Source organism: Humulus lupulus, chromosome 2, assembly GCF_963169125.1.
Source record: "Humulus lupulus chromosome 2, drHumLupu1.1, whole genome shotgun sequence".
In the NCBI taxonomy this organism is placed as follows: domain Eukaryota; kingdom Viridiplantae; phylum Streptophyta; class Magnoliopsida; order Rosales; family Cannabaceae; genus Humulus; species Humulus lupulus.
The window spans coordinates 28,637,808-28,709,896 of record NC_084794.1 but is presented as its reverse complement, the minus strand read 5'-3'; the positions used below and the strand labels follow the sequence as shown (position 1 = coordinate 28,709,896).

The 72,089-nt window shown below is 38.3% G+C and overlaps 1 protein-coding gene across 1 annotated transcript; it reads right to left on the bottom strand.

Moving 5' to 3' along the window:
• Positions 1–43,838: 43,838 nt before the first annotated feature.
• LOC133817579 (large ribosomal subunit protein uL6c) lies at positions 43,839–46,589 on the bottom strand. Its single transcript, XM_062250128.1, has 3 exons — positions 46,450–46,589; positions 45,226–45,534; positions 43,839–44,312 (listed from the first exon to the last, which is right to left on the bottom strand). Exons 1-3 carry the CDS (start codon positions 46,482–46,484, stop codon positions 43,976–43,978), a joined length of 681 nt encoding a protein of 226 aa, XP_062106112.1. The 5' UTR covers positions 46,485–46,589; the 3' UTR covers positions 43,839–43,975.
• Positions 46,590–72,089: the final 25,500 nt, after the last annotated feature.

Sequence of the window (72,089 nt, the reverse complement as noted above, 5' to 3'; positions counted from 1 at the left end):
TAAAAGTTTAAAAATAATTAAAATCTTATATTTTTTCTTCACTTTCTTATTAAAAATAATTTTATTTCTTAAAATAATTTTTAAAAATATATATAAAAGTGTAATATTTTAAAAACATTAGTTATATTTACCGAACAAAAAAAATTAATATAAAAGAGTAATATTTTGAAGACATTGAATATATTTACCACAAAAAATAAAATTGAGTATAAAAATATAATATTTTGAAAACATTGTATATTTTAGTCATCATTTACTCTTATAAATAATATTGCAATTACAATGGCAATCCAATTATTAAAGTTAGTTACTTGCGTATTAAACTCGGATTGACATTTGAGCATCTTCTCCTAAGATAGTTACCACCAGCTCGAGCACTCGTCTACTTCAAGTTGATTCTCCCTGTGTGTGATTATGCCCTCTCAAATGTTGTGTGCATTCTAAATAGTCGTGTGTTAAGAATGTGCACAACAAAATTTAAAAAAAAAAAGAAAAGAAAAAAAAACTAATAATTCATTAAATGAAATTAAACAAGTTTATGACATTCTTACAAAATCAATAGCTTTATGGCTCAACAAAATAATGAAAGAAAACAAAGAAATTTCTTTGACTCTTGAGATGGTGTTGCAATCTTGAAGTAATTCACTTTAATAATCTAACTTTTATAAATACCAAGAGCACGAATTTCATTCTGATCTTAATGAGTGATCGCTTCATTCTGAAGTGAGACTTATGGAAATCTTCTCCCAAAAATTGTATATCGCATTCACAAGTTTTATGATATGTTTAAAAATAAACAACACAAACCAAACAAATAAAAAGATAGTTGAACAATGACTACTCTTTACATATAAAATAACTCTTCAAAATATGAAACGTTAGAATGGTGAAGAGATGAGATTAGTTGCTGCTTAAGTCTGTTATTTATAGAGTTTGGGAAACCCTAAGTCAAGTCAATCTTGTTCTTGATCTCAGTCAGATCAAATAACTCAACCAAAGAGTTTATAAAAATAACTCTCAATTACCTTTACTACAGAGAAATCTAGTTGCATCAGACAATGGACGAACCTAGACTTAATTCAAAACCAAGTTCATTTTAGAATTGATATTTCTTGGGTACAAAGATATTTCAAGTTACTCAATTTAAATCAATTAAAATAAAAAAAATATACACAGTGATCCATTCTATATTAAACATACTTATTATAGACAAAGTTACCATAAATAAATAGGGAAACTTGACTATAGATAATTTATTTAATATAAAATCCATACTTACCCAAAAGTGACAAAATCCACCAATTAGCATATATAAAATTTTGAAATTAACACATAATTGGAAAAATATATTTATTTAAAAAGTTAGGCAATTTTTAGATTTTACATCTATTAACATATCCTAGATATAAGCAATATACAATACACGTCTGCTTAGTTTTATTCATATAATTTATTAATTATATTTATTAAATTTGTGTTATTGTCATATAAATTTCAAATAAATAAATAATATTATATATAAAAAAATGACATAAACATATTATATGAAAAATTAAACCAAAATATTGTTTATAATTTTTTTAAAATATATATAATATGATAACCTTTTTAATTATAAATGATAAGTTTTTTAATAAAAATTAAGATTATATATTATATATTATTATTATAATAATATTTTATAATATTTAAATTTATATTGATATAAGTATTAAATATCTAGTTTTATATTAAATATTATAATAATAATATTTTATAATATTTGAATTCATATTAATATAATTAGTAAAAAATTAAAATGATGTATTATTATCATAATAATATTATATAACATTATTATATATGCAGTTTTATATTAAATACTATTAGTGATATTTTATGATATTTAAATTTTTATTAATATAATTAATAAATATCTATTTTTAAGTTAATTTTAAAATGTATGTTGCCTACACACTTTTTATATAGAAAATATTTATAACTTTATAGTGAAATTTTAAAGGTGATATTGTATAATAAATTTAGACATTAAAATATATTTTTTCATTATAAATAATCAATATTCTCTGTCACATTCCACCATTTTTCTCACAAATTTTCTGTATTAAACAATTAGAAGTAAACTTGCCACGTGACACTATCGATTAGTAATGCACCATAAAGAACATGAAACTGCGCACAGGGGATAATTTCTGGACGAATTTTGGAAGTTTCGAGTGTGGCACAGTCAAGTGGCGCATAATCCTGCTTTCTTCGTGCTTTGAATGGTCCTTCAAAATCTGCTGCAGCCAAGAGTAGTCACAAGAACAAAAGTTCGATACCACGTGGCCATATCAACGAGCTTCATATCACGATTACCACAATCAACGGCCAGATTTAAAATTGATCACTAAGGGTGCAAAACTTTACTATGCATATATACGTATAAATTTGTATTTTGTTTTTAAATAAATTATTATTCGGTTCAATCAATGGTGCTGAAAGATTTTCTTTTAGCCATTTGATTCGAATAAATATGGCCAAGCTGGTCTACTTTAAGAAGGCCTCTTATTATTTATACCTTTATAGGTATTATTGTGGTGGGGGCCATTACTATTACGATTCCCTCCTTTTGTCCAACTTTTTGCATCATTTTATTTAATAAAACATTTGTCCAACTTTTTGCATCATTTTATTTAGTAAAACATTTGTCCAACTTTTTGCATCATTTTATTTAATAAAACGAACTTTTACTTTATTTATTATTTTTCGTATAAATTATTACTTTGTTAATTTAATATGGATTATAATTAATTATATTGTTTATTGAGGGGTTTAATAATTAAATCAAACTTCTCTTCCTTCCACTAAGAATTATTAGTAATTTTTTATCGTAAGACCAAGAAAAGTATGTAAAGCAGTTAAACGACATCTGTCCCTAAAAGGCACGCGCCAATTTTTTGGAGTTTGCTATTTCATATGGAACTTACTTGGAGGCAACTTAGTGAATATTGTTATAATTTGTGTACGTGAATGAACTCAACTCAAATTGAACACCATTCTATTGTTAGTCAACAATATTACAAAGTCAAAATTAATAGCAATTATAAATTTGACGAAAATGTTTTTGTTTTTGTTTTTAATTTGGATTCTTTATATTAAGTGTCCAGCACAAATTTTTTAAAAGATAAAACAAATGTAACATATTTTTCTTACATAAAGTAACTTTTATTAAACCATTTTAATATATATATATATAAAGTAACAGACGTAGTTATATAAAACGTGCATGAATACATAAGTTTATGATAATAGTTATCAATACCGTTTCAAAAAAACTTGTTAAAGGCTGTTATCTGAAAACAAAATGTAAGAGCATCTACAATTTTATGATGTATCCCTAAATTATTATTTTTTTGCTTTTAATTATTATTTTATTATTCGTTTTGGTGTCTTATTTATTGTTTGTATCAAAAAATAAAAAATAAAAATTTATTTTTTATATTTTCAATAAATAAATAATCAGGAATTGAAGATTTATTTTTAAATTATTAAAATATTATTTATTTGGTATATAAAATCAACTAATTGATTTAATATATTAAAGTCAATATTTAATTTATTGACAAAATATTCTAATTAATGGTCAACATTGTTTGTTACCTGATTTTGTTGTTACCTGATTGAGGAAATATCTCAATCTGTGGCAGAGACTCTGATGGTAGGTCTCACTCTATAAATATAGAGTACCGGTCCCCAAGCTCGCTGCTCATTCTGACTTTCAGTAACTCCATCTAAAAGAGTTAGTGAGAGCTTGGAAGCCCGTGTACTCGTTCTAACTTCTGTTCCTTTTCTTTTGTAGATCTAAAGCTAGATCGAGGTTATCAATAGCAATGGCCGGAGGTATACAATATTCGATTCTTTTTGTATACGTTCATTCTATATATTAATTCCGCCTACATGTATATAGGATTGTTCATATGCCCACTTTCATATTAATCTAACATTTGGTATCAGTCGCCAGTCTACATCTCTGCCTTGCTAATTTTATCTGCATATATATTTATTTAATTTATATATGCCTTCATATTCATATTCATATATATATATATACATATATCTTCGGTTTTGGTTGGCCTGCATTTAACAAAATTTCGTTTGGTAATTTTATTGTGTTTGTATTGTTTTGTGTTTACATATATGTTAAATCTAACATATTTTGGCAATATAAACAAATTATTCACATATATATTCATTTGTGTACATACCCAAATTTTTTTTTAATGCCTTAATATTTTGTTTTTTGGGTCAACACCGGTTTTTCAATCTCCACATCATGAGAAATCCTTAAGTTCATATTTTTAAATTACTTTATGCATTAAAAACGAGTTTTCCAACTCATTGTGTTGCTGAATTTTGAAGAATCCGGTTATGGCCAACAGCACAACAAACGACTCGTCGTTTGACAGGTTATTTGACGATTCTACGGGGAAAATGACAGATTTAAAAAAAAAAAAAAATTGAGGAAAAATTACGAAAATTAATTTTTTGATTTATTTTGGAATTTTGTTGTTTTCTTCATTTTAATGCTTATTTGGACAATAAATTTTATTTTTTAATTCTTTTGCCAATTTAATTAAAGCATATAATTTTGGTAAATTATATATTTGGAAATTAATTAAAATGTGCAATTACTTGATTTTGGTGCATTTATTGCATGGTATATTTCTTTTATTCATGCAATATTAAATAATTGTGCTATTTTAAAAATGTAATTAATTTTTACAATTAAGTTTGTGCAATTATTTTATTAATTCACGAAATCAGTAAATGATGTTATTGTCTTATTAAGCATGCTTTTTTCTGCCATTAAGTATATATATGGAATTATTGTATTTTCGTACATATAATTAATTATACTAATTTGTATGATTATTTTGTTCTTATTCATGCAAAATTTATTTTTAGTATAATTATCTTTTATTTTATATGTATGCCTTTATAATTTTAAATACATTATATATATTTCATTATTGTGTTAGATATATTTAGATTATATTAAAACATTAAGATAAGTTGAATAATATATAGCACATTAATCTTTATAATTTATTCATAAAACATTTAGGGTGAATAAAATTATGAATAATTCATAAACAATTTTGTGGACATAAGAACGCATGAAACTGAGACAAATGCTCAATCTATAACGGTTTTTAATGATCTTCGGACGACCACACTGGAGCACTATTCTCTGTGATTGCCTATTATGTTATAACGAAATTGTTCTTAGGTCTTCCTAGAGCCTAAAACATAATGTTTAGTGAACCATATAATTTTACATAATTAGGGAGTAGCCACAACATCTTTAATTATATAAAATTATATATTAATTTGAAAGGATCACATAATGGACAAAATTGTGATTGATTATATAAATATAACACTTTTACCCCACAGGGATTTTATTATATTTATATAATTAATTAGAATAATATATTAAATTAATTTTCTTAATTTACCCACAGGAGTTATGAAAATTAATTTAATAGTTTTATCATAAAGTTTAATAAAGATAGAAGTATCAAACCTTAATTTAGCCTAAATAATTCGTTTGAATAATCTATCATCCTTTACATCTAATTTTATTAAATTAAAAATTTAGCCCACAGGCAATTTTTGTTTAATAAAATTTCATTCTTCAACATGTTATACATTGGTAAAACATGACTTCATTAAGCCTCAATCTTCTAAATCTAAGTTTGTAATCCTATTCATGCAGCTTCTTCATCATCCTCTAGTTTCGCTGAAATCCTTCCGAAATACCTGAGCTTAGGGGTGATAATTTCAAAATCTGGAAGGAACGAGTTCTTCTTCATTTAGGCTGCGCCGACATGGACTACGCAATAAGGAAGGACGAACCTGCTGCAATCACTGCGACTAGCACTGCTGCTCAGATCGCACTATATGAGAAATGGGAGCGGTCCAATCGCCTCAGCATCATGTTCATCATGTCCAAGATCCCTCTGGGAATGCGTGGATCAGTGGAGCAACCTGAGAAAGTCAAAGACTTGATCAAACTGATCGATGAGCAGTTCGACACTTCGGACAAACCACTTTACAACAACCTCATCCACCAGTTCTCATCCACAAAACTCACTGGTGTCAAAGGAGTTAGAGAACATATTTCAAAGATGAGGGACATTTTTGCTCAACTGAAGAAACTCGATATAGTCATTCCTGAAACCTTCCTGGTCCACTACATCCTTAACCATCTTCCACCTCAATATGGGCCTTTCAAAATTTCCTACAACACACATAAGGACAAATGGAGTATCAATGAACTGATAACCATGTGTGCTCAAGAAGAAGCAATGCTCCTGCAGGAACAAGGTGAAAGTGCTCACATGGCCACCCAAGGCAAGAAACGTAAATCATCCAAGACGGACAAGGGGAAAAATAAAGTGCCTCCCCAAGGCGATATAAAGAAGGATTCCATCAAGTGCTTCTTCTGCAAAAAGAAGGGACATGCGAAAAAGGAATGCGCCAAGTTCAAGAAATGGATGGATGACAAAGGTAATCCAATTTCATTCGTATGTTATGAATCTAATATGGCTAATGTTAATATTAACACATGGTGGATTGATTCTGGATCAACAATACACATTTCAAATTCCTTGCAGGGTTTACAAAACCTAAGGAAGCCAGTGGGAAGTGAGCAAAGCATCTTATCCGGAAACAAGATGGGCTCACATGTGGAGGCTATTGGAACGTGCCATTTAGTTTTAAGTAGCGGTTTTGTTTTAAAGTTAGAAAAGACATTTTATGTACCAAGTTTCTCTAGAAACTTGATTTCCGTTTCAAGACTTGTACCTTTTGGTTTTTCCTTTACATTTTCAGACAAATCTTTTAATTTATATAATAAATCTGAATGTGTTGGAAATGGTATTTTGTCTGATGGTCTTTATTGCCTTAATTTACAAAACAATACCGCTTACAATACTGTGCACGTTCACGCTGGCAATAAAAGATGTGTTATGAATGAGAATTCCTCTACATTATGGTACCAGAGATTGGGACATATCTCTATTGATAGAATTAGAAGGTTAGTAAATGATGAGGTACTCAATACCTTAGATTTTACTGATTTTGATACTTGTGTGGATTGCATAAAGGGAAAGCATACCTCCAAGTCTAAGAAAAGTGGTGTCCATAGGAGTTCTGACCTATTAGAAATCATACATACTGATATATGTAGTCCAGACATGGACTCATACGGTCAGAAATACTTCATCTCTTTCATAGATGATTACTCAAGCTACATGTATATCTACTTACTTCATAACAAAAGCGAAGCGTAAGATGTCTTTAAGATATTTAAAGCTGAAGTAGAGAAACAATGCAACAAGCAAATTAAGACAGTGAGATCAGATAGAGGTAGAGAATATTATGGTAGATACACTGAAGATGGACAAGCACCTGGTCCTTTTGCAAAGTTTCTTCAAGAAAATGGGATTGTTGCCCAATATACCATGCCCGGTACACCCGAGCAAAATGGTGTTGTAGAAAGGAGAAACCGAACATTGATGGACATGGTGCGAAGTATGCTTAGCAGCAACCCTAAACTTCCTAAATCCTTGTGGACTGAAGCTATAAAGACATCCGTGTACATATTAAATCGAGTTCCGACCAAGGCAGTCTCCAAAACTCCTTTTGAATTATGGAAAGGTTGGAAACCGAGTTTGCAACATGTACGCATTTGGGGATGCCCATCTGAAGTTAGGGTATACAATCCACAAGAAAAGAAACTGGACCCAAGGACCATAAGTGGATACTTTATTGGTTACGCTGAAAGGTCTAAAGGTTACAAGTTTTATTGTCCATCTCATAGCACTAGGATTATGGAATCAAGGAATGCAAAATTTCTTGAAAATGCCTTGATTAGTGGGAGTGATCAATCCAAGGACTTAGGTTCTGAGAAAGATCCTTCAGAACCCTCCACCTCAAGAGCAAGATTGATTGTGGTCGATAACACCCCTGCAGTCCAAATGGATGTTGAACCACCACAACCAATTGTTGAAGATCCACAAGTCAATGATGAAGTTCAAATGGATCAAGTTGTTCAGGAATTGCCTATAATTGTTGAACAACAAGTTGAACCACCCGCTCCCCAAGAGCCTGCTAGTGTAGCCTTAAGAAGATCCACTAGGACGACAAAATCGACGATACCTAGTGACTACAATGTGTATTTGCAAGAATCTGACTACAATATTGGAGCCGAAAATGATCCAGAAACGTTTTCACAAGCTATGAATAGCAAATAATCGGAACTGTGGTACAATGCCATGAATGAAGAAATGAATTCTATGAAAAGCAACGGAGTCTGGGATCTTGTTGAGTTGCCTAATGGGGCGAGGGCTATTGGGTGTAAATGGGTCTTCAAAACAAAGAAATACTCATTAGGCAACATTGAGAGACACAAAGCGAGACTCGTTGCTAAGGGATTCACTCAAAAAGAAGGAATTGACTACACGGAGACCTTTTCTCCGGTATCTAAGAAAGATTCCCTCAGAGTTATCCTGGCATTAGTTGCTCATTTCGATTTAGAGCTACATCAGATGGATGTGAAAACTGCCTTCCTAAATGGTGACCTAGAGGAGGAGGTATACATGAAACAACCAGAAGGATTCTCCTCTAGTGATGGTGAGCATTTGGTGTGCAAGCTTAAGAAGTCCATCTATGGTTTAAAACAAGCGTCCCGCCAATGGTATTTAAAATTCCATGATGTCATCTCTTCTTTTGGATTTGAAGAGAATGTCATGGATCAATGTATATACCAGAAGGTCAGTGGGAGTAAGATTTGTTTTCTTGTTTTATATGTGGACGATATTCTTCTTGCAACCAATGATAAGGGCATGCTACATGAGGTGAAGCAATTTCTCTCAAAGAACTTTGAGATGAAGGATATGGGTGATGTGTCTTATGTCATTGGCATTAAGATCCATCGAGATAGATTCAAAGGTATCTTAAGTCTATATCAAGAAACCTGCATTAACAAAGTTTTAGAGAGATTTCGGATGAAAGATTGTTCACCAAGTGTTGCTCCTATCGTTAAGGGTGATAAATTAAATTTGAGCCAGTGTCCAAAGAATGATTTTGAAAAGGAAGAAATGAAGAACATCCCATATACTTCTGCTGTTGGAAGCTTGATGTATGCTCAGGTGTGCACACGACCCGACATTGCCTTTGCTGTCGGAATGCTAGGAAGATTTCAGAGTAACCCGGGATTAGACCACTGGAAAGCTGCAAAGAAAGTTATGAGGTATCTTCAGGGTACTAAGGATTACAAACTCATGTTCAGACGAACCGACAACCTAGAAGTAGTTGGCTACTCAGATTCAGACTTTGCTGGTTGTACTGATTCACGTAAATCAACTTCTGGTTACGTGTTTATGTTTGTCGATGGAGCTATATCATGGAGGAGTAACAAACAGACCTTGACTGCTACTTCTACTATGGAAGCCGAGTTCGTTTCGTGTTTTGAGGCTACATCTCATGGTGTATGGCTAAAGAGTTTCATTTCAGGCCTTAGAGTTGTAGATTCTATATCTAGGCCATTGAGAATGTTCTGTGACAATTCAGCTGCTGTATTCATGGCTAAGAACAACAAGAGTGGTAGTCGAAGCAGCACATCGACATCAAGTACTTAGCTGTGAGAGAACGTGTTAAAGAAAATAAAGTGGTCATTCAACACATTAGCACTGAATTGATGATTGCTAATCCTATGACGAAAGGCTTGCCACCTCATAAATTCAAGGATCATGTAGTGAACATAGGACTTGGTTCCCTTATGTAAATTTATTGGACAAACTGAAGTTATTATCAATGAAACTCTTATTTTGATGTTTTCTCATATTTATGCGCATCTTAATTTTATTTGAGAAAATTTTATCTTCATAGGACCTGAATAAACATAAGGTCTATTCGTTTAAGTACATAGCCACATAAATTACATTGTTATGCAATAAATACATTGTAATACATAGAAGATAATACTCGTCATAAAAAGAGGACCTATCGCCATGATTCATGTGTTTATTATCTAACAGGCATGATCGTCGGGCTTAAGTAATACATTAATTTAAATGCTGACCAAGTGGGAGAATGTTAGAATATTATTTATTTGGTATATAAAATCAACTAATTGATTTAATATATTAAAGTCAATATTTAATTTATTGACAAAATATTTTAATTAATGGTCAACATTGTTTGTTACTTGATTTTGTTGTTACCCGATTTTTCATATCCCAACTGATTGAGGAAATATCTCAATCTGTGGCAGAGACTCTGATGGTAGGTCTCACTCTATAAATATAGAGTACCGGTCTCCAAGCTCGCTGCTCATTCTGACTTTCAGTAACTCCATCTAAAAGAGTTAGTGAGAGCTTGGAAGCCCGTGTACTCGTTCTAACTTCTGTTCCTTTTCTTTTGTAGATCTAAAGCTAGATCGAGGTTATCAATAGCAATAGCTGGAGGTATACAATATTCGATTCTTTTTGTATATGTTCATTCTATATATTAATTCCGCCTACATGTATATAAGATTGTTCATATGCCCACTTTCATATTAATCTAACATAAATCACTTTTACATGTATATTGGAACACAATTATAAAACTTATACCAAATATATGTTTTTTTTTTTTTACTTTTTATGATAAATTTAGCAATATTTTTATTTCTTGGAGATTGGCAAGTGTTTCATATAATGGTTTTGTACGGATACTTTTTAAACAAAATTACGAAATTTGTAAACAAAGAACATTGGAAATCGCATTACAAAACGTATGACGATAAGCCAAATATACTACACAATTGTGACAAACCTCTTTTTGTTTCTAAATTCTCAAATATTTAAGTAATTCAAATTGCTAATTTGCTACACGCATACATATTTGTGTATAAATATTTGTAATGCAAGACTCGTTTGGATTATGAATGGCAATCAACATTTTTTCTACTCATTCTAGCAATTATGAATGAATCCACATGACATATGCCTTGTAATTTTGCACGAGTCTTGTACGTATTTTGCGGCCCATTAAGTCGTTTAACGTATGTAAGTAGTATCATATCAATTTCCTTTTTTAACAAGCTATTATTTTTCTTTTTCTTTTTAAGTATGGAATGCATATACACATTCAAAGTGATTCAGATTAACTTTTATCAATTGAGTGCGCATATGATAAGTTGAATCAATGTGATACCTTAGTCTTGTTTGCTTATTTTAGGGATGATGCATGAACATATGGTATTGTTATTTAATTCTTAGCAACATTAAATAACAATAATTCTTTATTCAGTATTTGTCAATTTGCGAGTGTGCCCCAACCTCAACAAATTGAGGTGTCTCATAACTCATCCCATCCCAAGAGTTGAATAGAGCGTTAATCACCCTTTCGTGTCAGCAAAGGATATCTCTTCAAGACAAGTGATGATAATATTACATATGCAAAGTATGATGCATATATATTATATGTAAGAACCAAAGGAATCTATCCGAGCTAATGTTATTAGATAAAGTTGATCTAACTAATATTAATCACTATATTAAAATCAGTGTAAAATATGTATTCATCCAATTTATTTTCTATGTACGCCTATGAAAGAATAAGAAGAATGCATCATGGTTGAGTTTGAGCTCATTCACTTTCATATTATTTTCTTAAACAAAAATCCTATCAATATTTGTAACTAAGTAAGAATTTTATCATTGGTTAAAATAGTTTATCTTGATTTTTACACAATTTAGTTGGGCTCCACCTTGCTCTTACACGAACTATACTACAATAATAAAATAATTGTGCACTTGCAAGTTGATACAAGTATTTAAAAAGTTGAAAGGCAAGTTCTCGCATAGAGCCATATTCATCAAATCAGTTAAATACAAAAATTAGTTACAACAGACTCAAGTTCTAGCTCAGCCAATTTGGCTCTAACAGATTTTTATTCAAAGCATAATTACAATTGTACTCAGTTTTCTTTTTTCTTTCTAATTTTCTTTATATGTAATATATAAAAGGCAATGCTCAGAGAGAAAAGATCTCATCTTGTAATCAGAAAAAACCAGAGCTTGAGAATTATTTTTTCTGAAAAAGGAAAATGAGAGTTTATGAGAGATGGTGCTAGGTTTTCTCTGCAAGTAAGAAATTGAGTAGAAACTAAGGAGAAAGAAGGAGAAGATTACCTGTTGATGTTACTGTGACTGGAATCTTCAAGAATATTGTAGCCAAAGACCATTGTTAGTGTAGATTGAGCTCCATTGTTCTCTGAGGCGAGCTCGAAGAGGATTAGCCCCAATTTTGGGGTGAACCTCTACAAATTCCTCCATGTTCTTCTTCTCTCTCTACTTTCTTTATACTTGAATCCATACTTGCATCTAGTGTGTGTTTTTTGAATATATATATATCCCTAATTTTGTCTATTGATTGTTGTGTTCTTCAAAGATTGCTCAAACCCAAGAACAAATACTTAGGGTTAGATATATACATAAAGCTAAACAATTCTGTTGATTACACGTGCTTGATATGTGTGTGTTTGTACCAGGCTAAAGAAAGGTCACTTGAGACCTTGTGTTACTAATTGATTGTGTGAGTTGTGTAGGGACAGTTTGGTAAAATCCCTACATAAAACATACTCATTTTTTAGTCCAACATTTGTTGGTATCATAAAGGCTATTGATAATTAACAAAGTGAGTTTCTTGGTTTTTGTTTTATTACTTTTCTAAAAATTTGGAAACTTCTATATCTTTTGCTAAGCAAGTAGCTTAAACACCAAGGAATTAATTGGAGAGTTGTAGAGTGATGAAGTTCAGCTCAGGAGTTCATACAAAAAAAGACCCACTTGGTTACATACACTCTGACTTTGTGGGGAGCTGCTTAAGAATCAACTATGAGTGGTGCAAATTATTTTATGAGTATCATTGATGATTACTTAAGAAAAGTTTGGATTTTATTATTGAAGACCAAAGATGAAGCTTTTGGTACCTTTGTCAAATGGAAGAAACTAATAGAAAATCAAATAGGTAAGAAAATTAAGAAGCCCGGAACAGATAACAACATAGAATTTTGCTCAACTGAGTTCAATGAATTTTGCAGTAGAGAATGTATAGCAAGATATCACACAGTTCGTGGCACACCTTAACAAAACAGACTTGTTGTGAGAATGAATAAAACAATCCTTGAAAGAGTCAGATGCTTACTCAAGGGTGTTGGTCTAGGAAGAAAATTTTGGGGTGAGACAGCGGCTACCACTTGTTATTTAATTAATAGGTGTCCATCAGCGGAAATTGGCTTCATGACACCACAAGAGAAATGGATAGGTCAAGCTCCAAGCTTTAATCATTTAAAAGTGTTTGGTTTTTTGGCATATGCACATATAAGACAAGACAAACTTGAACCTTGAGCAGTTAAGTGCATGTTTCTTGGTTATCCTTAAGGTGTTAAAGACTAAAAGTTATGGTGCTTGGAACCAGGCTTTAAGAAATGCATAATCAGTAAAGATGTGGTGTTTAAGGAAGATGAGATGGAAATGAAGACCAGTTCAGATGAAAGAACTAGTAGTGATCGAATTGAGGTGAAAACTAATCAAAGTAGAAGTGGTTTGACTCAATATCATAAAACAACAGCTGAAACTCATAAAGATAAGGATGAAAGAAGCCTAGAAGATATCAACAAGCAAGGGACAGAGGAGATATTAGAGCTCCTGAACAATTTGGATTTGTAGGCTTCACTGCATTTGCACAAAAAACAGCTAATGAGATTGATAAATCAGAACCAACAACCTACCAAGTGGCAACAAGTAGCAGCGAAAGGCCATTCATGAATAAATACAATCATTACATAAGAACAATACATGGATTCTTGTAGACAAACCAGCTGGTCAAAAATTGGTTGATTGCAAATGGATTTTCAGAAAGAAGGAAGGTATTCTTGGCATCGAGAACACTCGGTTTAAAGTCAAACTAGTTGTTGACCGCGTTTTTGGCCAACGACGTGTAGACGTCAAAAACGATAAAAACCTTCAAGAGAAATAAACGACACAGACGATTTTTATAGTGGTTCAACCCCAATGTGTTGGTAATAGCCTAATCCACTTAGAGTTATGATTATAGATCTACACTCAAGATCAAATGAACCTGAGTCAACTGAGTTTCTTCAGTGCAGATTACAAGAATACAAGAATTCTCTCAAATACAAGTACTCTCTCTCTCTAGAAAATAAGAATTCGAATCCAAAAAAAAAGTCCTCTTTATGATGCCATAAGCCTTGTATTTATAGGCTCAGGATCGTACAGATGGTATCCCCCATAATCAGGATATTTTATTATTCTCATTATATTAAAATTACAATAATATTCAAAATATAACAATACACTAAATTTGTGGGATAAATTGAGAGATTCCCGTGTATGCCAAGACCGATTCTTGTTGAAGCCGTTTCTGGGAATCTTGACGTAGTCCTGCTCTATCTAGTCGATCCATATCACATTTAGTCTAGTCGGCCAAACCTTCACTGGGCAGACACGCACTTAACTGGGTAGACATGCACTTGGCTGGGCAGACATGCACTTGACTGGGCAGACAGGTCATGACTGGGCAGACATACACTTGACTGGGCAGACATGCACTTGGCTGGGAAGACAAGTCATGACTGGTCGAACATGGTCATGACTGGTCGGACATGGTCATGCCTGGGCAGACAAGGTCATGCCTGGGCAGACAATCATATGACTGGTCGGACAAGGTCATGCCTGGTCGGTCATGACACTTCACTGGCCAGTCAAAATTCTTCATTGGTCTACCGGGTCACTCCTAAGCCATATCACTTTATCACAACTCTGAGGAGCCAATATATTTATTGGATATTAATGTGTCATTTACGAACCATGCACTGCCACTTGTCACTTCTATTGCCACGTCATCGATCTCCAATTTTTGGGGATAACACTAGTAACAACTTCTATTAGAGTTATAATGTCAAAGGCAGCTAAGCTTGATCTTAAGGTGGACCAAATGGATGTTAAGACTGCCTTTCTTCATGGAAAACTTGATGAAGTTATCTATATGAAGCAACATGAAGGATTTGAGTGTAGTGACCAAAACAAGGTATGTCTTTTACAAAAATCTCTCGATGGTTTAAGACAAGCACCTAAATAATGGAACTTGAGATTTGATGATTTCATGACAATAATAGATTTCGTTAAAACTTGCTATGACCCTTGTGTATACTTCCACAATCATATCTACTTGTTGCTTTATGTTGATGACATATTGATTGTTGGAAAAAACAAATGTGACATAAACAAACTTAAAATTCAGGTGAGATCTGGGTTTGATATGAATGATTTAGGTGTGGCCAAAAGAATTCTGGGCATCAATATTAGAATACAAAGACCAAGCACTATTTTATTTTCCCAAAGAAGTTACTTACAAAAGGTGCTTGAAAAGTTTAGTATGGATAAAGCTAAACCAATAACTACCCCACCAACTACACATTTTAAACCCACCAAAGATCAATCTCCCAAAACATAAGAAGAAATAAGCTACATGGATACCGTGTTGGGTTTTATGCTATTTGTACGCCCTAAATATCCATAAACTATTAACAGGCTGAGAAATGGCATAATTATATCAGCCACATGGATGTCACGTACCCGGAGCTGCTGTTACCAGGTCCTACCTCTTTAGCTCGAGATAACCAAAGGCTTAATGAGATTACTAAGGAGTCAGGTTAGGAGCATGGACACCACGACCTGAGAGTACATCAAGCTCGAGGTGTGAGCTTGAGTTGGCACCTCTGACCCCTTATAAAGTCAACCACGCAATGTAAACGTGCATATATCAGACATCACGTGTCTGATGCATCCCTAAATTCTCAGACACGCAACATAAATGTGCGTGTTCAAGCACCCACAACTGGGTTGGGCCGTGCGGCCCATTATCCCCCTTACCTATTGATTAGACCAAACTTCATTTGCCAGGTTTTATGAATTAATCATGAATGTCACAGAAGTGACATGATAGGTAAGAAGGTCATGGGATGACCTCCCTTGCCAACCCCCAGGTGCCCTCTCCCTATAAATAGGGAGACCCTGGGAGTTGCAAGGGGTTGGATTCTATTGTCTAAAGAAAGACCCTGTAAAGAATATCAGAAAGATAGCAATAATATTGGCTGGTGGACTAGAAGAATTTTAACCTTTGAACCACCTAAAAAAGTATTTGTGTCACCATTTTACTTTGAGATCATTCATCTATTACGGTTCATTACTTAACACTAATCCCACTCTTTATTCTATTAATTATATGTTGCAGAAGAATCGTGTCAACAGTTTGGTGCTTTCATTGAGAGCTGTTAGATTGGTGCTATCGCAAATACCCAACCATGGTAATCACTCGCTCAAGACATGGTAACGAGGCGGACCAACGTGATGGGCAGGAGGCCCATCATGCCGCCATTTCCGATGATCAGAACCCTGAGGTTCAGCAGCGGCCGGTCAAGCAACCAATAGGCCAAGATGACACTGGAAGTTCGGCTCCCCGGCCACCCAATCCGAACCCAGATTTCTACACGGCGGTGGAAATGGAGAATGCACAGTTCAGGAGTCAACTGGCAAAAGCTAACCAGCAGATTCAAGAGGTTTTGGCCCGGCTAACCCCTCTTACAACCGACGCTAACGTCGGAAAGAGGCAAGGCGAGACTCATAAGTCTCGCTGGGGTAATCGGTCCAGGCCTAGCTGGTCGGTCAGACCCCCGACATCAAACCCTACTCCCACATCGCACCACCGGGAGACCACTTTTGAGGAACTACCTAGGGTCGAGCAACAGTACAGCCGATTGGTTCGGACCTCAACTCCCAGCTCACTTCCGCCCTCAAGCGTGCCCAGGAGGGCTCGAGGGAGCTCGCGAAGGAGATCCAGGGAGGGCTCACGGTGACAGCCCACCCCAGCCAGCCGTCCTGCGCCCCACTCAGACCGCCGAGCACAGGACCCGGAGGTTGGTAGAGCCGAGCGGCCCCGACCTAACCTGATCTGCCTTGACGGGACCAGGATTGCATCTCTGGTCAGGCATCCTCCTTCACCGATAAGATACTCATCTCCTCCCCAGCCAGTCCGAGACATTCCAACTCATGGGAGCAGTAGGAGAAATCCTCCTTCCGTTGGACCTTCCCATCGTAGCCGGGCGCCCAGAGAAGTCCCGGATCCTCATCCCCAGAGGCGGGCTCCAAGCTTCTCAAATGGGAGTTATTAGACCGGAAGCCGCCGAAGTGACCTTTCCGGCGGAGACCTGCACCAACATTTGAGCTCGGCGCAAAGTCCTCAGGCCGCCTCGAGGGGCGACCTCCAAGATCATCTAAACTCTCAAAGGGGAGACTCGGTGGGAAACGGCAGCCGCGCTCGCCAAAGGGAAGACCTGTCCAAAGTACGTGACAGCAGGAACATCCCATATAACCTATCTCAAGATAGGAGGGAAAATAACCTGCCAAACGGGTATAATGGATCCGGAGCTGTTGAACAGCCCCAGAACAACCAAGGAAATCAGGACAAAACCCTTGAGCGTCTGCCTCAGATGGAGGAGCTGATGAGGAAGCTCCTATCAGAAAAAGAAAAATATGAATATGATTTAGGGGATGAACTTGAGCTCTTCGCCCCCAGCATAGCAGCAACGGCATATCCGCCTGGTTTCCGTATGCCGCACTTATCCAAATTCAACGGAGACGGGGATCCGTCAGATCATCTGGGTATGTTCAATACCTTGATGATGGCCCACAACATTGGTCCTGAGCTGAGGTACCTAATATTTCCATCCACCTTGACTGGGCCGACCAGACAATGGTTCAAACAGAGTAAGAAGCAGTCAATCAGCTCGTGGAAACTTTCTCTACTGACTTCAAGAGAGCATTCCGAGCTTCCTAGGCTGCCCGCGTCAAGGCCGACACCCTGGAAAACGTAAGGCAGCAACCCGACAAGCCTCTGAAGGCTTACCTGAGCAGATTCGCGAATGTTTCTGCTCGTGCCAGAGACGCAGATGACAGCTCCAAGCTCATGACTTTGAGAACTGGGATCCTCGTCGGAGGGGGACTCTGGAAAGAAATACAAAGGAAGGGAGTCAGCACCGTAAATGAATTCCTAAATAGGGCCCAGGGGTGGATTAACCTGGAGGAGGCGCAAGCCTCAGCCGCAGGAACCAGTCAGGCCCCTGAACATCCCACTGGAGTGGGAACGGAGGTCGTGACAGCGACACAAACTGTTACACATAATAACCAGTTTGGCGGAGGCAAGAGAAAGGGGAGCGGCGAGGGCAACCAGCACGACCCAAAGAAGAACAAGTCCATAGAAAAATTTAAGTCGGTCTACGTGACTTATACCGAGCTCACCCACTCTAGGGAGAACATCTTCCTAGCAAATTCTGCTAGCCTCCCCTGGAAGAAGCCGGAACCGTTAAAACACCAGAAGGGTAAGCGAGACCCGTCCAAGTTTTGTCGGTTCCACAACGACATTGGCCACAATACCGATGATTGTAGACACCTGAAGGATGAGATCGAGACTCTCATCAGGGCCGGACTCTTGGCTCAGTATGCGCGGAATAGAGTTCCCGCAGGACATCCAGCTCCGGAAGTCCCGGTCAGTCAGCCCGGGTCTCAGGTAAATCAGGACGTCCCTCCTTCCGTGATAGGAGGAGAGATCTCCATGATCTCTGGAGGTCCCCATCTAGCTGGTACGAGCAGAGGTGCCCAGAAGAGATACGTCAACGAACTTAAGGCTCATAATGGAGTAGAGTTCGTCCCTGAGCAGCATCTACCAAAGCAACAACGATTGGAGAGGCAACCAATCATATTTACTGAAGAAGATGCCAGCCACGTCCAGTTCCCTCATAACGACCCTCTGGTCGTAGCCGTGCAACTCACTAATCACGGGGTTAGGAGAGTGCTGGTCGACAATGGGAGCTCGGTAAACCTACTGTTCCGGTCCACGCTGGAAAATATGGGTTTGTCTATCACCGAGCTAAAAGCCACCTCCATGATGCTTTACGGATTCTCTGGAGAAGGATCGGCAGCAATAGGAACGATCGAGCTGGTGATCACCTTGGGAGAGGGACCTCGGACAGTCTCGAAACTCCTCGAGTTTGTGGTCATCGATTGTCCTGCCGCGTACAATGCCATTTTGGGTCGACCTACGCTAATAGTATTTGAAGCTGTTACCTCTATCCGCCACCTCGCGCTAAAATTCCCCTATTCCATGGGGATATGCACGGTCCATGGCGATCAACTTGCTGCCAGGGAATGCTACAACATTTCTATGAAGGGAAAATTAAAACCCAGGTAGTTAACGATGACCGTCCAAGATGGAAATGAGTAGAGCTGAGCATTGGGCGGGTTGGTCGGGTTACAAGGCATTTTTACCCGTCCAATGTCATAATCGGGTTAGCAAAAGTGACCCATAACTTACCCAATTAAGAAAAAAAAAAAATTTAACCCGTCCAATAATTTGGGCGGGTTGGTCGGGTTAACCCGCCCAAACCGAAATGGTATTTTTTTTTTGGCGGGTTGGGCGGGTTGGTCAGGTCAACCCGCCCAAACAAAAGTGGTATTTTTTTTTTAACATTCTTGTAATTTTTTTCTATTAAATACTAGTACTAATAGTGTGAAGTTTATATTTTTAAGCTTAAAACAATATTTTAAATTTATAGTAAAAAAATTAAAACAAAACTTAATTAATTTATATATTTATTTGAATATATTAAAAATAATAAATTCTTAATTGGGCGGGTTGGGTTATATTGGGCGGGTTGATAATTATTTTCAACCCGCCCAATGTAACAATTGGGCGGTTTAAATTTTGGTCGGTTTATTCGGGTTGCGTTTTTTGGCGGTTTTTTCGGGTTGGTTTGGGCGGTTTATTCGGGTTGAGCGGATTGTAAAATTTTTTGCACAGCCCTAGAAATGAGGAATCTCAGGAACCTTTGCTTGATCTTGAGATTGAAAAACCTCAGAGTGCCGAAGGGGAAAATATTGTCTTAAGTGATGATATCGACCCCAGAATAGGCGAGGATAAATCCGAGCTCCAAGCTATCGAAGAGCTCGAGGAGGTAAATATCGATCCACAGAATCCTTCGCGGATGGTAAAGCTCGGGAAAAATCTATGTGGCAAGAGGAAGGTGGAGCTGATTGAGTTCTTGTAGGAGAACCTAGACGTGTTCGCATGGTCTCATGAGGACATGGTGGGGATCAATCCAAGCGTCATCATGCACACCCTCCATTTGGATAAGAGCGTGCCTGCGAAATCCCAGAAACAAAGGGGCCTAGGAATGACCCGAGCTGAGGCCCTAGAAGAGGAAGTAGCCTGGCTCAAAAAGTGCGGCTTTATCCGTGAGGCTAAGTTCCCGGTCTGGGTTGCCAATTCTGTGTTGGTCCCGAAGCTCAATGGAAATGGCGGACCTGCATTGACTTCTCCAATTTGAACAAAGCTTGCCCCAAAGACTGTCTTCCCTTGCCAAGGATTGACCAATTGGTGGACGCCACGGCGAGGCACGAGCTCATGTCCTTTATGGATGCGTACTCGAGCTATAATCAGATCGCCATGAATACAGCAGACCAGGAGCACACTAGCTTCATGACCCCAACTAACGCTTATTGTTACAAGGTCATGCCATTCGGGCTGAAGAGCGCCGGAGCTACATACCAGAGATTGGTAAACAGGATGTTTGCCAACCAGATCAGGAAGAACATGGAAGTGTACGTTGACGACATGCTGGTCAAGTTGAAAACTGCCGATAACCATGTTTCTGACCTGGAAGAATGTTTTAAGATACTGAGAGAATACGGCATGAGGCTTAACCCGCACAAGTGCACTTTCGGAGTCGCCTCAGGGAAGTTCCTGGGTTTCATTGTCAATACCAGAGGAATTGAGGCAAACCTCGATAAGATCAGGTTGTTGCTCGATTTTCCCTCGCCTCGGTTGCGAAAGGATGTTCAAGGCCTGACAGGAAGGGTGGCGGCTCTCAATCGGTTTATTTCTAAATCTACGACAAATGTCTGCCATTCTACAACCTGCTCCGGGGGAATAAGAAGTTTGAGTGGACTGAGTGTTATATTATTTTATAATATAATGTAAAATTATATTATATTATAATATAATGTTTTAGATTAAATAAATGTGACATAGAGTGTCACATATTGTAACATATAATAGAGAGTTACATTATTTGGATATATGTGAAATATCCAAACATGTAACATATTTGGTGTTACAAATTCGTAACTCCTAAATATCACCCATTATTGTGTAGATTTGTTGTTACACAATATTGAGATGAATTTCTTAAAGCCATATGAGAAATGGCTGATAGAGATGTGATTTTAACTCCCATAATGTGTATGGAAGTTACAAAATCAAGTGGGAATGAATTTGGAACGTTTTGGAAAAGTTGGAAAATTGGTTGCTGAAAAAACGTCTTAGGCCGCGGCCTGAGTTTTTCAGGCCGCGGCTCAAGAGGCAAAATAGGCAAAAAATAAACCGTGGGCCGCGGCTCGTGTTTTTCAGGCCGCGGCCTGAGCGGCTGACACCATTTTCCATACTTCGGTTTTTTCCAATTTTGAACGTTTCCAACAGCCAAGTAACTCCCAAATCTCTATTTTAATTCCATAAAACACCCAATTAATCATTGGTAACAGCCATGGGGGTTGGTGGAATTTTAAATTCAAAGGGTGTCTCTAAACTCTATAAATAGGAGCCTAATGCTCACTTGTAAGACACATCATTTCTATCCACTAGAGCACTTGGCTAGAAACACCTTGAGGCTTGATTATTCCATAAAGCATTTCCAAAATCTGTGAGAGATCCCTTAGTGCTTGAGTTAGGGGGAAATAAGCTTTTGGACAAAGGTTTCAAACCTTGTTCAAGTTGGTGATCCCCAATACTCTTCACTTTGGTTGTGTGAGTGAGAGTTCTTTGTTCATTGTTCTTATTCTTGTTATTTTATTATATTGCTTTTCTTTTCTTCTATTATTCACTCTTTTACATGTATCTTTTGTTTTAGAGTTGTAATCTCATCTATATCTTTTCATTATACTACTTCTAGTTTATTTGTATATTTTGTCTTAGAGTTGTATTTTCTATTTCTATCATCTTCTACCTCTTTCTCTATATTTACATGTAACTTTTGTCATAGAGTTGTAACACTTTTAATCAATCAATATTTATTTGTAATATATTGTCTAGAGTTGTAATATTATCTTACCATTTCCATTGAGGCAATATTATTTTTCCTAACACTGAGGAGTGCGAACGTGCCTTCCTCGACCTGAAAGCACATTTAGCCGAGCCGCCCGTATTGTCCAAACCAACGGCAGGAGAGCCTCTTTTCCTTTTCCTAGTTGTCACGAAAGATGCAGCTAGTGCCGTATTAGTCCGAGAAGAAGACCGGTCTCAAAAGCCAGTCTATTACATCAGTAAGAGGCTTCTCGGAGCCGAGTTCCGGTATCCATTGATGGAAAAGATGGCTTTTTGTCTCATTATGGCCTCCCGAAAGCTCAGGCCGTATTTCCAGTCCCACTCAATACACGTCATAACTGATCAACCTTTAAGGCAGGTTTTGCAAAAACTTGCAGCATCGGGACGTCTGCTGAAGTGGGCTATTAAGCTCAGCCAGTTCGAGATTTTGTACACTCCGCGAACTGCAATAAAAAGCCAGGCACTGGCTGATTTTGTAGCAGAGTGCACAGGATTCCAAGAAGATCCCGTGGAAGATTCACCCCAGGCCTCCTTAGTCCAGGCCTCATGGAAGGTCTTCGTAGATGGCTCATCTAACGAGAATGGCTCCAGGGCTGGAATCATTTTGATATCCCCAGAAGGACATAGATTCCACTCGATGTTGAGATTCAGATTCAAGGCATCCAACAACGAGGCTGAATACGAAGCTTTACTGGCTGGGCTAAGGGTGGCCCAGGAGCTGAAGGCCAGCTCTGTTCAGTGTTACAGCGATTCCCAGCTCGTGGTAAACCAGGTGCTAGGTGAATACCAAGCATGAGGAACCAAGATGGCTGCTTACCTGGCCAAGGTAAAAGTCGAGCTGTCCGCATTTGAACGAGGCTCAATCGAGTAGATACCTCGGGAGCAGAACGCCAACGCAGACGCCCTTGCAAAGCTCGCTACCTCCGGGGAGACGGAGACTTTGGGGTTAGTATCGGTAGAGTTCTTGGAGAAACCAAGCATAGAAGAAGTCGGGGCAGAGGTCGAGATGATCGACGCCAAACCGACCTGGATGACCCCTATCCTCGAATATCTCACAGCAGGAAAGTTACCTGAAGAGCGTAATGACGCAAGGCGGGTACTTTACTAGGCTCCAAGGTATAAAGTGGTAGATGGGATATTATACCGACGTGGGCACTCTCTACCCCTCCTACGATGTGTTCTGCCAGGCAAAGCGAAGACCATTTTGCAGGAAGTGCACGAAGGTTTTTGCGGAGATCACATTGAGGGGCAAAGCTTGGCCATGAAGATCTTAAGGCAAGGATATTACTGGCCCACTCTGTCAAAGGACTCAATCTCTTACGTTAAAAAATGTGACAAGTGCCAGCGATTTGCCACAGTTGCCCGAGCTCCCCCAGTCGAGCTGAAGATAATCTTGTCCCCGTGGCCATTCACGGTCTGGGGAATCGACTTGGTTGGCACCCTCCCTACTGGAAAGGGAGAAGTCTGTTATGATGTGGTGGCTATCGAATACTTCACCAAATGGGCAGAAGAAAAGCCCTTGGCAACAATCACTTCAAAAAGAGTCATCGACTTCGTGGTCAAAAGCATTATCTGCCGATTCGGGCTGCCAAAGAAGATCGTATCAGACAGTGGAACGCAGTTCGACAGCGACCTCTTCACCGAATTCTGTGAGAGGCACGGTTTTGTAAAAAGCTTCTCCTCCGTGGCCTATCCCCAGGCAAATGGGCAGGTCGAGGCTGTCAATAAGACGCTAAAGTCGAGCCTTAAGAAAAGACTGGATGAAGCCAAGGGAATCTGGACAGAACAGCTTCCCCAGGTACTGTGGGCATACCGGACCTCGCATCGAACGCCGACAGGTCATACTCCTTTCTCCCTAGCTTTCGGGAGTGAGGCAGTCCTTCCTGTCAAAGTAAAGGTAGCCTCACATAGAGTCCAAGCATATGACCAGGACCGCAATCACGAATTGCTCTGCGCGTCCCTCGACCTGATTGATGAAAGACGAGAAGATTCACAGCTACAGCTCGCGCACTATCAACAAAAGATCACTCGTTATTTCAACTCAAAGGTCAGAAAACGTGCCTTTAGCATTGGCGACCTGGTCCTCAGATGAATCTTCTTAGCCAGTAAAGATCCCAAAGACGGAACACTGGGATCAAACTGGGAAGGACCATACCAAATAACCGAGGTCATAAAAGAAGGAACCTATAAGTTAGCTCGGCTTAGTGGAGAAGCAGTCCCACGAACTTGGAACGCTGTCCATTTGAAGAAATATTATCAATGATACCTTTGTAAGGCTTAACCAGAAAGACCATCTTTTGTTTATTAAGTAATGAGAATTAAATCTTTCTTCATTCTGTGTATTTGTGGACGTAATGTCAAGTAACCACGAAAGACCCTTTCCTAATTACTTGGGGGGCATATGTCCTGGATATAACCAGGTCGTCTAAAAAACTTAGAAGTTAATTCAAATCGATTGATCGATGCTTTTCTTAAAAAGCACGAGCATCGATAAAGGATTAACGCGAACTAAGTTGTATCCTGGATATAACCAGGTCGTCCTAAATAACTTAGAAGTTAATTCAAATTGATTGATCAATGTTTTTCTTAAAAAACACGAGATATTAATAAAGGATTAACGCGAACTAAGTTTTCAAATTAACGTCCTGGATGTAACCAGTTCCAAAAACTTAGAAGTTAATTCAAATCGATTGATCGATGTTTTTCTTAAAAAGCACGAGACATCGATAAAGGATTAACGCGAACTAAGTTGTATCCTGGATATAACCAGGTCATCCTAAAAAACTTAGAAGTTAATTCAAATTGATTGATCGATGTTGTTCTTAAAAAGCACGAGATATTAATAAAGGATTAACGCGAACTAAGTTTTCAAATTAACGTCCTGGATGTAACCAGGTCCTAAAACTTATAAGTTAATTCAAATTGATTGATCGATGTTTTTCTTAAAAAGCACGAGATATTAATAAAGGATTAACGCGAACTAAGTTTTCAAATTAACGTCCTGGATGTAACCAGGTCCTAAAACTTAGAAGTTAATTCAAATTGATTGATCGGTGTTTTTCTTAAAAAGCATGAGATATGAATAAAGGATTAACACGAACTAAGTTTTCAAATTAATGTCTTGGATGCAACCAGGACTTAACTCTTAGAAGTTGGTTCAAGTTGATTAATAGATATTTTTAGAAAAGCATAAGATGTCAATCACAACACCAACAGAGACTAAGAGTATTACCAAATGCATAGAAGAGAAATGAGATAGAGGCAAAAGGATGTAAATCAATTAAAAATAAAGTTGAAAAAACCAATTGTCTCGAGGTTAAAAAACCTCATAATATAAAGTTACAAAAAAAATGTAAAGGATAAAAAGAAAAGGAGAAAATTCCTAGGCCCCGCCAGGTCGCTCTGTTGAAGTCACCACCTCGCCGTCCTGCTCAGTCACAGTTGAAGTTTCCCCGGTCTCGAAGGGTGCCTCTTGTTGGAGGCGAGCTTTGAACTTCCCGAGGAAGGACTCCCACGATTCCGTCCCCAAGAAGGAAAAATCACCATCTGGGTTGAAGGCCCAGCAATGGTACAACATGTTCTCCATGGAGGTGGTGGAGGTCGCCTTCTCCGCCGCAAGGGCGGCCTTAGCTTTTTCAACTTCCACCCTCGCAGCGTCCAGGGCGACCTTGGTGGACTCAGCCTCCAGCAGCTTAGGTCGAGATGTGTCCAGCTCAGCCCGCGCGGTTGCCAGGGCATCTTTGGCGTCCTGTTCCTGTTTCTGGGCAGTTGCAAGGGCGGCCAGGGCATTCTGATGCTCGCTCCCCATCTCCTCGAGCCTGGCCCTAGATCGGGATATGCTCCGGTGAAGAGCCAAAGACGCCTGCGAGAAAGAAAAAATGTGTAAGGCAGATGCCTTAGAAATAAAGCAAATGAAAAGAAACGAATGGTGGAGCTTACTTACCGTGAAGGTCATCCCCAATGAAGACTCCATCACATTCTCAGGATTCCTTGGCTCGATCTCCCGCAGGTCCCTCAAGGTGGCGTTATAGTAGTGGTCCACGGTGTAGCTCGCCGTCTCGTAGACCGTCCCCCGAAAGACATCGGGGATTTTCTCCAAGACCCGGGGATTCACCGGGACGCGCACCTTGGGGGGCGTAGTTGGCAAGATCCCGAAGGTCGCCTCCTTTTCTTGAGCAAGGACGGGAGGTCGCGGTGGAGGTGGAGCCATCTCCTTTGCGACAGGAGGGGGTGGAGGCACCTTTTCAGAAGGGCCTGGGTTTTTCCCCTTAGCCGGGGACTTAGAGGATGTCCCAACATCCTGTTTCGTCAACTGAAGCCTCTTCACCAAAGGCCTTGAGGGAGGATTTCCCCTGTGGAACATGGCCCGTAAGCCATCATCCCCAGCCTGCGACATCTTTGTTGAAACAAAGACAAAGCATTAATATACATGTAAAAATATTTGTACAAAACAACAAAAATAAAAGGGAAAACAGAGCTCAAGTATGTATTGAAAGGGGTCCTACCCTCCGAGCTAGAGGAGGAATCTATGGTCAAGACCTCCGGCCCCGGAGCTGCAGCAGGGGAGTCTAAGATAACGACTTCGCGGGCTGGGAGAGGCTCTGGGTCTGGACCTGCCTTGGGACTGGACTCTTCTACGTACTGCCTAAGACCTGGAGCTACTACACCCTCCAGGAGGGAGAGCCACGACCTAAGATTGGTCCCATATTCCTCAAAGAAGGCCGACCTAAAGGCTAGGGTGTTGTCTACTACTACCGTTCCCCTAGGGCGACCCATTTCGTTACGCAACACGAGCTGGTCAACGCACTGGAGTAAAGTAATGTTGCGGTCTGGGTCTGTTCGGTGGCGGTGGATGATTTGGTTGGGATTAAACCTAGCAAGCCTTAAGTCTGCAGTGGCCCTATCTAAATCCCTAAACAGATAAGGATTACCTTGGCCGGAGGGGCCGGCTGCTGCCCCGGACTGGGCCCTCTCCACGTTCGCTTCTTGGGCGACCTCCAAAGCCCGCCTCCGCTGCACGAGGGGCACCTCGTCTTCCTCGTCCTCATCTTCTCCCACGGCCTCCTCCTCAGGGATGGGCGCCATCTCGCGAGCAGGAGGGAGACCCCGCGATCTCCTCAAGGCCAAAGTCTGGCCCGGAGAGATTAGCTTGCACGCCAGCATCGTCTCGTCGGACACGAGCTGGCGATAATCCTTTTCGCTTGGGGGCAGCCCCGCCAAGGTCTCTTATTGACCCCCAAGGGTCACAGACTTGGCCGTCCTCGCAAAAATGGCTGCATGATTGTTTCTAAGTCAGGAACGAATAAAAGAGGCTAAGTGACAAATTAACTTACAAGCTGAGAATAGAAGGTACTTACGAGGGCGGTTGAAATAGTGGTGTTCGCAGTTGCGAAACCCCTTGGACATAAAGAACTAGTCTTTAAAGTCATTGGGGTGGCTAGGTAGCTCGATGACCGCAACCGAATTCGGAAAACGGGTCAGGTAATAGAACCCGTCGCCTCGCCCCCGCTGCTCCGGGCTGGCCTTGAGGCAGAAGAAGTAGAGGATGTCCACCAACGTGGGGACCTCCCATTCCTGCTTCAGGAATAAATATTTCAGCCCCGCTAACAAACGATATGAATTAGGGGGGAGCTGGAAAGGAGCCAGCTTCACGTAATTTGGAAAATCCGCGAAGTACTAGTCCAGTGGAAGGAAGGCCCCAGCCTTGAGATGCTCGTCACTCCAAGCGGCGTACTCCTCATCGAGCGACGCGCAGCTCTGCTCGCCTTCCAGGGGAGGTCGAGCGTCCAGGGTGCCCCTTCCAATCTCAATGTTATGGGAAAGGAAGATTTTATTCACTTTCCCCTGGGTGGTGACCTTCGAGGTGATCCTCTCGGCCTCAAAGAAATCATCGAGCCCCACCTCGAGCTCCTGCTCCACGGCTGGGTCGAAGGCGGGGATCGGGGAGTCCATGACCATCTCCTTACTCTTGTTGGCTTGCTGGGAAGACGAGCTGCCAGCACTCTTCTTGGATGCGCTCTTCTTTGGTCCCATCTGGTCGCCTAACGAACAAAAGAAGAAAATTTAGAAAGGGCGACCTAAGCATAAGAAAGAATCTAGCGCGAAGTGTTTCCTTTACACGGGCTGAAGTAATCTCAGCCCGTGGAGAGTGAGACCACGCGGTTCTATGAACATGCGCCTGTGCTCCCAACGAGTCCCCGATTACTCGGAATCCGTGTGTCAGGAGGGTTAGAGTAAAAGTTTGCCTTGGAAGGAAAGTTTCAGTTGGAAAACAATGCAAAACCGCCTGTGAAGCGTGTCCCCTAAGCTACTTGGTTTTTGCACCCTAAAAGCTGGTTATTCCAAACAGGCATACAAAAATTTTACCCAGAAAATCTCCCCAGAAAGTGTACCATATGAGTCTTGCTCCTAAATGGTTTTTCCTATGGTCGGTGCCCCCAGGATAAAAACCTACGCCTAAAATACCAGCAAAAAACCAGCAACATACTGCATGCGGCTACAGAAACAATTTACCTAAGCAACAGTGAAGGAAACAAAAATTTAAACATGCCCAAACGGAGGACTTACAGAAATGTTTTGCTATAATAAGATGGAAAGGGTCGTCTGGGTTGGAATCCTGCTGGGATTGTTGGTGCCAAAGTCTCGAAGGAGTTCTCGTGCCTGAATTTCTGGAACGCTGAGAACAGTGACTGGAAGGAAGAGAGGGTTTTGAAACTGAGAAGAAAGAAGAAGATGAGAAAATGAGAAAATTTTCAAATGAACGGGTAGCCCATGCGAAAGGTGGCCACCCCTTTTATATACGTAAAAGGCCAAAGGAGGAGGGCCGTTGGATCGCCTCGATGTAGGATACAAGGATCACTACTCGAAAGACGAAACGACGGCCGAGTATAGGCTAGGCCATTTAATGCGGTTCTCAGAAGACGTACCGTCACCAACCACGATGCTCCACGTATTCGATACCAGCGTAATGGGTGGAATATGAAGAGTCCACAAAGAAGCCTAAAAGCCGCCACTGTGGCCCTAGGTGACGTCATATGCCACGAGCAGGGGCTTGGGGGGCAAATGTACGCCTTAAATATCCACGGACTATTAATGGGCTGAGAAATGGCATAATTATATTAGCCACGTGGATGTCACGTACTCGGAGCTGCTGTTACTAGGTCCTACCTCTTTAGCTTAAGATAACCAAAGGCTTAATGAGATTACTAAGGAGTTGGGTTAGGAGCATGGACACCACGACCTGAGAGTACATCACGCTCGAGGTGCGAGCTTGAGTTGGCACCTCTGACCCCTTATAAAGTCAACCACGCAATGTAAACGTGCATATATCAGACATCACATGTCTGATGCATCCCTAAATTCTCAGACACGCAACATAAATGTGCGTGTTCAAGCACCCACAACTGGGTTGGGCCGTGCGGCCCATTATCCCCCTTACCTATTGATTAGACCAAACTTCATTTGCCAGGTTTTATGAATTAATCATGAATGTCACAGAAGTGACATGATAGGTAAGAAGGTCACGGGATGACCTCCCTTGCCAACCCCCAGGTGCCCTCTCCCTATAAATAGGGAAACCCTGGGAGTTGCAAGGGGTTGGATTCTATTGTCTAAAGAAAGACCCTGTAAAGAATATCAGAAAGATAGCAATAATATTGGCTGGTGGACTAGAAGGATTTTAACCTTTGAACCACCTAAAAAAGTATTCGTGTCACCATTTTACTTTGAGATCATTCATCTATTACGGTTCATTACTTAGCACTAATCCCACTCTTTATTCTATTAATTATCTGTTGCCGAAGAACCGCGTCACTATTGTAAAACCATATTTCTGGTGTAACATATTTTATTATCAATAAAGAAGTAGAACTCATTTTATCTATCAATTACATTGCTTGCTTATTTTATTACATGCTTATTTACTTAATACAAACATATATAAAATCTCAAACATATGAATAGTTACACTTGTAGTGACTAGGTAACAATAAATTATAAATGTAACTATGTGTTTAAAAATAATTAGTCCTAAGATTAAATTAGTGCACATGATTTTCACTGATTTATTAATCTACGATATGATCTACTTAGGTGTGATGTCTTGTCCATGACATTAGCTAAGCAAATAAGATCAAATGTATTTTGTTACATTGGACTAGGACCAACACTGATTATTAATAGATAAATAAGTATCGTTATTATCAAATCTAATCAGACTCACAACGTTGATCATAGGTCAAGTCGATTTAAATTCTGAGTGATAATATTTATGTTAATTATATTATGTAAATCTTTTGATATGTTCATTAAAAGCTTACCCTACAACATAGCCTATACTTACTTCTTGGATGTTCATTAGTGTAATTGAATGAGAGTATGTATCATAGATATGAAATCTATAACTTCTATATAAGAAATGAAAATATGACTTCCTTGATAGCTTAGTCCAAGTGTTTAAATGATTGAGTGCTCATATTTGTGATTAAGTTTGTGAATTTATCATTTATAAGGGACTTAGTGGGAGTTAAGGATAAGATATTGATGAGGGGTAAAACGGTAATTTATACCCAACTCACTAATAAGTCATCGATAGAGGATTGATTGACAGTAGTGATTATAACAATGGATAACGACTTTATACGAGTAATATTGTTCTATGAATTCAAGAGTTTAATTCCGACTTTATAGTGAAGTCACGAGGAATTAATAAATTGTGAGATAATTTATTTAATAAGTAAACTCACGAAAATTTATTGAAGCTTGTATTCATGGATCCATGGTCCCCATGTCGTCTCTTATTAATTCAATTTTAACCGTCTCAAATAATTGATTTAATTATTAGTTATGAATATCAAATTGACTGGGTCAATTTATTGATTTTACATGTATTAAGAATTTGGGAAAAAAATAGTATTTTGGGTAAACTTATTAATATTGACGAATTGGTGTCAATATGAATAAATAATATTAAATTAAGTTTCAAATTATAATTAGTTAATTTAAATAATTATTTAATTAAATAATTATCAGACAACTAAATAAAGCGTTTTGAATTTGGCCCAAGTGGGATTTAAATTCAAGACAAAGAGATTAGACCTAACTAGTTATGTGGAGCGCCGAAGCTCTATATTTTAGTTTATTATTTTAATTAAAATAAAGCTCATTTAGTTGCCTATATAAAGAATGTGATGTCTACATTGTCTAGGGTTTTCAGGTGTTATTTCATTTTATGTTTTTGGTAAGTGAAAGATAAAGGAAACCTAGACACTCTTCTCCATCTTGGCCGCCCATCATACTCTTTCTCTCCCTCTGAAATTTTGTCTCATATGTTGAGAACTTGCCCACACTTTGTTAGACTTATTTTAGATATAGGCTTGGTAGACTTTAGTATCATTCTAAACAGTGTAGATTCTTGACTATTCCTAGATTTCAGAAATGACAAAAGGATAGAAAATTTAAAGGAATGAGACATTGTTCTGCTATGCACTTTGTTGTCTGTGATTTCATCATTGGACACGTGGCAGTCATTAGAGAAGTAATTAGGCTCCTCGGAAGGATAGCGAAACTCTGTAAAGCTTGCTTAGAACTCCTTGGGGTGTAGTATTCTCCTAGCAAACTGAGTTTCTCTGTTTTAGGCGTGGATGTCTCCAAGTGAGGTCACGTTCCGAGGACCACTCTAGAGGTCTAGTTAACTACTTTGTTAGAAAAAAAATTGTAGTCAATAGTTATCACAAGTGAGTTTTATAATTTTATTTTAAACATTTTTTAAAATCAGGTTGTAGCAGCTTTAAATACTCATAGTTCATACATGGTTTTTGTCCGCATCTCCTCCATCCCAAAGTAACTCAAATGCGATGGGAAAATAAGAATGTGGATATGAGAGTGGACGAGAGTATGCTTGTCATGATTAGGCAGCTAGCAAGGCACCAGCCAACAAGACAATGAGAAAGATTTATTATTGTTGTTGTTGTTGCCAAGACAAAATTGTTATTTGTTGTACTTAAGAGTTACTTTTCATTACCATTTTATTAAGGTTGTTATTGACCATGTTAGTTTTCATATAGTTATTTATTTATTTTATTTATTTATTATTAATTATTTGTTATAATTGTTTTATAATTTAATGCATTTCTTTGATAATTTCCAAATGAAAATTTTAAAGCAACATATAAAGCAACCATTAATCAACCTACTCAAAAACCCGTAAACAACCACTAAGCAACCCAGCAACCCATTCAACTCTTAATCAACTCACAGTTGTCATAAACAACATAAAAAGTAACTTGTCAAAAAACTATGGAAACTTTTACGCAACCCATAAAGTAACATGATATGCAACCCTTAAAATCCTAAACAATCTTATATGCCAACATATAAAGCAATTTTTTTAAGCAACCTATTCTGCAACCTGCAACTTATAATCCCCAAAAACAACATATAAATCAACATTTTTAAGCAACTATTGTTATATTATTTTATAATATGCTATAATATTATATTATATTATAATATAATGTCTTAGTTTAAATAAATGTGACAAAGAGTGTCACATATTGTAATATATGATAGAGAGTTACAATATTTAGATATATGAGATATATCCAAATATGTAACATATTTGGTATTACAAATTTGTAACTTCCAAATATTACCATTTATTGTGTAAATTTGGTGTTACACAATATTAAGATGAATTTCATAAAGCCATATGTGAAATGACTGTTAGAGATATGATTTTAACCCCCAATAAATTGTTTTGGGGGTTACAAAATCATTTGGGAGAATTTGGAACCATTTGGAAAAAGCATCACATTTTCAAGTGCTGAAATTGGTCAGTGGCCGTGGCCATAGAATGTTGGTGGCCGCAGCCTGTGGGACAGAGAGCAGTGGCGGCGGCCACAGGTGTAAATCTGACCAATTTTTAAGTTTTTTCAATCTTTGTTGAACGGCTCAAAAAACTCAAATAACTCTCAAATCTCATTTTTAATTCCATATTAATCCAATTAAACATTGGTAACAACCATGGGGGTTGGTGAAATTTGAAATTCAAAGGGTGTCTCTAAACTCTATAAATAAGAGCCTATAGCTCACTTGAAATGCACAACATTTTCTATCCATTAGAGCACTTGGCTAGAAACATCTTGAGGCTTGATAATTCCATAAATCATTTCCTTTAATCTGAGAGAGATCCCTTAGTACTTGAGTTAGAGGAAATAAGCTTTTGGACAAAGGTTTTAAACCTTATTTAAGTTGGTGATCCCCAACACTTTTCACTTAGGTTGTGTAAGTGAGAGTTTTCTTTGTTTTGTTCTTACTATTTCTTCTATTGTTTTTCTTCTCATTCATCTTGTATTATTTACTTGTAATTTTGTTTAGAGTTGTAATATTCTTTTCTTTTGTTCCAAACACTTTTACTTTACTTGTAATATTTTGCTTAGAGTTGTATTTTTCACTATTCTATTCTTCTTATCTTCTTCTTCTTCTTTTTGTTTATTTGTACTTTCAGTTATAGAGTTGTAATCTTATTTAATCAATCTATATTTATTTATAATATATTGCCTAGAGTTGTAATATTCTCACCTATTTCCATTGAGGCAATACATATTTTCCTAACAACTATTAAGCATTCAGCAACTCATAATCTTTATATCAGTTTATACAACAACTTTTATAATTATTTAAGCAATCCTTAAGCAACCCACAATCTCAATTATAACAAAAAAATTAGCAACCCTTAAGGAAACCTGTAATCCCCAAAAGTAACATATAATGCTTTCTTGCGAACAACTCTATATGCCTACATATACAGCAACCCAAAAGCAACATAACCAATCTTATAAAAACAACTAAAGTAATTTCATTATTTAACCATATTAAAACTCTAACCCTTCAAGCAACATTTTAGCCAACCTTATATAACAAAATATACTCATAAACAACATATAAATCAACCCCTAATCAACTTATTCAGCAGCCCACAATCCTTATTATCACCAAATTTTAAGCAACCTAAGCAACAAATAAATCAAATCTTAAGCAACATATTCAGCAACTACTGATCATTATCAGCAACATATACATCAAACTTTACAACTGCTTAAGCAACTTTTAAGCAACCTATTCAACAACTACCAATCATTATAAACAACATATACAACAACCATTGCAACTATTTAAGCAATTGTACAACAACCTATTCAGCAATTATCAATCATTATAAGCAACATATACATTAACCGTTATAACTACGTAAGAAACTCTTAAACAACTTATTCAGTAACTACCAATTATTATAAGCAACATATACAACTAATTAAGTAACTCTTAAGCAAGCTGCAACTTATAATCCCAAAAACAGCATATAAATCAATATTTTTAAGCAACTCTTGATACTCTTTAGCAACCTTTTACAACATGTTGGGAAACCTTAAAAATTATAATGTAACCCCATATACCAACATAAGCAACCTATAAAAAAACATATTATCAATATACAATCCAAAGCAACACATAATCTTCATTAGCAACATATAAAGCAACTACAAATCAACATATGCAGCAACCCACAAACTTATATTATGAGCATATACAACAACATTTACAACTACTTAAGCAAATATATAGCAACCTATGCAGCAGCCCACCATCAATATTATTACCTAATTATTATCAACCCTTAAAGAAACTCATAATCCCCATAAACAACATATAAAGAGATATTTAAGCAACTTATTCAACAATAACAAATCATTATAATCAACATATGCAACAACTTTAATGTTACTTTAGCAACCCATAAACAACATGTACATCAAATAAAAAATATTAATCTCTTCAACAACCTTTATAACCTATTAAGCAACTACAAAGCAACATATGCAGCAACCCACAACCTTTATTATGAGTATATGCAACAACATTTACAATTACTTAAGCAAATATACAACAATCTATGCAGCAACCCACCATCAATAATTATTAACAACCCTTACAGAAACTCATAATCCCCATAAACAACATATAAAGAGACATTTAAGCAACTTATTCATCAATAAAGCAACCTCTTCAACAACCTTTATAACCCCTTAAGCAACTACAAAGCAACATATACAACAACCCACAACCTATATTATGAGCATATACAATAACTTTTACAACTACTTAAGCAAATATACAACAACCTATGCAACAACCCACCATCAATATTATAACCTAATAATTAACAACTCTTAAAGAAACCCATAATCCTCATAAACAACATATAAAAAGGTATTTAAGCAACTACCAATCATTATAATCAACACATGCAACAAACTTTAATGTTACTTTAGCAACCCATAAGCAACATGTACATCAAATAAAGAAACCATTAAACAACCTCTTCAACAACCTTTATAACCCCTCAAGCAACTACGAAGCAACATATGCAACAACCCACAACCTTTATTATGAGCATATACAACAACATTTACAACTACTTAAGCAAATATATAACAACCTATGCAGCAACCCACCATCCATATTATAACCTAATTATTAGCAACCCTTAAAGAAACTCATAATCCCCATAAACAACATATAAAGAGACATTTAAGCAACTTATTCAGCAACTACCAATCATTATAATCAACATATGCAACAAACTTTAATGTTACTTTAGCAACTTATAAGTTGCAACGCCCTAAACTCCAGGGACCGTTACGGTGTGCCTTATAAACAGTGCTAAACTCGCTAATCGAGTCATTTGGCCAAAATCGTGTAACTAAGTATGATTAGCAGTTTAGGGAATAAATTTTTTTGTTAAGATATAAAGTTTCATTAGAACGCTTACTGTATACATTGGGATCCCAAAAAAAATATAATTTAAAGGTCTATTAGAAGAAAATATTTACAACCAGCTGATCTAAGCGGCAAAACAGGGTTTAACCATAGTTCCTCTCCTTCAAACCTCGGCTGTGGCAGTCGAGCAACTGCATATGTACACATCGTCACCTAAACTCTCCAACTCAAGGATGATCCAGTTTTCTTTTGCCTTTACCTGCACCACATAGCACCCGTGAGCAGCCCCAAGAAAACTCAATATGCTCATGAACAGTAATAACATGTCATCAAATCATAAGGCACACGCCTAGCAAATATAGCCTTATTCAAGCAGGCAAATGAGTTCACGTAATGATGAATATACAACATCAACCGATGATCATAATAATCATCCAGGGCTTTTAGCCCCAAATAGAAGAGTGACAGTTGTAATAGTCACTAAGGTGGGTTCCGTTCCCATTAGTCATGTGACGATAGGTGTAATGACCCAACTACTCTAGACTTTGGACCATTAATGACTACTATACATAGGCACTAATTTTTAAAGTACTTACAAGTGAAATAATCATAACTTCATTAAAACTTGAAAAAAAATAACAAGTGTTAAACTACATAAAATTTTAAGTAGGATATGGGATCCCATTGTTTTTAAAAGAAAAACATAACATAATTTTAAATAAAATGGATTACATAATAAAGTGCGGAAAATACATATAAAATTTAAAGAGACTTCATCCTCGAATCGAACACTCGGTTCATCGATTCTATCCCACCTCAATACACATCCCCAAGCTTCCAAGAACCTTTCCTGCCACCAAAGATATTTTCCTGCAAATATAAACATAAATGAATGAGCCTAATGCCCAGCAAGGAAAATCTAACACATAAATCATATACATAATATTCATATCAACATATACTAAAACATATTGTAATGACCCAACTACTCTAGAGTTTTGGACCATTAACGAAACTATACATACAAATCCTTAATAAAACTTACATTTGCGAAAATACCATAACTTTATTGGAAACTTGTAGAAATAAGAGTTACTTTCATAAAATAAGTAGGATATGGGATCCCATTGTCTTTAAAAACAAAACATGATTTAAAATGAAAGGAATTACATAACAAGTGCGGAAAATACATGTAAACCATAAATAAAAGACTACATCCTCGAAATCGAACTCTCGACTCCTTGACTCCATTCACCACCGATACACATTCTCCCAAGCATCCATGAATCTTACCGCCACTAAAGCTATTTTCCTGCACATATAAACAAAAAGGAATGAGCCTAATGCCCAGCAAGAAAAAATCTAACACATGGTTCATATACATAATTTCATAAGAACATAAAAACTTAACATAACACTTTATCATACACATTCTATAATGGCCATTATTACTTGGGGTCCCATAGACTAAACAAGTCATATGCCCATTAGATTAGTGGGGTCCTACTAGCTAAGTAGGTCATATGCCCATAATCTATTTGGGGCTTGTTAGTCAAATGGGTCATATGCCCAAGCCTACAAACATACATATTTCATAACATATTTTATAACATATTTCATAGCACAAAACATAAGATAACATAAGCATATAACATATAAATTCTATCCTATTTTCCTTACCAAAGTTACCGGGATATGAGGACAGAGTTGGGACTTTTGGAACACTCCTAAAACCATATATAACAGGGTGAGTAGATTTGAAGAAAAAGAAATGAAAGGAATGGAAGGACTAAACCTTTGAGAAACATACTTACCAAAACCTTTTTGCTCAAGAGCCTAGATTTCCTAACCAAAATAAAAATTAAGGTTAGAGGCTGAATAGAAGACTATGAGAACTTAAAAGAACAAGTACAGAAATGAACTAGAGTTTTGGGTTACCTTGAAGACTTGTAAGACCAATCTACACCTCAAACCGAAATACTATAAAACCTTACTTCCCAAAGTGTTTGATAAGCTTATGATGATCAAGCTTATGATTCCCCAACCCAGGTGTTTACACTCTCACACTCACTTAGCACTTGCAGCCTCTGAACTTAGAGCAAAAGATGAATAATGATTGAGCACTAGGTCCTATTTATAGAGTTTAGGAATGAAAGGATCTTAATTTTACTTGAATAAAAATAATAGCTTTTTAGGTGAAAATAATTTGAATAATCGTTCAGCAAAGGCTGAAGACTCGTTCAAAAAGGTGCTGGACTTATCAAGAGGTTGAATGGCTGAATGGAAAACAAATTCAAAATGTTTCAAAATATGCTGAAGGAGGCGATATATCGCCCCTGTAGGCGATATATCGCCTGGGCCAGTATGCCCGAGGCTGTCGTGCATCGTCTCGTGTTTTCCGTATCTACATGCTGCGATATATCGCCCCCTATAGCTACGATATATCGGCACACGCTGATTAATTAAACACGAAATTACACATTTTTAGCTAAGTTTGAATGGATTAAACAGCATTGACTAAGCCCTCAACATATTCAAAGCTGCTGACTGACCTTATAGCATTCAAACTTTTACCCTTACTAAATTTAATCCTCAAAATACTTAATCCTTAATCATCCATACATAACATGTGCTTAAAATCCTATTGGTCCTTATCTAAACCTTATAGTATAATAAATATTATCCTTAATATCAGTCATATAATCAAACCTTAGGTTAACATTAATATTCTTAAACTATAGGTTAAACTTAGAAAATCTACAAGTACTACTATGAGTGTCCAAATAATTCCCGGTCTGAACCAAAAATCCACAGTTACAGAGATAATGTTATAAATACTATAATACTACTATTTAACTAGCTAAGTAAAGTTCTTGGACTCTACACATATGTCATATATACTATAATGGCCATTATTACTTGGCATCCTATAAACTAAACAAGTCATATGCCCATTAGATTTGTGGGGCTTGCTGGCTAAGCAAGTCATATGCCCATAAATTTATTGGGGCTTGTTAGTTGTACAGGTCATATGCCCAAGTCTACAAACATACATAACACACAAATCATAAGTTAACATAACACATAAATCATAAGATAACATATGGCATAACAAATAATATCCTATCCTATTTTCCTTACCAAAGATATACCGGGATATGAGAATAGGTTTGGGATTTTGGAAACACTCCTAAAAACCATCAATGAAAGGGTGAGTATATTGAAGAAAAGGAATGAAAAGAATGGACGAACTATACCATCAAGAATATACTTACCAAAAACCTTATGTTCAAGATCTTAGATTTCCTATCCAAAATAAAGAATAAAGTTAGGGTGCTGAGTAGAAAACTATAAGAACTTAAGGAAAACAATACCAAAATGAACTAGAGTTTGGAATACCTTGAATGCTTCTATGACCGATCTAAACCTTGAACTGAAATGTGCTATAAAACTTACTTCCCAAGTGTTTGGTAAGCTTATAATGATTAAGCTTATAATCCCCAACCCAAGTGTTTACACTCTCAAAAAAATAACCTAGCAGCTTGCAGCCTCTGAACTTAGCTTGATGAATGACTAAATGGCTGGGTATTAGGTCTTATTTATAGAGTTCAAGAATGAAAAGATCTTCATTTAACTTGAATAAAATAATGGCTTTTTAAGTGAAAAATATTTGAATTATCGTTCAGTAGAGGCTGAAGACTCGGTCAGAAAGATGCTGGACTTATCAAGAGGTTAAAGATTAAAATGAGAATGTTTTAAAAAACATTCAAAAATATACTAAGGGAGCAGATATATCACCCCTTGTAGGCGATATATCGCCTGGGCCAGCATGCCTGAGGCTCGTCGAGGTGTTCGTGCGAAGTTACGTGTTTTTCGTATCCCCGTACTGCGATATATCACCCCCTATAGCTGCGATATATCGGCATACGCCGAATATTTAAACACTAAATTGCACATTTTCAGCTTAATTTGAATTGAGTAAACAGCCTTGACTAAGTCCTCTAACGTTTTCAAAGCTGCTGACAAACCCTAGGATATTCAAATATTACTCTTAATAAACTTATTCCTCAAAATTACTTAATTATCATTAAACATACACATGACAAGTGTTACTTTCTTATTGGGTCTATCTAAACCTTATAATATAATAAATATCACCATCAATATTAGTCATATTAATCAAACCTTAGGTTAAAATTAATATTCTTAAACTATAGGTTAAACTTAGAAAACCTACAAGTGTTACTATGAGTGTCCAATTAAATCCCGGTCTGAACCAAAGTCCACAGTCATAAAAATACTACTACTATTACTATTATACTAAAGTTCTTGGACTCTACAATAGGGTCACCGGGGCTTTGTAGATAAGTGATCATTTCACTAGCTTAAACAAGATAGGTGTTCGATGAACTAGTCACCAATATAACCTACCGCATGACCATAGAGTCACAACAATGGGATTCCGCTCCCTAGCCACATGACAAACAGTCACCTAGGCCTTTGGCCCTGCTCTGAGTAACTACTAGTCAAGCGCTTATAATTTTCATCGACCTTAGGGTCGGTCCAGCATTAATGCTCCTAGAGTCATTCAACGCTGATATCGATTAGATCTAATCTTTTATCGGCCCTGCGTTCATGACGCTTATGCCGTTTCCGGCTCTTAGGTCAGTAATACGCGACCAGTGCCGACCCTGACTAGTCAGTGCCATACACAAGTAAGCAATGCTACCAAGCATATATCATATGTCAAATATTTGAATACAAGGCATTCAACATGCTTACTTAACAATTGCTAGCATAATTAGGATCATGCATAAACACAGAGGCTCAAGCTCTGAACAAACTCATATTCAATATTCATAGCATGCCTTAATCACATGTTTCTCGTGCAACACATGCATCACATTTAATCACTTGACATGCCTCAACAATAACCATGCATATCACATTTAAACATCCAACATGCATCAAAACCATGAATTTCATATACATAGGGTGCAGTTTTCTTACCTTTGGTCTAAGCACAGGTTACCAATAAACGAGCCACAAGCACGATCCTTACTCCAAACCTATAGTGATAACCTAGTCATAACCACAAGTGGTGATCCAATGAGTTCAAGTTCTAAACCAAACCCGGAACCAAAACCTAGCCTTTGAGACATCAAATTCCACTAAACCGGGTACTAGGAACGATCCCGAGACCTAAGGTTTGAGTTCCCCTAACCAAAACATCAATTTGGCCATAAACAGCACCAAGCGCCGCGACCCTCAGGCCAAACAAAACCTCCACCTGCTTCTTCAAGCCTGGGCCGCGGCGCAACCTCGGACCAGCCATTTTTCCCTGTTCTTAACCTTTTAAAACCTTCCAAAAACCTATCCAAACATCTCCAAACTCAAAAATCAAAGTTCCCAAACATCCCCATGATCCAAAACCAACAAAAACCCAAGTCTCAAATCACCCAAAAACTCATCAAAACACAAAGTCCAATTCAAGCTTAAAAACTTTTAAAAACTTAGAACTTAAAACTTGAATTACCTTCGATTGAGTTGTTCCCAACTAAATCCTCCGGCTAATAAGCTTCTAATCTTCCCTAGGGTTGCTATGCCTCGATCCTTGCTTGAATCCGAGTCCTAGAACTCAAGTTTCCTTCGAAAATGCGATCGGGAGGCGAAAATAGAACTTTGAGGGAGAGAGAACATTTTGAACATTCTTTTTATTTCTTAAAAGGTTACTTCAAGCCTAAGTAGCCTCAACCAAATAATGCTCGGGGTCCCAAAAACACCCCAGGGACAAAATAGTCAAAACCTCCTGAATTTCCCCCTGATCTTACTAACTCCCAATTTATCACCAAATATTTATTCCCATTACCCAATAACCCGGTAATGCTCTAAATACCCCTTGACTCACTCCGAGTCAAGCATATATCCCGTTGTAACTTTCCCACTAGCTTACCTCATAGGATCGTCTTGCGCTGAGTAACCCTAGCATAACCAAATAATAATAAAGCACCACACACATATCACATATATGCCAAATATGCCCGAAATGGCCAAAATATGAAAATCACTCAATTAATCAGAAATGGGTTCACATGCATATTTAATACACCTAAATATACATATTATCATTTAATAGCATATTAAATCAATTATGGCCATCTCGGCCTCCTAATCAAGGTCCTAAACTTTATTAGGAAATTTGGAGCATTACATAATTAATCTTAAGCAACCTCTTCAACAACCTACACAGCAAAAAACAAGGCAAGAAAAAGTAAGAAGACACCAAATTAAGCAACTAATTGAACAAAACAAAAAACAACAAAATCATATTTAACCTTTAACCTTAGCACATACCCGAAAGTTACAGAGAATTCTAATGGTTGGGTTCGACTTTGCACTCCAATTTCAAAAGGATTTTTTTTACTTTTAGGGAAAACTTGCTTAATATAATGATTTGGATTTGGCAAGAGCATTTGTTGTTGAAGAACAAACATCACATTTGCCCTAACATACTTGAAAGCAAAGGTATATATGATTATTTTTTTTCATTCAAGTTCAATAAATTGAAGTTTCTTCTCTAAAATTTATAGAGATTAGAATCTAACCTAGTTTGATGATTTCTTCATTGGATGATTTGAGAGCTCCTTCTATTTTCTTTAAATTAATGCTGCTGCCCTAGGAAGATTGTGAAGAAGATATGTAGCAAAGATTGGGAAGAAGAGAATTTCTAGAATCCTAGAAGAGATTTTGTTGGTTTTTCAAATTTTCAATGTGAACTAAGTTGTATGGATTTGGATTTGATGGGAGGAGTATTCTGGTGCTTTTCGAAGGTTTACAGCTCCAGCAATGATTGTCACTGAAATGGGTAGAGATGATGCGTGAGAGGTGGAGATTGTGTAGATGGGAGAGTTGAAAACCGAATATTTAGACTTTAGTAAACTGTATATTTGAAATAAAACATTAAAGTTATATTAATGAATTAAAATTGCAGTTACCGTATTTTTGCCAATAATTTTATCTATTACCGTATTTATGAAAGAATATTTTTTTTTTAGTGTATATCAATTTGTTCGACTTCATTTTCTTTACATTTTTTGCTTAGTTATATATATTTGATTTTTTTTCTTTTTCTAATTAGGCTGTTTTAGAACCAACCGATTTTTTTTCTTTTATTTTATGAAATTAAATTATATATTTTAATCATTCAATCAATTGGTTTAATAAATTTATTTATTTTCATAATAAATATTCTTCAAATATATTCATATCGAGAACTGATTAAAAAAAGGCAGAAAAAATATTCTTCAAATATATGCTTATAAAGTAGAAAAGAATACAAAACAAAAATAAACTTAACTTATTATGTATTCATGGTCATTTGAGCACTTTTAGGTATTAGTTAAGAAATGTGAGGACATCATTATTCTATTTTCATTTTTTGTAAATGCTTTCTGAACCATGGATTGCTCAAGCAAATTGTTGTGCCCAGCTTGGAAGCATAAAATTGCTGATAATAGAATTCTACAGTTGACATAAAAGGTTTTGGTCTTGCTGATTTGCTATACTCTATGGTCTCAGCTTTTTCTAGGACATTATTTCTTTGCCCTCTTGGAAAAGCTTGTGATGAAAGGAAGACAGCCGACATTTTAATTGATTGTTTATTTTAACCAGTGCCAATCTTGTGATTGTTCTTTTTGATATCATCAGCGTTTGATTCAGTTACCAAAAATGAATAATAGTAGTATGGTACCATGTTCATGTTTGGAGCTAATAACTCAGAAAAATGACGAATAAATGAACTGATAGAAATTAATTTTTAAAAGTAATTTTAGTACATACTGTTCCGCTAATGTACACTAACAAGCAAAAATTAAAGAGGAAAAAAAAGAAAGAAAGAAAAAGAAAAATGGAGTGACTATCACTACTTCTTCTTTCCTGCTTTTCCTTCCTTTCTTCTAATGATCTCATCAGCATACTTAACACCCTTACCTTTATATGGCTCTGGGGGTCTCCATTTTCTGATGGAAGCAGCAAACTGGCCGATGGCACTCTTGTCATATCCACTAACAACAATTCTGGTATTGTCTTCTACTTTCACTTGTATGCCATCAGGGATTGTCATCCTCACTGGATGGGAGAAGCCAAGACTTAGGACCAAGTCTTTCCCTTCCAACATTGCACGATATCCAACACCGATTAGTTGAAGTCTCTTATCGAATCCTTTTGATACTCCAACCACCATGTTGTCCGTAAGTGTTCTAACCAAGATGAAAAATGGACATGTAAGGCCCAATATAAAGAAGCATCGACATTTATAGAGTGAAGTATAATGCCTGTGAATATAATGGCCCTACCCTTTATTTACAGCAAAAGGGTTTATGCAATTAGCTACCTTAATGCTAAATTAGGATTTAAGGCCATACCTCTAGAATCTGGTGTATCGGAGAAGAAAGAAAAGCCAAAAATTAATAATGAAATAAAAATCCTTTATAGTAAAAGCAATCTCACAAGCATAAAGGTTTATAATATAATAGACAAGCGAGAGAACAGGCACCCTACATCTAACAGGAATATTTTATCTATCTCACCATATCTTAAAATTGAGGCTAGCAAGTTGTTAAAAGACTAATTTAAATTCTAAAAATTCCCATCTCCATCAAAGCAAAAGCATGCAATTATGTATTAGGTATGTCAGATACATATCCTAAAAAATATCAGTTTCATGTACCTTTTGCTTCTCATATAACTAAACGGTTGAATAAAATCTACAACAGTAGCATTCCTCCTATCCGAACATAAGTGCGAGAAATACAAATAATTAAAGCGAGATGGATTGAGAGTGATTTTAGTATTGGATTACCAAAACAAACAAGGTTGATTCCCATTGTCCAAACTAAGAGAAAAGAAAAGAAAAGTGAACACCTACATATGTGAATGAAAAATATTTCTCTTAATTGTGATACTCCGACCTGCAGACTTATTCAATCAAATACAAAATAACTAAGAATTAACTACCAACTACTATAGTCCATGTACAAATGATAATTAATTGGTCTATATTCTTGATTCAATCATCATAATTATTGAGCACCATAAATTCCATCAAAAAAACGTATCAAGGAAAACTAGCAAGTAGTTAAGGTATGAAGTAGCAGAGAACGGCGAGTTCACCTGAAAAGTCCATGCATCTGATTTGCCCTCCTAGTCTCTACTGCTTTTCTGACCCTTATAATACCATCTTCCTCTCTCTCGACCTTCACTTCACGAGGGTAACTTAGCGCAAGTTCCCCCAAAGGGCCCTTTACTTTTAAATCTTGACCTTCCAATGTGATTGTCACATTTTTTGGCACTTCAATTGGTTGCTTCCCTATTCGTGATTCCTTACATTCTATAGTCTTCTTTAGGAACCCGACACGGTTTACAGGAACACTAGAAACAGATAATCCATTTCTCTCTCCCAAAAATACAGATTGCAAATTGCTGAAACAGAAGGAAATTTTTTCTCATAAATTTTCAAAATATCTTCCTAAAATTTCTGAGTTTACTATGAAATCATTCCAATACTACATCCATTGCAGAAGTTAGATGCAAAGGCTGAACATTCAATGCACTACAAATAAGCTTTTGATAACTGAAAATGTCTCGAGGAAAGACATTCAAAATTTTGAAGAAATAATAAGAGTCTCTTTGCTGAGCCTCAATAAGGCAATACAACTTGGTCGAGTTTACCATCATGATTTGCAAACAATGAGCAAACTACATGAAAATCAAAATAATAGTTTCCTTCCTTGCTGATACTCTTCAAAACATCTTTAAAAAACACACAATTAGGCAAGAAACCAAGAAGTAATAATTTAGTATTAACTACACTGGGTCACAGAAATCAAATTTCAAGCTATATAAAATGGCATGGATTCTTCTTTTGAATATAAATTCTTGTGAAGTATCACTTTTAGGAACCAATGTTTCACAACATAAGCTGTAAGTAGTAAGTACAACTATTAATTCATGTTCCACGGTAGCAATGTAGCACCCACTACAAGATATCAACACGTATAATGCTTAGATATATGATAAAACAGCCAACTCTATCAAATTTTCCACTGAGCACTTGATAAACACTTGACATTTACAAATAATTTACTTCTACTGTTTTGTCAAAGCAAAACATTTCCTTCATATTTAAAATTAGAGCAACAGAAACATAGTTAAATTGTGAAGAAAATATAATAGCAAAATCATATAAGGAGATTACACGAAGTAAAGCTATTTCCTCTGAGGGTTCAATTTTTTTTTCTTCGTAATTATTAAAAAAAAATTAAGCAAACCCAAAACCCAGAAATGGAAAACTACAACTTGCATATTAAGAAGAAGGAAAGTAGAAGTGGGTGTTACCAGGTGTGGAGAGATGAAGTGACTGAAGAAGCCATTGTTAAGAGCTTGAGAGCCCTGCACAACCTTTCCTGGTTAAAGAAAAGAACAATAGGCGTTTGGTTAGCCACAGCCTGTTATCTATAGCAACCCCTTACGTAATTACGTAATTACCCTTTCATTCTTTACAAGACCTCCACTGGGCCTGTTCTAGGTTGTGGAAAAAGGCCTCTACCCGTTTTGGGCTTCTCCATTCCAACCAAGCGATCCATTATGTATGACCACGCTAGGCAAATGTAAGGAAAGATGCACCCACTTTTAGGATATTTGCCGCATGAGTACTCATTCTTTTAAAAAATGTGTATTTATGTACCTAATCTTTGTTTTTAAGAAAAATACCCAATGTCTGTTTCTGTTGGTACCCAGCTCATTTTTGTTAAATATTGTACATGTATCGCACATAGGTTTATCCAGGTTAATCAAATTGAAATTGTAGAAAAACAAAAATAATATTAACTAAATTAAAAACAAAAGAAATGGAAAAAATTAAAACAATAATCAGAAGAACGAAAAGGAGGAGAAGTGTGCTGAGGAAGACGAAGAACAATGGTCGAAAAAATGGAGGGGGATAGTTCGTATTTTTCTACTGGATCAAAAGTTAGGGTTGGCCGATTTAGGGGTGGGAATCACAGTCGAGTGTTTGTTTGTGATTGTGATCTTGATAGTGCCTGAGAACCTCTTGGACCGAAGCCAATCCGGGTAGGAGATTCCAAACTTGTCACATAATGAAAGTAAGTGTGTTTAAATTTAGTTTTGTTTTAGTTTGGTTAATATGAGATGTGGGTTGTGTGTTTAAAGTATGTGTGTTTCTTCATCTGGGTTTTGTTGTTGCTTTATGTCAATCTGAAGGATGTTGTGATTTTTTCCTATGGGTGGGTACTGATATGGTTGAAAGTTGTAGGGTTGTGATGCCACATTGGCGAAGAAGAAATGAGAGGGACAACTGGAATGCTGATGGGTTCGAGGTTGAATTTCAAAATCCAAATTCTGTCAACATGACAATGGTGATGGAGGGTTAAGTTTGAAGAGTTTGTGGGCATTTCCTTAACAAAATTGGATGAATATAAGTTGGGGAAAACAGGTTTTTGTTGTATCTATAATTGTAATTGTTTGATGTATGAAATATTAGGCATTTTGTGCTTTTGGATGCAAAATCACTTGGGTATAAGGATTGGTAGTTTATTGGAAGTGTCAAAGTGTTTTTTGATGTAAAGCCTATAAAGCTAAGGAATGACTTTGTATAATTATGGCTGAATGCAAGTTGCAGGCTTTCTGTTTATTTTGGTAATTTTTTTGGTTATCTTGGTGTAAGAAATAAAAATTGCAATTATGCTTACTTTGAAAAAAATGTAAATTACCCAATTCATCGTAATCATAACCAAAACACAACAACATAAATTTAAAATGGTAGCTATGAAGTCATAATTTCATATCATAAAGTCATAAGTGTAACATAATATTTGTTTTGCTGAGATAAGCTTCCTACAATTCTAGTCAAAATAGTTGGTCATAATATAAGGTTGACACCTTCTGTAATTGTACACAAAATTTGACCAAAAAGTCTTGCTATCGACAGGTATTCATTATAAACAAAAAGTGGACTAGACAAAAAAAAAATCAAAAGTTGACAACTACAATTCTAGTATTGTTGTTGTTGTAGAGTTGAGAAAGATGATGTTGCTGCACCTTTTCTTCCTTTTCTCCTGTGTGTGCGTTGTTGTTGAGTTGGTGGCTGCTGAGATGCAGTGGCTTGTTGAGTTGGTGGTTGCTGAACTGATGCAATGGCTTGTTGAGATGGTGGTTGCTGAGATGATGCTGCTACTGCATCTCTTGCATTCTTTCTTGCTCTCATTTTCTGTCTTTTCATAGTTTCAGGATTTTGATTCTTCAAAGGTGGTTTGCCCATAACAAAAATAAAAACATGTCAACAAACTGAATCACAAGTACGAGGAAAATTTGTATAGCCTAAATAAAAAACAATGCATGTGTGACTGTTGCATTCTTGCAAGTTGCTCTTGAATGATCACTTTGTTTACCATTGCTGCAATGGTTCTTTTGTCCAAATCTCATCTTTTTGGTTGCATATGGTGCATCTTCATCAGGGTCATTTTTCCTTGCTTTTTTTGGTCTCCCAGGTAAGTTTGATTCAGTGGGGGGGGGGGGGGGGGTGGGTTCAAGCCAGGATCTGGCCACTTGTCTGGACTGGGCATTGGGCCAATAACCCATACATATTGAGCTACAAATGCTTATCTTTTGTAGACATCATCAATGAAATCATACACATTCAAGTTCGAGCTCCATATACATGTCAATGCATGTGCACATGGTACCCCAGTGAGTTCAAAAGATCTACAAGTGCATATTCTGGAACTTAGGTTGCATGAAAAGCTCTCAGTACCAAGATAAGTTACCTGAAACATGTGTGCATCTACTCTCATACATGAACAATGTCTTGCCACTTTCTTGCTTTTCTCTATCACATCCACAATACATTTTCCCACTAGTTTCGACCACTTAGAAACACTTTTTTTTTTCTTGCATAGTCTAGACACCAGCCATAATCAAATTTTTTCTAACAAAGTTATAATGGGCTTCTCCCTTGCTTCCAATATGGCAGTGTTGAAGCTTTCATAAAGGTTGTTCAAAAGCATGTCACATTTCACAAACACTCTAAAGTGTGACTAGCTCCATTCATTTGGTGACTTTTTCATTAACTAATCATAGGCTTTCTCATTCACTTCTTTCAATCCAGCCATCTTTCTCTTAAATTCCTCTGGTGTTGTGGCTTTTGTACAAGCCCATAACTTTTGTTTTAGGAGCTGTGATCCCTAAAAAATCTAGGGATGATGTGGCAAATGAGAAAGTGGCATGTGGCATCACAAATCAGGGAAAAAATGACGAAGTATTGAAAAAAGACTGATGAGCAAAAAAGATAGGTCCAGGACCTATAGAGAAGTCGACCAGGCCAAAACCCCCTAGGGGTGGTCGGCCTGGCCCTAACCCCTAGGGGTGGTCGGCCTGACTCCAACCTCTAGGGGTGGTCGACCCAAGCATGCCCAAGACCCCTCGAGGTGGTCGACCCACACTATCCTTCATAGGGTGGTCGGCCTACACTCCCGAAAACAGGTGAAACTCACGCTCGTTCAGACTGAGATCAATAGGCCTAGCACCCAGAGGACCAACAGGCCTAGCACCCAAGCTCTAAAGGGTCATCGAGCCTAGCACCTAAGTCTCATAGACCAATCTAGACTTAGGATTTTCCCAGAGTTCTCAATCATCCATTATCGACCACGATCCAGAGAAGACAACGGGAAGACCCACGATCTCATAATCATGGGAAGGTGGACACGTATCTCCACTCCCAATGATTGTGTACCAAACCACAATCCCACTCTTATGGATCATGTAACAATCCCTGGGTACTATAAATAAAGGACCCAAGGCTTCATTGAAGAGGATCTGACAAATATTTTGGGAGAAACTCTGGGCAAATTAGCAACGAGTGAATACTTATGTTCATCAGTGTAATTGTCTATCGAGGAATTCAATACTAAAAACTAAGTGGATTAGGTTATTACTATTCATCAGAGCAGAGCTGAACCACTATAAATTCATGTATGTTTGTTTAAGATTGTACTCTGTCGTATTTTATGTTCATTCCATTCAAAATGTGTTGTATATTGTACATACGACCGTTGTCCAATTTCACAGGTCAACATTTTGGTGCTTTCATTGAGAGTGCGAAATCAAGAAAACACACTTTCATCAATTTTAAGATGCCTCCAAAATCCATTCAAACAAAGAAGATGGCTCCCGGGGATTCCACCACTCAGGATCTCATCAATCCCATTAATGAACCTCAGGTGGAGGTTGGAGACCAACCTGATGCGGAAGATCTACAGGATGCTCACCAGGAGGAGATGGCGCAATTTTTGGCAAGGTAGGAGGCCTTTGCTGCAGAAATTGCCCTCCAGAGGGTGACTATGGAATGACAACAACGAGAGATAGATGAGTAGGTCCAAAGGAGGATCCAGAGGGAGCAGGAAGTTGACCGAAGGCACCAGAAGGCTTCTGTGGCCCTTGAGGCAGCTACCCAATTAGCCCGAGCTAACGCTAAAGCCGCTGCTCAAGCGGTGAGGGAGGCTCAGGCCAAAGCAGTAGGAATGCAAGACAACAGTAACAGGGAGTCCCAGGGGAGGAGTCGAACCCCAAGGACGCTCTCTGAGCCACTTTCCCAAAGACAGGATGAAGAGACACAGTCCAAGACTGCCTCCTCCATGACTAAGAAGAATAACACTTCATCTCGGAGTAGGAGTGTTACCAACCCGAAGGTCCCCTCCCAGGGGGACAGACGAAACAACGCAGGAGATGACGGTCAAACATCTGAGAGGCATGACAGGAATGAGAATGGCCGCTCAAAATCCCAAAGTCATGTAGGAGGAGAGGCTAGGGGTAGGGTCACACCGACAAGGGCAAGGCAGACCTACCACCCCTACACCCTCAGCCTCGCAAGGAAAAGGAACCGATGAACAACACCAATACCTTGTTTGATAGACTCGGGAAAGATGCACAACCTCAAGATCTAAGGGAGGTCATCAATAGGAGGACCAGCACTCAGGAGGGGGTACCAGGGATGTCTACCTTACCTAGAGCAGCGATCCCACCAGCAATGCAAGCTCAAATAGATGCACTCGTCATGGTTGTCCAGGGTCTGACAAAGAAACCTATCGATATCGAGTTGGCTCATAGAAGTGGTATTCCCTTCAGTGCTAATATCTAAGCTTCTCAACCACCACCGAAATGAAAGACCCCAAAACTCCCAACATACATTGGGAAGGAGGACCCAGTACGACACATTAGAAAGTTCGAGGATCAGATGGAGTTACTTGGTGTGGAGCATGATTATACAGGTAGAGTATTCCCTACCACTCTCTCTGAATTAGCTCAGGAATGGTATTGGAAATTCAAACCTGGATCCATCATTTCCTGGGAGTAGTTCAGGAAGGAATTTTGCAAGGTCTTCAGTGCCAGACGGATTCAATCAGTTTATGCCAATTAGCTAGCTGACATCAAGCAAGAGAATGATCAATCCCTGAAGGACTACATCCAGAGATTCATGAGAGAGGCAAATTGAGTGTCCATAGTAGGAGATGAAGGGAAGTTCATTGCCATCTCGGTAAGAATAATTTATTGTAGTCCCTTATGGGATAGCATACACAGGAACCCCATCAACATCCTGCAGGAGTTCCTGGACCGAGTAGACAAATACATGAAGCTATATGACGCTATCATGAATGAAGAAAAATGCATAAACCATCCGACCACTGTCAAGGCAGATAAGAACAATGCAAGCCCTCAGGGCCGCAATGGGGGCAACGGTAAAAAGAGGAATACCTTAGGGGCCGAGTAGGATGGAGAAAAGAAAGCTAAGTCAGCACCAGTCGACAAACAGCCTAAGCATCAGCCCTACCAGCCCAAGTTCACCAATTATACTGTCCTGACTACAACAAAGGTTGAGATTTACTTGGCAACATATCAGGAGGTACCATACCGAAAGCCATCACCCTTGCGCTCAGAAGGAAAGAGAGACACGAATAAGTTTTGTCATTTCCATAATGATTATGGACACGACACAAATGAGTGCAAACAATTGAAGGATGAGATAGAGTTTCTTCTTCGATCAGGAAAACTCTCGAGGTACCTAGTCAAGACCGAAACCCTAAGCAGGAATCAAGAATTCCAAAGGTAGAGGAGTCCACCACTGGAGCCAGCGGCCATAGACTTCACATTGGATACCATATGCGGGGGTCCCACATAGCAGGTAACAGTAATAATGATCGTGAGCAATATGCAAGGACCCTAAGACATAAGGTAGGGGAGTTTTCCCAGTGCATGGCAGTCGAGGAGCGGTCTCCAAAAAATCCAAAGTATGAAAGTGAAACTCTCACTTTTACGGAGGATGACGCCAGGCACGTGAGGTACCCCCACAATGACCCTTTGGTCCTTACCATTCAAATCGCCAATGCCCGAGTGAAGAGGTGCTTGGTGGATACAGGAAGCTCAGTAGATATCATCTACAAAATATCCCTTGAGAAGATGAAGCTCATGGTCAAGGACCTGACACCGTGTTCCCAAGTGATATATGGGTTCATGAGAGAATGCCTAGCTTTAGCAGGAACTATCATACTACCGGTCACGGTGGGGGATGCCCCCAGGCACGAGACTGTGATGATAGAGCTCTTAGTGGTAGATTGCTCATTAGCTTACAATGTAGTGCTTGGGAGACCCTTCTTGATGGTGTTACACGCAGCAATATCTATCTAACATCTATCTTTGAAGTTCCCCACAAGCGCAGGGCAAGGATGCGTACAGGGTAACCAAAGGGAGGCACGAGAATGCTATAATTCGTCAACAGTCAAGGCAAAGAAAGGACCATGCGTAAACAACATGGTAGTAACCTCCTGCGAAGAGAAGGAATGAACCAATGAGGTTGTCAACATGGAAGTCGACGTTCAAAGAAACACTTTACTGGAGTCGAGGGCTTCTTTTAACGAAGATTTTTTATTATAGCAAGTTTCCCAAAGCGAGGGAAACGACATCGATCCTTGCTTTGGGAATGACGTCATGGGGGAAGGACCAGTCGAAGATCTTGACGAAGTCCTACTAGATGAGGAGGACCCGACTAGAGTAATTAAAGTTGGGAATGAGCTAAAGGTGGAAATTAAGGCACAGTTGGTAGACTTTTTGAAGAAAAACCAGGACGTCTTTGCCCGATCACATAAGGACATGGTTGGAATTTCTCCATCCGTGATAAGCCATGTCCTCAATGTAGACAAGAACTATCCACCGGTGCAACAAAAGAGTAGACTGCTTGAGAAAGACCGATCTCAAGCCCTGAAGGAGGAGGTTGAGCGGCTCAAGGAAAATGATTTTATAAGGGAGGCCTACTACCCAGATTGGGTATCAAACCTAGTGCTGGTCCCAAAGCCAAACGGGAAGTGGAGAACATGCGTAGACTTCACAGATATGAACAAGGTCTGCCTCAAAGACTGCTTCCCACTACCCAAAATAGACCAACTGGTCGATGCACAGCAGGACATGAAATACTCTCATTCATGGAAGTGTATTATGGGTATAATCAGATAAGTATGCACCCTCCCGACGAGGAACATACCAACTTCCAGACAGACAAGGGATTGTACTGTAATAAGGTGATGTCATTCAACTTGAAGAACACAGGAGCCACCTACTAGCGTTTAGTGAATGGCATGTTTCGAGACTTGATCGGAAAAAATATGGATGTATACATTGATGACATGTTGGTCAAGTCCAAAAAAGTTGGAGGGCATGTTCGAGACTTGGAGGAATGCTTTGCAATACTTAGAAAGTATAGCATGAAGTTAAACCCTCTTAAGTGCTCGTTTGGAGTCCGTTCTGGTAATTTTCTTGGATACATAGTCAATTCACATGGAATCGAGGCTAACCCCGAGAAGATCGAATCATTGATCGACATGAATTCACCTTCCACAATAAAAGAAGTGCAAAGCTTAACTGGGAGAGTAGCTGCCCTTAGTAGGTTCATATCAAAATCTACGGACAAGTGTGTCCCTTTCTTTAACTTACTGAGAGCAGCAAGAAGATCCAATGGACAGAGGAATGTAAGGAAGCTTTCCAAGCCTTGAAGGAGCATCTCGCTCAACCTCTCGTCCTAGCGAAGCCAATATATGGTGAAGTACTATTCATCTATTTGACAATCACCGAGTATGCAATCAGCACTGCTTTGGTAGAAAAAGAGAACAGGGTACAACACCTTGTGTACTATATCAGTAAAAGCTAGTAAGTGTGGAGTCTAGGTATCCCCCTCTTGAAAAGATAGCCTATTGTTTAGTAATTTCCTATCGAAAGTTGTGTCCATATTTCCAAGCTCACTCAATCTGAGTCCTGACCGATCAACCACTGAGACAAGTTCTTCAGAAACCAGAGGCCTCGGGACGATTACTCAAGTGGGCAGTGGAACTAGGATAGTTTGATATCAGTTATCATTCGAGGATGGCGATAAAAGGACAAGCATTGGCATACTTCATAGTCGAAGGCACCAACCTTGAAGACCCTTCCTACTAGTCGGAGAATGGAGATACCGAGAAGGAAGGAGATACTCCTGTATGGAAGCTATATGTTGATGGAGCATCCAATGAACATAACTCAGGCATAGGAATTATACTGATCACTCTGGAGAATCACCGAATCCATTGCGCTCTTATATTTAGATTCAACGCTTCAAACAACGAGGCTGAGTACGAGGCATTATTAGCAGGATTACGCTTATCTCGGGATGTGCATGCACAATCCCTGAAGATATTCAACGATTCCCAACTATTAGTGTACCAGGTACTGGGGGAGTATCAAACCAAGGGACTTAGGATGGTGCAGTACCTGAACAAGGTGAAGGACATGTTGACACAGTTCAAGAGATACTCGATTACATAAGTCCCGAAGGAACAGAATGCTAATGCTGATGCCTTAGCCAAGCTTGCCAGTGCCAAAGATGCGAACACCCTGAATGTCGTTCCCATCGAATCCTTGGTGGAAAGAAGCATAGCCGAGCAGGAGGAAAAATTCTTATTTTTGAATTATCTGTATAACAGCCATTGTGCTTCAATGAATGAATGAATTTAATTTCTTAAGTTTCACTTAATTCTTTAAATTTATTTCAACGAGGGACTTGTCACTTTAGACTTGTCAACCCCATCGGATCATGTTCGATTCTGGTCCTTGAGGTACCTATCGACCCATACGATCCAAAAGAGAGACAGGTCCTAGGACCTTGTCGCCAAATTATTGGATCATGTTCGATCTTGGTTCTTGAGGAGCCTATCGATCCATACGATCCAAACAAGAGAATGGTCTGAGGACCTTGTCACCAAATTATTGGATCATGTTCGATCTTGGTTCTTGAGAAACCTATCAACTCATACGATCCAAAAGAGAGACAGGTCCTAGGACCTTGTTGCCAAATTAATGGATCATGTTCAATCTTGGTTCTTGAAGAACCTAACTACCCATACAATCCAAATAAGAGACTGGTCTGAGGACCTTGTCGCCAAATTATTGGATCATGTTCGATCTTGGTTCTTGAGGAGCCTATTGACCAATACGATCCAAAAGAAAGACAGTTCCTAGGACCTTGTCGCCAAATTAATGGATCATGTTCGATCTTGGTTCTTTAGGAACCTATCGACCCATACGATCCAAATGAGAGACATGTCCTAGACCTTGTCGCCAAATTATGGATCATGTTCGATCTTGCTTCTTGAGGAACCTATCGACCCATACGATCCAAATGAGAGACATGTCCTAGACCTTGTCGCCAAATTATGAATCATGTTCGATCTTGCTTCTTGAGGAACCTATCGACCCATACGATCCAAATGAGAGACAGGTCCTAGGACCTTGTCGCCAAATTATGGATCATGTTTGATCTTAGTTCTTGAGGAGCCTATCGACCCATACAATCCAAATGAGAGACAGGTCCTAGGACCTTGTCGCCAAAATATGGATCATGTTCGATCTTGGTTCTTGAGGAGCCTATCGACCCACACGATCCAAACGAGAGACATGTCCTAGGACCTTGTCGCCAAATTATGGATCATGTTCAATCTTGGTTCTTAAGGAACCTATCGACCCATACGATCCAAATGAGAGACATGTCCTAGGACCTTGTCGCTAAATTTATGGATCATGTTCGATCTTGGTTCTTAAGGAGCCTATCGACCCATACAATCCAAACAAGAGACTGGTCCGAGGACCTTGTCGTCAACTTATTTAATCATGTTTGATCTTGGTTCTTGGGGAACCTATCGATCTATACGATCAACAAAAGAGACTGGTTCGAGGACCAGTCGCCATTATTTGATCATGTTCGATCTTGGTTCTTGAGGAACCTATCGACCCATACGATTAAAAAAGAGACTGGTCTGAAGACCAGTCACCATCATCAAATCATAATCGAATCTGGTCCTTGAGGGACCGATCGATAATTTTATCTAAGACTCGTTACAGGCTCGATTAGCCCATCTAGACCCGGTTGGTCCAACTTAGACATTTCTATCTACAATCATTATAACGAGTACACGAGAGATTACATAGATCATGATCGACACTTGCTACATAATATGCATCTGTGTATAGGTATCATTACTACTGAGTATGAAACCATCACTCGACTACCAATGAGTGACAAGCATTTGCTGCTTATATCATTGGGTGAAAAAGATAGTACTTTGTGTCTAAACGCTCGAAGCAAAGCATGGCCAAGTAGCAAGTGACCAAGGTTTGTAAACCCATGATCACTTGGGGGCATATAGTACATACCAATCGGGGTATACAAAAGCAATGAGGGTGTGACCTTAAGTACTAAGCAAGCTCAAGTTTTTCTAGGACATTTGTCCAACATATGTTCCGAAAGTGCAAAAAACAAAAACAAAAAGGCATTGGTGGTCAGCCTATCACCCATGGGGTGGTCGACCTGGCCTATTTTTTTCATGGTACTTGGTGAAGTATCATACTACTCACATTACCATGGTTGTTAGCATGAAAAACATAAAAGAGTAAGGTTAGTATGCACGTGAACTACATGTGTTCAGAGCATACTGATACTTGAACCAATGAGGGTTGTGAAGTGATATACTTAGTAAGCATTGGAAATAAAACATTTCAATCAACACACTAAGTACTCGTAACAAAAAAGCATAAAGGCATAAAATGCCATATGTAAGAATTGTCAAGTACAAGGTGCCCCACCAATGGCATGAAAGGAAAAACAGAGTAAAAGACCAAAAAGAAGACTAACTGGGGCGAGGAGTATCATCTGAAAGATCACCCTGAGCCTCGGCAGCCTCACGAGCCAGACACTTCCTAAGCTCCTTCGCTCGCGTCTTCTCAGGAAAGAAATCCAACTTCAGATCTTTGTTGGACTTCCAGATTAAGTAGAAGCAAGAGAAAGTTGTCTCTGAATACTCCTCTCGAGCCTTGTCCCAGACAACCTTGACCTCTTGCTCCTTCTCGACAAGAGCATCTTTCGAAGTTGGTACATGTCAGTAATTAGCTTCTCCTTCTCAGCTTTAGACTGTTGGAGCTGTTCGGCAAGTTTCCCCTCCATTTGGGTTATCCAGAGAGTCAACTCGGTCACTTCCTACTGTTTGAGCTCCACGGTACTGCGGAGAGTGTTGATCTCTTCATCTTTCAAAGCAATGTCTGCATCCCTAGAGCCAAGAACTCGCCTAAGGTCCAGCACCTCATGGCAGACAACTTTAAGCTCAGAATGAAAGTTGAACCAAAATAATATGCCATGCTCTGGAAGTATGGACAAAGAAGAAGTAAGGCACCAGACTTGATGGCAGAGCGTTTCAGCCAGAACCATTGAATATAATGTTCCTAAGGATGAGTAGTCTGGCGATGAGAGCCCTTGGTATGTTCTCTCTAAGAAGAAGTGTAATGCCCCAAATTTCCTAATAAGGTTTAGGACCTTGATTAGTAGGCCAGGAGGGCCATAATTGATTTAATATGCTATTAAATGATAATATGCATGTTTAGGTGTATTAAATATGCATGTGGACCCATTTCTGATTAATTGGGTGATTTTCATATTTTGGCAATTTCAGGCATATTTGGCATATATGTGATATGTGTGTGGTACTTTATTATTATTTGGTTATGCTAGGGTTACTCAACACGAGACGATCCTAGGAGGTAAGCTAGTGGGAAAGTCACAACGGGATTTATGCTTGACTCGGAGTGAGTCAAGGGGTATTTAGAGCATTATCGGGTTATTGGGTAATAGGAATAAGAATTTGATGATAAATTGGGAGTTAGTAAGATCAGGGAGAAATTCTAGAGGTTTTGACTATTTTGTCCCCGGGGGCGTTTTCGGGACCCTGAGCGTTAGGATTTGGTTGAGGCGACTTAAGCTTGAAGTAACCTTTTAAGAAATAAAAAGAACATTCAGGAAGTTCTCTCTCCCTCAAAGTTCCATTTTTGTCTCCCGATCGCATTTTCGAAGGAAACTTGAGTTCTAGGACTTGAATTCAAGCGATGATCAAGGCATAGCAATCCTAGGAAAGATTAGAAGCTTATTAGCTGAGGGATTTAGTTGGAAACAACTCAATCAGAGGTAATTTAAGTTTTTAAGCTTGAATTGGACGTTGTGTTTTGATGAGTTTTTGTTAGATTTGAGACTTGGGTTTTGTTGGTTTTGGATCATGGGGATGTTTGGGAACTTTGATTTTTGAGTTTAGAGATGTTTGGATAGGTTTTTGGAAGGTTTTAAAATGGAGAAATAGGGGGAAAATGGCTGGTTCGAGGTTAGGCCGCGACCTTGTTCTTGGGCGCCGTGGTCCAGGCTCGATGAAGCAGGTGGAAGATTGTGTGAGCTCTGGGGGCCGGGCACTGGGTATGGTGCGCCATGATGCTTGCCCCTGGTGCTTCTATTTTGGCTGGGGGCTGCGACTCAGGGTGTTGGAGCCGCGGCGCTTGAGGGTATTTATGGTCGAAATGATGTTTTAAGCTTGGGAACTCAAACCTTAGGCCTCGGGATCATTCCTACTACCCGGTTTAGTGGGATTTGATGTCTCGGAGGCTAGGTCTTGGTTCCGGGATTGGTTTTAGAACTTGAACTCATTGGATCACCATTTAAGGTTGTGACTAGGTTATCACTAGAGGCTTGGAATAAGGATCGTGCTTGTGGCTCGTTTATTGGTAACCTGTGCTTAAACCAAAGGTAAGAAAAATGCACCCTGTGTATATGTGACATGCATGGTGGATGTTTAAATGTGATGCACAAAAAATATGTGATTAGGGCATGCCATGAATATTGAATATGAGACTGTTTAGAGCTTGAGTCTCTGTGATTGTGAATGATCCTAGTTATGCTAGTAATTGTTAAGTAAGCATGCTGGATGCCCTGTGTTGGATATTTGACATATGATATATGTTTGGTAGCATTGCTTACTTGTGTGTGGCCCTGACCATTCAAATTTGGCACTAGTCGCGTGTTATTGACCTAAGAGCCAGAAACGGCATAAGCGACTTGAACGCAAAGTCGATAAAAGATTAGATCTAATCGACATCTACATTGGATGACTCAACATGAGCATTAATGCCGGACCGACCTCAAGTTCGATGAAAACTAAAAGCGCTTGTCTAGCCAAAGGCTAGTCATTTAGAGCCAGGGCCAGCGATCCCAGTGACTGTTTAGTCACATGGCTATGGGTGCCGAGCCCCGAGTGACTTACCCATCAGTCACTCATCTATTTAAGCTAGTGACGTACCCATCAGTCACTCAGTATGGTTTACCAGAACCTTAGGTGTTAAATCGCTCATCTGATTAGGATTGACTTGATAGTCATCCAATCAGGAGGACAGGATTTCTTATCCTAGATTCCCCAGCATTATCTGAATTTATTTGCATGCTTGAATAAAGCTATGTTTGCTAGGCATGCCAGATATGATTTGATGACATGATATGATTGTTCATGAGCATATTGAGTTTTCTTGCTAGGCTTTGGCTCACGGGTGCTATGTGGTGCAGGTAAAGGCAAAAGAAAGTTGGACCATCCTTGAGTTGGAGAGCTTAGGTGACGATGTGTACATATGCAGCTGCTCGACCACCACGGCCGAGGTTTGAAGGAGGAACTAGGGTTAAACCCTGTTTTGTTGCTTAGATCGGCTAGTTGTAACTATTTTATTGTAATAAACCTTTAAATTATAATTTTGGGATCCCAGTATATACAGTAACGTTCTAGTGAAATGTTATATCTTAGCCAAAAAATTTAATCCCTAAACCGCTAATCATACTTAGTTACATGATTATGGCCAAATGTCTCGATTAGCGAGTTTAGCATTGTTTAAAATGTGCACTGTAATGGTCCCTGGAGTTTAGGGCATTACAAGAAGAGTGGTGGGGAACTCGACTGGTATCCCAATGCCAAGGGCATTGCAAGGAGTCTCGCTGACTGGGTAGACTCCGCTGAGAAGAATGACTTCGCTGGGATGTGCCCTGAGAGCCAAGGGAAGTACTATGCTGAGAAGAGATCTGAGAAGAGTCAGGTGAAGAGCCTTGGGTGATGTGTTGGGCAATAAGAGGATTATCTTCAAAAGCTTGTCGAGATGTCTGTTTTACTCTCGCCATTGAGCTACACCTTTCCAAGAACGCTTGTGGAGTACGCTCGATTACAGACTTGTCTGACGAAGAGGAGCTGGACATCTGCAATAAAGGAAAAATAAAGAGTAAAGTTAGTAAGTGAACATAATGAAGCCAATAGCTGGAGGCATATCCATAAACTAGGATCAAAAATCAAGAAATCAGGGGGGAAATTCTATATAGTGGTCGGTCCAGTGAGACTAAGCTCAGGCCGACCACCATAGGACTCCCCCTAGATTTGGAAAAATTGATCGAAGTCTTAAAGGGGGGTCGGCCTAATGGACCTAAGCCTGGGCCGACCACCTTGAGTCCTTAAGATTACAAAACATGAAAGTAAGGGCATAGGTGGTCATCCTACCACCCTAGGGATGCAGGCCTCAGAAAAATGCCAGACGGTGAAAGTTAAAGCCTCCAATAAATTGTACAGTATAAGAAAGACCCCAAAGAGATCAATAAAGGAGGAGAAATTTTTTTAGGATTCCAGGTGGTCGACTTATTCTTGGATCGACCACCCTGGATCCCTAGAAGTCGCCCAGGGGTGTGGTGGTCGGCCCATGAGGTAAACACTGCTCAGCCTATGGTGGGTATGTAAACCTGGAAATCGTTAGGAGCATAAGGAACTTTAGGGGTAGTCGGCCTAAACCCTAATCCTTAGGCCTGGAAATCGCATAAGGTAAGGGAAGCCCTAGAGGTACTTGGCCCATGATGGAAACCCTAGGGGTGGTTGGCCCATGAGGGAATGGACATCCCTGGAAATCGCATAAGGCAAGGGAAATGCATGGGAAGCCCTAGAGGTACTCAACCCATAATTTACATCCCTGGAAATCGCCTATGCTAGGGTTTGGAATCTAAGAAATTGACAGGCTAATGAATCTCAAAGAGGTGGTCGGCATAGGGTTTCACAAACCTAAAATTGCCTATGCTAGGGTTTGAAACCCTAGAAATCGTCCAGGCTAAGGAAATTATAGAGAAATCGTATACTTGATTCAAACAAGTCAATTATTTTGGATCAAAATAAAACAAAACAAGGAGATTCAGACAGATTCATCAAAGATTCAAAGTATTTCTTCTAAATCTAAGCACGTTTAAATTAAATGATGTAAGGATTGGGAGAAAATACTTACCCAAATAAAGATCTAAGTTTGATGAAGAATTGGAGAAATCACGCTTGAAGACTCCTATAGGTGAGGCGCATAGAGCAAGGAAGTGAGAAGTGAGAAGTGAGGCCCTACTTATAGCCTCTCAGGCTAACCATATATTTTTAGGATTTCAAATTTCCTTAAAAAAAATCTGGTTGGTTAAAAATTTCAAATTCCTTGAAAAAGATCTGGTATTTTTAGGAATTCAAATTCCTTGAAAAATATCTTATATTTTTAGGAATTAAAATTCCTTGAAAAATATTTTGTATTTTTAGGAATTAATATTCTTGAAAAATATATTATGTTTTTAGGACTTCAAACTCCTTGAAAAATATATTATATTTTTAGGACTTCAAATTTCCTTAAAAAATATACTAGATTCTTAGGAAATTAATTTTCCTTGAAAAATCTAGTAATTTTTAGGAATTACAAATTATCCTTGAAAAATTAGTGCTGAGCAAATTATCGATAGTTGATAAGAGTACTACGTAATGTCCCGAGGGACTTTGCTGTTAAAGTACTGCTACGATATGCTTCTTGGGCCAGATCAAGTTTACCGTAATGTTGAACACATTACAATAAACTTGGGAGGAAAATGTTATCCCTAAAAAATCTAGGGATGATGTGGCAAATGAGAAAGCAGGACGTGGCATCACAAATCAGGGAAAAAATGACGAAGTATTGAAAAAAGACCGATGAGAAAAAAAGATAGGTCTAGGACCTATAGAGAAGTCGACCAGGCCAAAACCCCCTAGGGGTGGTTGGCCTGACCCTAACCCCTAGAGGTGGTCAGTCTGACCCCAACCCCTAGGGGTGGTCGGCCCAAGCATGCCCAAGACCCCTCGAGGTGGTCGGCCCACACTATCCTTGATAGGGTGGTCAGCCTACACTCCCGAAAATGGGTAAAACTCATGCTTGTTCAGACTGAGATCAACAGGCCTAGCACCCAGAAGATCACAGGCCTAGCACCCAGAGGAACAACGAGCCTAGCACCCAAGCTCTAAAGGGTCGTCGAGCCTAGCACCTAAGTCTTATAGACCAATCTAGACTTAGCATTTTCCCAGAGGTCTTAATCATGCATTATCGACCATGATCCAGAGAAGACAATGGGAAGACCCACAATCTCATAATCATGGGAAGGTGGACACGTATCTCCACTCCCAATGATCGTGTACCAAACCACGATCCCACTCTTACTGATCATGTAACGGCCCCTGGGTACTATAAATAAAGGACCTAGGGCTTCATTGAAGAAGATCTGATGAATATTTTGGGAGAAACTCTGGGCAAATTAGCAACGAGTGAATACTTATGTTCATCAATGTAATTGTGTATCGAGGAATTCAATACTAAAAACCAAGTGGATTAGGTTATTACTGTTCATCAGAACAGGGCTGAACCACTATAAATTCATGTGTGTTTGTTTAAGATATTTGTACTCTGTCGTATTCTATATTCATTCCGTTCAAAAGGTGTCGTATACTGTACATACGACCATTGGCCAATTTCACAAGTCAACAAGAGCAGACCTGGGAATTCTTTCTTAAAGTTGGCATGTAAATGCCTAACACAAAATCTAATTTATGCACCATCAAATAATGTAGGTAAAACATTTTCTAGTACTTTCTGTCTATCACTAATCATTGTAACTTTCCTAGGGTCTGTAATCTCTAAATCTTCTTTCAATAAATTTAAAAAATAATTGCATGTGTTGGTATTCTCCTTCTCACATATAGCATAAGCAATTGGAAACATGGAATTGTTTGCATCAATTCTAACAGCAACAAGTAGCAAACCTTTGCAGTACCCTTTTAGAAAGCAACCATCCAGTTCTATGAGTTGTCTGCAGGACTTGAACCCATCCTTGCAAGCTTTGAGGCAGATGTACACTCTCTCAAACAACCTATTGTCATCTAAAATGCTTGTTTTGATAATTCTTGTACTCCTTGAGTTGTGGTGCAGGAGTTATTTGCAATAATCCTCAAGCACTCTGTATTGCTCCTTTACTGTGCCTTCTAGCATAGCTTTGGTCTTCTTCTTAGTGTTGTAGAAAACCCACTCATTGGTGTTGGAGAACTTTGTTTTCGCATTAGATTGCTAAAGTTGGTGTATGTCATCTTCGGGTTCATTATGAAGTCATCTATGAAGTGCTTGGCCAACCAAGTAGCGGTGACCTTCTTATTGTCAAAAACTATCCCACAGTTGTGCACATCTGCTAGGGTATTGATTCTAAAAGTTGTGTTTTTCTTAGTCTGCACTCTGGCTTACAAAAACCATTCACACCCTTCTGCTTTACAAACTGCGCTTATCTTCAAACCATTGTTAGTGACATATCTAAACTCCCTGTCAGTGAGAATGAATTGTTCTATCAGAGCCTCTCTCAGCTACTCCTTGCTTGCAAACTCCAAACCGATAATAAATTTGAAATCCTACTAGTCAGACCTAAGGGTGAACTATTTCTTTCCTTTTTTTAGCCCTCCTACTTCCTCATCACTGTATAAGCTCAGCAAGTTATCATCAGAGACATAATCACTCTCAGAGCCTTCTTCATTGCAAGTCTCAGTGATTGTACCCCACCATGTGCTAGGGTATGCCTACTTCTCCCCAAGCTGTCTTTCCTCCTCCTCCTCATCTAGGGCATATTACTCTTCAACAAATTATGGATCTTGGACCTGTGTGCTAGGTTGTGTTTGGGCTCATTTGGGCATTCAACTTGTCTATTTAAGGTTTGTGTTTGTGACTGAACAGGGCCCCCTTCTTCAGCAATTTATTTTTATTGTTGTGATTGCACATGCCCATCTGTTTGGCCTTCTTCATGTTGTTGTTGTGGCTCACATGTCCTGGCCTCAGTTGTCCCAACAGTTTAGACCTTAGTTGTTCCAAAAATTTGGGCCTCATATATCTCACCATCTCAGGCATTGTCTGATTCTTCTTGGGCCTCATTTAAGTTGTTCAATTCCTCTAAACCATCAAACACACCATCATCCTTAGCATCATCCTCACTATCCAAATATATCACCTCTACACTTGCCTCTTCACTGCATGAGCTTTCACCATCATAATGACCATTCTAATCATCTAGCATATGCATCACAAACTCTTCAGATTGTTCTTCATCATCATCATCCACTTCATGTACATTTGCCTCCAATTCCTTAAGTTGTTTTTTTTCTCATGACATAATCAAAATCCTTAGCCCACATCGTGGCATCTACATACACTTCTATATCATCAAGAATCTCTTCAATATGGCATCTTGTTAGTGGAACTCAGGCTTCATCATTCTTTCCGTTGTTATCACTACTGCCACCATGCTCAATTTGAGCCCTTGAGTTAGCAATGATTAGATAAATGTCAACAAACTTGTATCTTTTCTTCTTCATATCATCAAACATAAAGTTTACATCTACATCTGTATTTATGCTCCTCCTGTCCTTAAGTGACTTATTTAAGGGTATGTACCAGTAACCAACAGGGGCCTCATAACCCAACTCTTTCACAAACCCATTCAAATCGAATTTGCAAAATTCATCCATGTCACAGGCATCCACATAGGCCACCTCTCCCCCATCATAACTGAGCTTACCAAATGAAGTGTCCCACTTCCCCTTGTGATGCAGATTAATAGTAAAAAAACTACCATCCAATCTTGGCCATTAATAAAATCAAAGAAACAATTAAAACCCCCTTTGAATAAGTCTCATACCGAAACAAAACATACCCTAACCTAATGCAAATATTCCCCAACTGGCTAAGTCAAAACCCCACACTTTACAGTACAAGTGAAACAATTTTGGCAAAAAAAAAAAAACATTTTAAAGTTTTAAAGTACACTGCAATACATAACTATACACATTAAACAATTCAACTAACCCCATTAACCATTCAACTAACCAACAGGCAATGGGGCCATTTATCCTATTCTATTCATTCACAAAGTCGAAGTTGAAAATGAAGAAACACTGTAAGTTGGTTGCTCCTCTTCTGCCTTTCGAATTGACATTGGTTAGGGCACTCCCAACCCCACTCCTCCCTCCTCTTCTTTGTCTTTGAAACTACCACAACCACAACAGTGTCCTTCGTCTTCCTCTCCTCCATTGTATCCTTCGTCTTAGTCTTCGACAAAACTTCAAATGCCAGACCTCTAATGATTTCTATTTTTTCCTTCTCAATCAAGTTATTCAAATGGTTTTTATTGTTTTAATTTTTTCTACTTCTTTTTTTTTAATTTAGTTAATATTATATTTGTTTTGTTAAAATTTCAATTTTATTAACCTAGATAAACCTAGGCGTGACATGTGTATACTATTTCACGGAAATGAGCTAGGTACCAACAAAAGTGGACATTGGGTATTTTTCCCACAAAAAAAAAAGATTGGGTACATAAATGCAAGTTTTTTAAAAGAATGGGTACTTATGCCGCCAATATCTACCCACTTTTTACATAAGGGGGTTTTTTGTATACAATACAACAAAAGTGAAGAAATTATTGTATAATCATAGTAATATAGGGTGGGTAACCATTTGGTACCCCGTATTTTTGTAAAATACCATTTTGGTACCCTGTGTTTACAATAATAATCATTTAGTACCCTATGTTTACAATAATACTCATTTGGTACCCTATATTTTAAAATCATACATATTTGGTACATTGTATTTGGGAAATTTGGGTATTTATGCATTTATGGGGTACAAATTGAAAAATATCCTACCCACTATTCACATGTCAATTTGGTCATATTGTTTCCATTAGTTCCCAAAATACCATTGGCATTTGTCTCCCACTCTCTCTCTTTCTCTATTCTCTCACTCACTCTCTCGGTCTTGAAACCAAAGCCCAAAAAAAAAACCACAAATCTACGGGCTAACCTCTCGGTTTCTAAGTAGACCCCTGTGGGCATTGTCTTCCACGATCGTTCATTGGCTCGGATCTTGTCTTTCACGTTGGTGCATGAGAGGGGACGATCGGAGAAGGTGACAAACCCATACATTGAGGAAGCGACCCAGATTAAGGCAAAGGTGAGTGCTCGATCCATTTCTTGGTTTAAATTTTTGTCTGTGTCTGTTTTTGTTGTTAATTTTTGTTCATGGGTTAGATCGGGGCTGGGAATACGCAAATCTGAGTTTTTTTCAATTTTTTTCATCCACCTCGATAGAAATTGATGGGAATCGATAGGACTCGATGCTTTTCACATTGACAAGGCTAGACATTACTCGATAAAAATTGATAGATTTGAAAATGTAGGATTTTTAGTACCTCGATAGACCTCAAAGGGGCTCGATTAACCTCAACAAGGTTCGATGGATGTCACCTCGACATGTCTTGATGGAATTTGATAGGCCTCAATAGGTCACGTTAGATCTTGATGACACTTGTCTGTTAATGTCACCTCAACATGGTGTGACATGGCTCGATGAAAATCAATAGCCTTAGAAATTGTGTACCTTGACATGCCTCGATAAGCCTCGACATGCCTTGATAAGAACTAGATTATTAAACAATTATTTTTATTAACTGCTTTTTTATTTTTTATTTTTGCAGAGGACTAACCTTATTATACCTTTGGAGAAGCACGTTTCCAGCCTGGGTTACTTATAGGGGTGTACACATGGTAACCCTTATAAAGCAGTTTCAGAGGCATGACTTGATTGAACGGGCAAAGACATACCCATTGGGACAGTTCGTCTAGGTGAAGGAGTTTAATTTTTCTGGGGTTTTATTGCACCAATTAATGTTTTTTAAGGTTGAAAGCAAGAAGCTTGAAGAGGGCCAATTCTATGTGGGGAACAGTATATGTAGATTCAGTATTATGGAGTTTGTCTTAGTTACTTGTAACGCCCTGCTAATTAGGGGCCGAAACCAAGTGTGTTTAAAACCAGTGCTGGACTTGCTAAACAAGTCATTTGGACTAAACATGTGATTAAGCCACTAAAGGTTTAGGTATTAAAACTTTTGATCAACTCATAAGTATTTTCATTAAGTTAAAATAATGTTCTTTACATGGGATCCCAAAAACATCAGTTTAAAAGTTAATTGCAATACTCAGGTTACATAATAAGCCAACCTAGGCGGCAAAAGCTGGGTTTAACCCTAGTTTCCCTAGAGCATCTCGACCGTGGTGGTCGAGCATACTGCATATGTACATACCACTACTATTGCCCTCCGACTCATGGCTGGTTGAGCTTCTCTTTACCTTTACCTGCACCGCAAAGCACCTGTGAGCCAGAAGACTCGGCATGAAAACATATTCAACCGCTTACAGAGTAAAACGATTATCAAACAGTAATAACTGAAACTGATGCATTCATTAAACCAAACTGGAGATCATAGAGTCACACAAGTGCATGTTGCACTTTCTTTCAAGTTGTTGGCATCCGAGCCAGTCAAGCGCGTGTCGCACTCCCCGGGTGGCCCAACCATGATGGCCTGCACTCCACGTGCATTATGCCAATCTTAGCTTATAAACTAAGTTCTTTAAGCCCTTGACTTATAAGTCAAGCCACCACGTGCCTTCAACTGTTAAGTTGAAGCTTTGGGACTCTCAACTTATAAGGCGAGTCTCCCAGAGTTCAATATATTCTAAACTAATAAGTTGATTCCCACTTAACACCCTAATAATTCTTTGGTTTATAGACCAAGCTATCCTTTAGTTTATAAACCAAGCTTCACAATCATAACAGATAGTCACATGTTTCACATAGCATACCTATCAGTAATCACACAATGCATTATAATACATTCACACTGCAGTCATAAGCATAATCATGATTATGCACATTACAGTGTACCTAATCAGATATTCACAAACATAATTATTATCATGTTCATCACCTTAACTAAGCTATAATCATGCATTCACATAACAGATGTAGTTTTCTTACCTTTGGTCCGTATGCAGGTTATTAGCGACGACCCCTGATTCAAGCCCTTAGCGAAAACCTAGTCACAACCGTAATAAGGAAGTTCCCATCAATAACAGGTAAATAACAACTTCCAGACCAACTCTTAGCCTCCGGGACATCAAATTCCACTTAACAAGGAAGTAGAATCGATCCCAAGCCCAAATGGTTAGGTTCCCAATCTAAAATCTCATTTAAGCCAAAATTCCCCTTAAGGGCCGCGACCCCTCACACCCGAGCTGCGGCCCACCTCTAATTCCAGAGGCTCGGCCTCCCTGGAAACCAACACGCGCCGCGGCCCGCCTCCTAGCCCTGCTAGCTCAAAAAATCTCTTCGCAAGCCGCGGCTCACCATAAAAGAGCCGCGGTCCAGCCCCACGAACCCAGAATTTTCTGGGTTTTTCTTCAGCTGAACCCAACTAAAACCCATCTAATTCCACCCTAACCTTCCAATTCAGTTCCCATAATTATCACAACCCTTTCCAAAAACAAAACCCAGCCATATATCATAATAAAACTTATCAAAATCCACAAACTCAACCTTCCAACTATCTAACATGCATAAACACCATAGTTCTAAATTATTCAGCATAATTAACCATAACAACTTTCAGTTCAGAGCTCTTACCTCATCTAAGTTTAACCACTTGAGCTAAACCTCTGCTTCCCCAAAGCCTAACACCTTGATTCCTAGACTTTACTCTTCAACTTCCCAAGAAAAATCCTCAAACTTCCATGGCACATAGAGAAAACAAGAGAGAGAGAAAGGGAGTTGATGAGTTCCTTTTTCCTTTAATTTCTCAAACCTTGTGATAATTTCCCAGCCAGCTAAGTCCTAAACTAGAGTGGAAATGACTAAATTGCCCCCTTGCCCTTAGCTTATTCCTCAAATGTTCACAAGGGCAATTTTGTCCTTTGCCTTAAATCTCGCTATCCATAATTTACATTCTATAATTCCCGCTTCTTTCAATATTCTCACTCGGTTACCAATAAATTCCCATTACCCACTAATTCCCGGTAATGTACTAAATTACTAAAATACCCCTAAGCTCACCCGAGCTGGGTATTAAGACCCCATTGTGACTTTTCCGCTAACTTGCTCATAGGGATCGCCTCTCGTCGAGTAACCCAAATATATCAACATAATAATGTGGTCTCAATCACTCAAACACATATTTGCATTTATACCCCAAATGGGTCAAATTACTTATATACCCTTCTTATAAGAAACAGGCCCACATACATATGTTTAATATCTCTAACATACAAGCATGATTATATTATAATATAATTCACATAATAACTCAATTATTGCCCCCCGGCCCCCTAATCCAGGCACTAAGTCACATTAGGAAATTTGGGATGTTACATTACTGGCCTGAATTTTGGCAAGACATCGTCCACAGATTAGTTGAAAGAGCATTTTACCAGTGAACAGATCATCAATGAATATTTTAATTGTGAGGTGACGGTTAATTTTGGTCATTTGGAAGATGCTCTGAAGGATTGTACAAACCCTAAAGATGCATTTAAGTTGGGTTTATGCTACTTGATCGATGGGGTACTGCATGCCCACGAGAAGACAACTAGCATATGGGGAGATTCACTGAAATTGGTTGAAGATCTTGATTACTTCTTCAAGTATCTATGGGGGAAGCTCTCCTTCAAAAGTCGATTAAAAGAGTTCAGAGAGACATGAAGAAACAATTGAAATTGTATGAGGATAAAAAGAAGGACAGTTCAGGGAAACAACAAAAAAAGTCCAAGTATAGTTTTTATGGTTATGGCCCCGCACTTCAGTATTGGGATTTTGAGGCCATTCCAGATGTTGGGAGGAAATATGGTGAGAAGAGTGGTGACCAGATTCTTAGGATGCTTAGTTGGTCCACCAAGACCATATCTTTCATTTTGCAGCTCAATTGGTTCCATAGTTTGCCAAGACTCGTGCAAGTTTCACTTCATCTTCTTAAATAATATAATTAATTTATTAAGGGTTTACTTTATTAAACTTTTTTTAACATATGTTATCTGTTATTGTAGTTGGTTGTCTTTTCCATGTTGAAGCCACGTCCCGATGAGGTGGAATACTACAATAGCCTCACAAATGTTGATGTTGATCTATTCCCTGAGTTGGGAACAAGAGTGAACGAGGCTGAGACTAAAGCGGAAGAAGAAGTAAATCCAGGGAAAGTTGCAGAGAAGCTGGCTGAGGTTGCAAAAACATCTTCTATTTTTTATGAGGATGACCCAAAGGAGGTTGAGTCCACTCCACCAGCAGCTGTTGTTGGGATTAATGTCTTTAAAACATACATATTGAACAATGTTTTATGAAATAAATAATTGAAATAATCTTTTAGCATATATTGATTGTTTATCATTATTGATAGAATAATATTATACGAATATCATAAAATTCTCAAATTCGTTATTGTGACTACAATCTTGTATTGGTACGAGATGATTAAGATTGTAGGGAATGAATTTAAACAGTTTGCAACAAAACAAAGTTATATGGAATCTCTGGACTAAATAATGTAAGTACGGTTCACTAGTATTATGAATACATGTAATCTAGATCCGGATTACAGATGTAGTAGGACATTTTAGTGGAGGTACTTTGTATAGAGTGGGTATCATGAACGGGACCCAATATGTTATTAATACTTAATAACATTGTTTACTTTATAAGTATTAATTAAACATATCAATAAGATGATCATATACAAATTGATCTTAATCTTGAGGTTATTATGAACTCATGTTTATGTCATATAAGTTCTTTGATTCACTCGTTATGGTTTGTCAAAATGGTCAGGCTGAAAACTTTGTTTTGGGAACTCATTGATGTAGATGGTTGGGGACATAATATGGAATCTATACATTTATGAGAGGAATTGAATAATGGTTCTCTTAAGGGTTGGCTTTTGGAACTGAAAGGTTATTGAGCTCAAATTCATAAATCAGTTTATGAATTAACCTTCACTAGTAAAGTCAATGGTACTTAAGGAAAAAAGATATAATTAAAAGAGTTTAAACGGTAATTAATTCCTACTTTAATTATAAACCATTAATAGATGATTGAATTGTATGTAGTAATTAAATTGATGGATATTTTTTATACTTAAAAGTACTCAATAAATAAATGTTTATAATTACAAGAGTACAGTCTCATATTTTTAGTGGAATAAGATTGAGATTAATAAATTAAGGTTATTATATTAAAGAATTTTAATTAATAATCTAAATTTATTGGAGCTCAAAATTATTGGTCCATAGGTTCCCGAGATGGCTCTATCAACATTATTCAAAGTAAGAGTTGAAATTGAGAAAAATCACGAAAATGACATATTTGGAAGAACTTTGTTA

Coding starts and splice junctions, on each gene's coding strand:
- LOC133817579 (XM_062250128.1), bottom strand. CDS start 46,484: ATGGCTTCTTCAGTCACTTCATCTCTCCACACCTG. Junction 45,535..46,449: donor ACTTCATCTCTCCACACCTG/GTAACACCCACT, acceptor CTTCTGTTTCAG/CAATTTGCAATCTGTATTTT. Junction 44,313..45,225: donor CAGATGCATGGACTTTTCAG/GTGAACTCGCCG, acceptor CATCTTGGTTAG/AACACTTACGGACAACATGG.